This window comes from Spea bombifrons, chromosome 13 (assembly GCF_027358695.1).
Source record: "Spea bombifrons isolate aSpeBom1 chromosome 13, aSpeBom1.2.pri, whole genome shotgun sequence".
In the NCBI taxonomy this organism is placed as follows: Eukaryota; Metazoa; Chordata; class Amphibia; order Anura; family Pelobatidae; genus Spea; species Spea bombifrons.
Genome location: NC_071099.1, coordinates 2277211 through 2349299, shown reverse-complemented (window position 1 = coordinate 2349299; position 72089 = coordinate 2277211). Strand labels below are relative to the sequence as shown.

The window sequence follows — 72089 nt, the reverse complement described above, 5'->3', positions numbered from 1 at the left end:
ATGGACAACTACATAATCCTCCCAAAATACACATCCATCCACTGACAACCCGTGGCATAAAGGGGACAAGAATATCATAAGAGCTCTTAAGAAACAAAGTCACAGCAATAACTGAATGAAATGTGTGATTTATTATAAGTGAAATCTCAATCACAAAAAATGCAAATTTCACATTTGAAAATTTGAAGCTGCCAACTAAAAAGCAAAATCAATCATGGTCATTCTGCGACCTTGAAACAATCATGGAAACCCATTTGATCATTTGAATGCAAAATGTAAAAGCTACAATTTCCTTTGGCAATTTGCTGTTTGCTTTCCCTTGGTGCAGAAATATTTCTTCCTTTATATAGGAGTTACACAGACAGCTGAAAGAAAATAAAATAATGTGGAGAAAATATTTAATATCAGTTATGCAAAATATAGGCTTAAACAGAATCTCATGTCGTATACAAATAGCGGTGCATATACATACAGATAAAAAAAACATAGACTGTAAAGACATATAATAAGAGACACCTAATGTGATGTTTCTCTTTATGCACCCACAAACAACTCATGGAGAAAAGGCACATGACTTTGTTGATTAATATGCCATCTTTTATTGTAAGCTGCTCTCTATTTTTGTCATAAGCTGTTATATGGATGATGCACCACTGGTGTCCATTTCTTTTTTCTGATATGCCTTCTCTTGACGAGTCGTTTATGATTATATGATGAGCATCACATTGGGTGTTTTTTTTATTTTGTGGTGTTATCTCTTTATCTCTTGTTTTCTCTTTCTATATGTTTATGTACCCTTGTGTGTATGTGACAGATATTACTAGTTAAAGACAAGTAGTGTTTGGGTGGCAGCAAAACAACAGGAAAGTATCATTTAAAGGTATCACTTTGATTAACCTTTACACATATATTGTTTCCGGCAGTATAATTTAAACAGTATCTAAACCCAGATCATTCTCCCATTTCTGATTATGTGCTTTGTAAGTATACTCCACATGTTAGAGAATGCTCCATGCCATGTCACCTTACATACAGTCTGGAACTCCTTAAGTTTGTCATCCTTTGAGCAAGACTATAGGAGCAGTTGGTGCCCGACAGAGACTGGGGGATAAAATTGATCGAAATAAAGGAAGGCAAAAACGATGGATACCGAGATTGCAGTAGGAGGGGAAACTGGAAGGCAGCTGCTTTAGGATACGTTTAGTGGTCCACAGCTTCCACAGGGCATATTTTAATTGAAGATTAAATAATTTTTGTTAATTTGTTGATAGACAGATAGCACTGTACTAGCCAAGCAGATCCCTAGTCATGTACAAGCCAAACTCATACTGAAATATACGTTTACGTGCAGAGCCAGCCTTAGGTGTTCTGGCGCCCTGTGCGGACTACTCCTGTGGCGCGCCCCCCATCCAAAAAAAAGAAAGGAAAAAAAATCTTGTCACAAAACTCCCCTTTGTCACTATCCCCTTTCCCCCTTTATCACTATCTACCACCTCTGCCCCTTCTCACTGCCTTCCCCTCCCTCTCATTATCCATACTTAACTTGTTGAGTCCTGCGGTGGGAGCAGGAGGCGTCCGTCTTCCGGCTCTGCCGCGGTGCACGCTTCACAGCTGAGCGCCGGAATATGACGTCATATTTCGGGGCTCAGCATGAAGCGCCGGCACTGCGACGGAGTCACAGAGAGTGAAGGGCGCCTAGCGTTTTTTTGTTGTTTTAACTTTATTTAACATCCTCCGTGTTAAATAAAGTTAAAAAAAAAACTTTATTTAACATGGAGGATGTTAAATAAAGTTTAAAAAAAAAAGGGAACAAAAGGGTGTTTTAATTTAAGTCCCGGGGAGGTGCCCCTGTTGCCATGGCACCCTGTGCGGCCGCACAGGTCGCACACCCCTAAGGTGGGCCCTGTTTACGGATGTTTTGCCTGCAGATTACACACAAAGCAACTCTTCTCTGGCTGTTCAGGTGAGGGTGCTAAGTCTCTGAGTTGTGGGCGTTCCCAGGTATAAACATAAGGGATTTCTTTATAGCCTCTATAGGCACCAAAATACTGGGGAATGATTTTAAGCCATCTCGTTCCAAGCTGCGTCCAGTTAAGTTTAGGGTTCAATCACTGGCTTGTCCAGCTCTAAAATCCACATTCCTATATTACAATTACGATTGAGCAATAAATGTTTGTTACTCTTATTCATGGAATGACATGATATATAAGATTTATAGGGATAGTGAATCAAAAAAAGTTCAAAGTCTCTATGACATTAGGTGTTGTTTTTTTTTTTGTTTTTTTACCATTTTTATCAAAGCAATCCTGTAGGTATTTCCAATAGCTGTCACGATTCTGTGCAATCTAAGAAATAGAAAACAACGTCATTCTAGTGTCTCGTGTCAAAAGGAGACGAATCCTAAAAAAATAACCAATTAAGAACTAAATTAAATGCACACATTTTCTGAATGTAAATTCATCTCTCCATGTACGGTGTTGATGACACCAGACAAAACAATTGCATCACAACTGGTGACATCACAGCTAACGGTTCTAGTACTGTACCTCTGCTGTACTAAATGAATGTTACTTTTACATTAAACACTTACCCTAGCATATTACCTTAGTCATTAGAAAAGCACACAATGTATCGTATACGACTGGAACAGCTGCTGCTGCTGCCACCTGTCGATGTGATTCTACTCAAGCACCTAAATACATCAACCTTCATCCATTCCCCTATTCACTTGTTTGGGGGTTTTTTTTTAACGAAAATGTAAATGATTAAAAGTACAAATTAAAATATCCACTAATACTACATTTAAAAATCACCATGACAAATGTCTGCTTCCATTGTATGGCAATTGTATGACCCTTAGGGCATTTAGGTTGGGCAGTACATCTTAATAAATGGGGTTAATTCCAGTAAAGAGGCCTTGAACAATTAATGTTTTTTGGCATGGTCTACCACTTAGAGAAAACTACTTAATTATAAAGTCTCTAGTGTTTATAAAAGGTTGATAAAGGAAGAGAAACACAGTAATAATTGTCTAGACAAAGAAGCCATTTCATTTTATAGATATATGGGAATTTTTATATTAATTTGCCTTCCGGCAGCCCTGACATCCTCGTATTGTGCTTCTCTGTGGTCATTGTTTTAATGTGTAGCTCTTACCAAAGCTTCCAAATGTGCTTTGATTCCCGCTTCGAGCTTATCGGCACTGACCGCGGCACTGTAATAACACAAAGATATAATTAAACGAGTAGAAAAAGACAGTGCCTGAAAAGACCATAACATTTAAGCCATACAATCTTAGAATAGATTATGCATTTTTTATGCTGGCTGTAACAGTATGGAAACATGAGATGGTACTTACATGCCAAGTAGGTTCAAATTATATCCTTCCAATATAAGCAAGGTCGTAATAGATCCTATCAGATATCTTCCATCAACGATTGCTCCGTTTATTATGATACTGATTCTTCCTATACCATCGCCTTTGGCCAGAGAGCTGAAAAAAAGGCAAATAAAGTAAATTTAAAACAAACTAAAAAATGACATGCATTTCTCTGCTATAGACATGTAAATGAATGCAAAATAAATCAAACATGGAAGTCATGTGAGTAATGTAATAAACCTGAAGACTTACTAAACATCTAATGTATGGTTCCATACATAATAGCAGCAGGAGTAGGTTAACTATATGTTTAATTCCTCAAGCAAAAAATGTTAAGTATGAAGCTTTGCCCAGTCTGGACTACCTATATTTTCTCAATAGTTCTGTAACGTTTCAATCGGCATATAGTTAACATACCCTCACTTTACTGTTAGGTATAGAATTATTGGGTACATTTTGGTAACAAACTAATCTTTTTGTCTACGTTTTGATAGGATTTTTTCAATTAACAAGAAATAAGTTACTTTCTAACTTCTTTACAATTTCTTCCATTAGTCTCTTCAGCATATATAATTTGTTCTAGAGATACCCCTTTTCAGAGTCACTCATAACTGTGATTATCTTATGTGTCCTACCCTATATGTCATCCGCGCCCAATTGAACTTGGTGTTTTTTTCAAGACGTGTCATGCTTTCTCAAAATGGCAAAGGCAAGTATAAAATAATGTTGCTTACATTCAGAAAAACCAAAGCTATTTGAAACCGTGAATGTTTCTGTTATTGACTATATCCCGGAACATTTTAAATCATGTTACTAATATAAAACACAGTTCTGAGCTGTCAAAATGTTAGTAATGTAAGCCGCTCTCACTCTTTGTAAAGTCAATGCTCCCAGAAAGGTAATTCGATATGAAAAGTATTTACCCGTCAACCGCCCAAAAACACTTAAATGTGAGATAAATGCTGATTGTCCCGTCTTCATTTGTATGTATTTTCTCTATTTCCGCATAGGCATCTATGTTGAACGTTATTATCAAACTGTAAGGAAAACAAGTTACATTTACACAATTGCACTGGATGAAGCCATAAAACGCACGACCACATGTTTATTGGTTAAATTTGGAATTTCATTTTTTTTTATTTTAATTTTGTATCTATTTAGTGAATAGAGCTTCTTTTTATTTTTTTCTGGTACCACAAAAAGCTAATGTGATTTGGAAGGCGTAGAATTGGTCATCGGCTTTAAAACTATCTCTACCCATCATCTTGTAATGGGTTCCATAGCTTACTCATTTTACTCACATTTGTAGAACAACCCCATGCCCTACACCGTTAGGCTACAGTTGTATGATATGGTAAGCATCTGGTTAAAGCATTTCAGATTCAGTTTAACCCCTTAATGACAAAGCCCGTACATGTACGGGCTCAAAAATGCAGTGTTTTCAATGGGTTTAGGGACCGCCCATTGTCTTTAAGGGGTTAATTCACAAATTGTACACAGTTAATAAAATAGCTGCTAAATAATCCAAAGTGAAAGAATTGGGATTTAACTCTCTACTTATGGTTAAATTTTGTATATAAATATTTTATATTAATTCTTAGGCTTACACTTTAAGAAGGTCAAGTTGAAAGTTCAAATTTGCTGGAACGGACCCAAATAAATATAAGGCATGCTCCTTAGTATGGATGCCTGTCGAGAAACAAATCATATATTAACCATATACAGCTCTGTTTTAGTTAGTACGTGTACCTATAACAGTATTAAGAATAATCAAGAAAAAGGGATGGAATTTAGTTACATTTGTAGAAAGAAATGCAATCAGTATTTAGGTTATTAAATACTAGTGAAAATAGGAGACTCTGTGTTTCATGAAAAGATTTGTATACTATAGCCTTGTCTTTACATATATATATATATCATATAAACCTGCATATGCAACCTATATAACAGCTAGCATTGCATTAATTCATGTAAAATGTCACCATTTCCATCTCTTGTACTATTATATAAAATCAGTGTGTATCATGCATTGCCTGCTCAGGTTTTATTTGTTTAACAAAACAAGGTATGAAAAATTGTGTAAATCATGGTGGTTCTCTGTGTAGATGATAACGAAACCTTAGAATAAGAAAAGAATGCACTTACATCGGTTAATGTTCTCATATTCACATGCAGGAACGGATGGTGGGAGAAGGACTACTACAGCTAAGGCCAAAAATAACATCTTCAACATCTTGGAACGTTAACCTGTTAGACAGCAAGGAGATTCACCAAACATTCAGTAAGAAACAGCATTCATTAAGAGTAGAGTTTTGCAAAAAAAAAAAAAAGTAGCTTAAAGTTCAGTTAGTTGTCAAGAAAAGTTAACAGAACATATTTATACTAAAAAAGCCCTAAAATACAATTAATCCCACAATATAAAATAATAAAACATTATTAAAAGATACAATGTGCATTAAGGGATGACAATCTAATTCGTCTCCTGTTTTATCTATTTACCAGTCAGTCACCAGCCCTGGGTAAGTGAAGCTTTTGGTTGAATTGGTGAAGTGTGTTGTGGTGTTGGCTTTTTATACTCGTAGAAGTAGGAAATTGAATCCTGAGTACACTATGATGTTCCAAAATAAATTATCCATCCACGCAAGGAGGCTTCGTCATAAAATAATTGTTTGCCGTGATAATTTAAGCAAATATATCATGAACAAATATCATTTCTGGAGGTGGATTTAAAAAAGAAAACTTCTAAAGGATTTTATAACGTAATACATATTAAATGTGCAGCATAAGGATCTGTATTTTAAAATCTTATTTGTATTACTTTTAGATAAATGTTTTTTTACCACTTGAGAAGAAGTACAGGGAGAGTTTTCAATCAATTGCTCCTCTATTAGGATACGGCTAAGACCCCCTGCCAGATGATTATATTGCACTAATGATATTGATAAAAATGTTGCCTTTTTTTTTTGTGTGTATATGTAGGGCTATACATATGCATTGTCTATATACTACCATTCAAAAGTTTGGGGTCATTTACACCCATTTTATAGCGCTACCGAATATGATGGCGCTATAAAAATAAATAATAACTTGGAAATGTCCTTGTTTTTGAGAGAAAAAAAAACAAATTTTGTCCTTTAAAATTACATGAAATTATTCAAAAATACAGTGCAGACCATGTTAATGTTGTAAATGTCTATTGTAGCTGGAAATGGCTGATTTTTAATGGAATATCTTCATAAGTGCTTTAACAGCAACCATCACTCCTGTGTTCCAATGGCATGTTCCAATGATAATCCAAGTACAAGTTTAAAGAGCTAATTGATCATTAGAAAACCCTTTTCCTATTATGTTACAGCGAGAATTATACATAATATACATATAGAAACAATATATATAGAGATATACAGATAGATACACAATATATATATAATATATATATTGTGACATGTTAATGGCACAGGAGATGTCTTGTATATATTTTGTGCACAAATGATGTGCAAATTACGTGTAGGAGTCCATGGGGCGCATCATTTGGACAATTGGAGAGGGCCAATGTTCCTACTCCAGTTTTTGCAAAAGACAGGATGTCTCTGCATTATACAGTCCAGAATACTTTGGAAGTCTGTATCAGGTATAGGTGCTGGACAATTGAACCCCCTGAAAGCTCACTATCAGGCAGGGGCGTATCTAGAGTATTTGGCACCCGGGCGTATCTAGAGTATTTGGCACCCGGGCGCATCTTGTATGTGGCACCCCCTACAAAAAAAATAATGTTGGTAAGAATATCTATTTCACAAATTTGTAAACTGTATTTTAACTGGAAGAATTGAAATCTGCAAAAAAAATTAACTTATAAACAAATTAAATAAGTTTAAATAACATTTACTGAACAGATATGGTACAACATAACTCTATATACTGTGCTAGACGTTGATGGTGGTACAGCGTATTGCCCATCACTATACAGTGAGCCAGACGTTGACGGTAGTGCAGCATAACCCTTATCACAATACACTAAGTCAGACATTGAAATGGGATGCCACTGCCCCTTTAGCAGGCTGTCATGTTCTCTCAATTTTTGACTCATTATCTGAGTTAACCCCTTCTCTCATTTTGGCTTGTATATTAATACTTACTCACTTTTTTTATAATAACAATATATTTTTTGATCACTTTATTGTATTATATAGGGAATTTCTCTGGGGTGTTTATATACACCTCTTTAAACTTATATCAGTCGCTGTATCTTTGTATATTATTTTTTTCGTGTGCACGTGTAAATAAAAACACAAGTTACTACAAATCAGTGTTCCTGAGCCTCACTGCCCTAGAGGACCGTGCTTAAGATCCTATTAAGTGAAGTTGCTGTTCATGTTGTCATTGTTTATCAATCTTAATGACATAAAAAGTTATACATTCATTCCACCAGTGGCATACCCAATAATTCATACATAGACATTGACTTGCATTCTTATGTTGGATGATGGGCACAGCGGAATCCAGAGCCTGATCTTGGGAGGGGCACAGAATTTTGCTCTATCCACTAATGCAATAGTGTTTGTGCTTTTTTTTTTTTTTTTTTTTTTTTTTTTTTAAACAAAACGCTTTTTCAATGATTTAGATTTAGACAGAAATACCACCAATTATCTGATTAAACATAATGTTTTGAAAATAAACAGTTGTAGTTTTTGCATATTATGTTGGAAATAGTATATCATTTAATGATGAAAAAATCCCACATAAGCATTCAAAAAGAAATAACCACTGCTATTGGAGTTCTTTCCTATGTCTTTTATTCCATAAGTCTTGCAGCAAAAACTGCTTGGTTCGGAGAACAAAGGTCAATATTAACCCCTTAATGACAAGACAGTTTTTTTACTTGTAGCACACTTTGGGACAAAGGCTGTTTTAATATTTTTGAGGTGTTGCTGTTTAGTTTTAATTTTCTTCTTTCTACAGGGCTTCCTGTAGATACAATGTTTATATAATATCATCAAATATACTATAATAAATGATAAAATATGGTTTTATTTGATAATTTTTTACTCATCTGCAAGAACAAAAGAAAAACCTGCTAAATAGAGTCTAATATTTGTCTTTAGAAATACCCAATTTTTACAAAAATATTTTTTTACACATTATAGGGTGACAAGTAGCATATTGCTATTTCAAAACTATTTTTTTCAAATATGGTCATACTGCTCCCATGTCTTATTTGGGGCATCTTTAAAGCTGGACACTTCAGTTTGCCCTATTAAACCATATATGTTTGAAAACTAGACACTCCAGGGAATGCTAATATTTAACTCTTTCCATGCACTAATTCTACCACCAGCCTTTGTCAAACTTTATGGTACAATTGTTTGGGGGGGTTTTTCCACACACGTTTTACTTTAGGTATGAATGTACAGCTCCTGGTATGTGTCACTGTTAAACAACACCTCAATGTGTATCCAGCAACATCTTCTGAGCACAGTGATACCACCCATGCATGGGTCTGTTGGGTTGTTTGTGGGATAATAGGCCACATTTGAGAGGTGTGCAATTTTCAAATTCAAATTTGACATGTTAAAAATTATGCCTCCATGTCCTATTTGGGAGATCTTTGAAGCCGGCCAATTCAATTTAGCCCATCAAATAATATATATTTGAAAAAGATACCCCAGGGTATTTAAAATCCCAGTATTTTAACTCTTTCAATAGACACATTTTACCACCAGCCTTTGTCAAAGTTTGTGGTAGCAATTTTATTGTGTTTCCCCCAGCACACATTTTACTTCAGGTATGAATTTACTGCTCCTGTTGTCAGCAACATCTCCTGTGTGCAGTGATATCACCCAATGTTGGGTTGTGTGTGGGGTATTAGGCCCCATTTGGGAGGTTTGCATTTTTCAAATTGGAATTTTGATATGTTGAAAATTCTGCCTCAATATCTGTTTTTGGGACATCTTTGAACCTGGCCGCTTCAGTTCACCCCATCGAACCATATATGTTTGACAAATATACATCCCAAGGAATTTCAAATGCTGGTATTTTAACTTTTTCCATGAGCACATTGTACCACCGGCATTTGTCACAGTTTGCCATAGTATTTTCTTTAATGATAACATCTTCTTTTACAATAACATTTGTAGGATAGGAGCATCAATGTGGGAAAAGACAAACACTACCATACTATTCTTTCTTCAGATAACCATGATCAACACTTCTCATATTTAAAATGCTTCAAGTCCTTTGAAATCAACCATGGTTTTCTGAAGAAAGAATGAGATGGTTCTTCTCTCATATTTTATTTTGCAGGACTTTAAAAGAATGTTATCCATTTGTTTGATGTTTGAACGCTTTTATTGCCTAGTTTTTAGCGCTTGGATTATCATTCCTTTTGAATTTGGTCTGTTTTATATGTTAAGACTAGATAATAAAGCCCACAGAACTGCAGACACAGTGAATGGGATGATAATTCTTACATATGAAAAATCTTTTTAGAAACTGTTTTACTTGAGGTTACCAAGAACCCCGAGTGAGAGTATAATACTTCACCATGAGTGCCTTTTCACCTGTAGCTTTAGAGAACCGAGATAAAATTGTCCCAGACTAGATTCAGGGCAAACATATTCTAACTCTACTGACCCTGACCTTTGTTTCTGCACACTGCAAAGCTTAAAGGTTCTGGAAATTGCATTTGTATCAAAATAAATGGAAAATTAATATGTAATGGTGCCAAATCAACATGGCATCCATGCTACTGTAAACAATACAGTCGCCAGCCACAGTTGTTGTATAATTGACATTACCTGGCGTTTGCAACAGTGCGCAATTATGACTAAATGTTCTTCAGCCTGAAGGGCTGACCGTGGTATAATGCCAGGAACATTGGCTCAAGGAAAAATGGCAAAATTCCAGTAAAATTGTCTGTAGGGCGTGACACTGATTACCAATGAATTGTGTTCAACACTGTATTTTATTTTGAAGGTAAGTGGGCATTTTGATGTTCATTTAGCTTTAAAAAATATTAAAAGATGTTACTTAGTTACCCAAGTATTTCTCCTTTTAGCTATAATTTTATTTCTTACTTCTTATATTGCATGCTTTGCCATGAATTCTACCAAGTATTGATAAATAATGTGTGGTCATAGGGTTGCATTTTAATGCAATGGCTAGCAGTTAATAAGGTTTTGGTGACCCATTGTTGGTGATCTACATGTAGTGATCTATAATATGTAACTAAGTTAATGAAGTAGAAGAAGAAGAACATTTATTCACATAAAGTTCAGCCCTGGATGGTTAACAGTAGGGAAGCCATGACTGGGCCCACATCATGGAGATGCATATATTATTTAGTTAGAGAGGAGGGGACTTAGGGTAATGCTCATTATTGGTTCATAGGTCCTATTTGGTGATGGTGACATGGGACGTTCCTTAAGCTGCGTGCTTCATATGGCAGGCCAACATGTTACACTTTATTCTACCCTTTGATTCCTGTAGAGTCTTCCTGTTTTATGTCTCTGGGGTCTCTTTGCATCTTTCAGCTTCACCCATGTCATCCAGGACTCTGAGAGAGATGTTGGCATCCATCTGACCAGCTGCTCTTCAAAAAGGGGATGCTTGGATAGAGACATTTGGGGACATTATGTAATAACCGCTATCAGCAAATTTGATAGCACTTCCTCCAGGGAGTCCCTCCGTGTCCTGCAACATTGACTTGCACCTCCATGCTCCTTCCAACATGGCTGAACCAACACCAGAAGGCTGACTAACATAGTCCCTTGTGTGTCTTTTAGCTCATTTGCAGTTTCCTGTGATTTTTTTAAAATTCTTCTTGACCTTGACTTGTTGTCAGGATTCCACCCTGTCAGCCAGGACTCTGTATTTATTTTACTTTGTGTCATATCAGCGGCAGCCCCTAGAGGCCTCCTGTGTGTACACAGTACCCTGTAGGCCAGTGATGGCGAACCTATGACACGCGTGGCCATTTGGGGTGACACGCGCAGGATTTCCTGCGATTCATCCTCGGCTCCTGCACGGCCGCCGAGGATGAAAGAATCTGTGCTGGAGGACCCGTTCCTCCAGCACAGATTCTTTCATCCTCGGCGGCCGTGCAGGAGCCGAGGATGAATCGCAGGAAATCCTGCGCGTGTCACCCCCCCCCAAAAAGGGGGGGAGGGCGGGACGTGCGTTAGCGTAACTAGCGGGGGGCGGGGCGGTGGAGGAGCAGGCTCGCAAGGGAGCGGTATCGGAGGTCTTTAACAGTCCACCGGCTCCCTTGAGTGATTTTAAGCCGGTTCAAGGATCTCCCTTGAACCCGGCTTAAAATCACTCAAGGGAGCCGGAGGTCTGTTAAAGACCTCCGATACCGCTCCCTTGCGATCCGCGCGGCAACAGCTGTTGTGCGCCGGGGTTTGTTGTTAGATCCCGGCGCACAACACTGAAGCCGCGCCCACCGCTGTCCGTGCCCTCTGAACCCCGTGCCCTCGGAAGAAGAACTGAAGAAGAAGAGGAGCGAAGAGCAGGAAAAGGAGTTGTAAGGAGAAAAGAGGAAAGGTAAGAAAGCATACAGTGAGAGTGGATTGGTGTATGTGTGGGGATTGGTGTATGCATGTGGATTGGTGTATGTGTGTGGATTGGTATGTGTGTGTGGATTGGTATGTGTGTGTGGATTGGTGTATGTGTGTGTGGATTGGTGTATGTGTGTGGATTGGTGTATGTGTGTGGATTGGTGTATGTGTGTGGATTGGTGGATGTGTGTGGATTGGTGGATGTGTGTGGATTGGTGTGTGTGTGTGGATTGGTGTGTGTGTGTGGATTGGTGTGTGTGTGTGTGTGGATTGGTATATATGTGTGGATTGGTATGTGTGTGGATTAGTATATACGTGTGGATTGGTATGTGTGGATTGGTATATATGTGTGTGGATTGGTATGTGTGTGTGGATTGGTATGTGTTTGTGGATTGGTATGCGTGTGGATTGGTATATATGTGTGGATTGGTGTGTATGTGTGTGGATTGGTATGCGTGTGGATTGGTATATATGTGTGGATTGGTGTATATGTGTGGATTGGTATGTGTGTGGATTGGTATACGCGTGGATTGGTATACGCGTGGATTGGTATATGTGTGTGGATTGGTATGTGTTTGTGGATTGGTATGCGTGTGGATTGGTGTATATGTGTGGATTGGTATGTGTTTGTGGATTGGTATGCGTTTGTGGATTGGTGTATATGTGTGGATTGGTATGTGTGTGTGGATTGGTATGTGTTTGTGGATTGGTATGCGTGTGGATTGGTATATATGTGTGGATTGGTATATATGTGTGGATTGGTATGCGTGTGGATTGGTATGTGTGGATTGGTAAGTGTGTGAGAGTGATGGGTGTTATGCTGTACCATTTCCAATGTATTTTTCATTATATAATTATGCTCTAAAGTACATCATAACTCCCATCACTCTATACTGTTCCATACAGTGGCATAGCTGGGAGACAGAGGCCTTACACCCCCACCGCAGGACTCCTGAAAGGTAAGTAGTTACTAAGCAGGTATGTTAAATAATTTGTTTTTGGTTTATTAAATACAAATATATATTGCAATTATACATTTTTGTAGTTTAAACTATAAATTGCGCAAAATTATGTTTTTTTGTCGAAGTGACACACCACGCGAGTTATGCTCGATTTTTTGCCGATTTTTAACACACCACGCCAAAAAGGTTGCCCATCACTGCTGTAGGCTAACGAGCAGACCAGCTGCCTCTGCTTACCTGGGTATAACCCTTCTCACTCTGGAGTACCCAGACCTAATCAGTGCAACCAGCTGAGCCTCATTGACTGGACTGAGTCTTGCTATTTCATCTGCTCTGCCCTTCGTTGAGGGCCTTTGCATTGAAGTTATAGGACCGTTTTGCTCTGGCCCGGTACCTGATCCTGACTTGTTCCTGACTTCCTGTGTACCTGATCCGGTAGTGTTCCTACCTTCCTGTGGACCTGATCCTGACTTGTATCTGATCGTGAATGCTTCCTGCCTTCAGCCCTGTCAAGTCGGCTTCCTGTCAAGTGCGCAACCACTATCTCCTGTGACCTCCATGGTATCCGTGCTACTGTAAACAATACAGTCGCCAGCCACAGTTGTATAGTTGACATTACCTGGTGGTTGCAACAGTGCGCAATTATGACTAAATGTTCTTCAGCCTAAAGGGCTGACCGTGGTATAATGCCAGGAACATTGGCTCAAGGGAAAAGGGCAAAATTCCAGTAAAATTGTCTCTAGGGCGTGACACTGATTACCAATGAATTGTGTTCAACACTATTTTATTTTGAAGGTAAGTGGGCATTTTGATGTTCATTTAGCTTTAAAAAACACTGAAAGATGTTACTGAGCTCTTCTGTTTGAAAACAATGCAATAACATACTGTGTTACTCACTTAGTTTCCCAAGTATTTCTTCTTTTAGATATAATTTTATTTATTTTTATATTGCATGCTTTGCCATGAATTCTACCAAGTATTGATAAATATTGTGTGGTCATAGGGTTGCATTTTAACGCAATGTCTAGCAGTTAATAAGGTTTTGGTGACCCATTGTTAGTGATCTACATGTAGTGATCTACAATATGTAACTAAGTTAATGAACTAGAAGAAGAAGAACATCACATAAAGTTCAGCCCTGGATGGTTAACAGTAGGGACACCATGACTGGGCCCACATCATGGAGATGCATATATTATTTAGTTAGAGAGGAGGGGACTTAGGGTAATGCTCATTATTGGTTCATAGGTCCTATTTGGGTGGTGGTGGCATGGGACGTTTCTTAAGCTGCGTGCTCCATATGGCAGGCCACCATGTTACACTTTATTCTACCCTTTGATTCATGTAGATTCTTCCTGTTTCATGTCTCTGGGGTCTCTTTGCATCTTTCAGCTTCACCCATGTCATCCAGGACTCTGAGAGAGATGTTGGCATCCATCTGACCATCTGCTCTTCAAAAAAGGGGATGCTTGGATAGAGACATTTGGGGACATTATGTAATGACTGCTATCAGCAAAGTTGATAGCACTTCCTCCAGGGAGTCCCTCCGTGTCCTGCAACATTGACTTGCACCTCCATGCTCCTTCCAACATGGCTGAACCAACACCAAAAGGCTGACTAAGATAGTCCCTTGTGTGTCTTTTGGCTCATTTGCAGTTTCCTGTGATTTTTTTAAATTCCTCTTGACCTTGACTTGTTGTCAGGATTCCACCCTGTCAGCCAGGACTGTATTTATTTTACTTTGTGTCATATCAGCGGCAGTCCCTAGAGGCCTCCTGTGTGTACACAGTACCCTGTAGGCTAACGAGCAGACCAGCTGCCTCTGCTTACCTGGGTATAACACTTCTAACTCTTGAGTACCCAGACCTAATCAGTGCAACCAGCTGAGCCTCATTGACTGGACTGAGTCTTGCTATTTCTTCTGCCCTTCGTTGAGGGCCTTTGCATTGAATTTATAGGACCGTTTTTCTCTGGCCCGGTACCTGATCCTGACTTGTTACTGACTTCTTGTGTACATGAGCCTGTAGTGTTCCTACCTTCCTGTGGACCTGATCCTGACTTGTACCTGATCGTGAATGCTTCCTGCCTTCAGCCCTGTCAAGTCGGCTTCCTACCTTATGCCCTTCCAAGTGGGCACCCTACCTTGTGCCCTTTCAAGTGGGCACCCTACCTTGTGCCCTTTCAAGTGGCCTTCCTGCCTTGTGTCCTGTCCAGTGGGCTTCCTGCCTTCTGCCCTGTCCAGTTGGCTTCCTGCCTTTCTGCCCTGTCCAGTGGGCTTCCTGCCTTTCTGCCCTGTCCAGTGGGCTTCCTGCTGTGCGCCCCTCCAGAGGGCTTCCTGCCATACGTAAGTTTCCCTGCTAAGAGACTGTTTAACCTGTATTTGCTTGTCCTGCCATAATATACAATACATAGCATTACCTGGAATTCTGCCTGCGGTGTATGCCTTTGTGCCTATCTGTCTTATCCTGCGGTTACCATGCATCGCTGTGTAGACAGAACCCCATGTATCCCCTGCAATGAGCCTCCTACCCAACCTGATAACCCAGGCCCTGACATTTGTTTTCCTTTTGTCGGGGTGCTAGCTGGAAAGGTAGGGAGCGTAGAGCAGGGTAGCACCAGATGGAAAGAATAAGCCAAAAAACAAAGTCCGAGTGATAAATCCGGGTCAGGGCAGGCAGCGAAGGAGCAATAACGAGAAACAAGCCGAAGTCGAATACCAGGAGGTCAAACACAAAAAGGCAGGAGAAATGGGGAATCGCACAGAGCAGAACACAAGGCACTAGAAGCTCAATAACTAAGCTCAGACTGAAGGGTGAGCTGGGTTATTATAGTCTACAGGCCAGGTTCCTCCCACTGACTCACAGGTGTTACCACCTATACCCGAGAGCATAAGTATTCCCCACCATGGGGTTAATTAGGGGTTAATTAGTCTGCCTTGTACTACCGTGCGGCGGCCAGCAGAGGGCGCCTGAGATTGGGATCGTGCGGGAGCGCGCCTTGCTGTAATTGCCGTGCGCGGCCGCAACAGCGTGGGGGCGCGCCTCGCAGCAACTGCCGCCGGCGGCCGTGATGGCCGGATGATCCGCCGCGTGGTTGCCGGCACGGGAGGCACCGGAGGACGAGGACGTAGTCCGCCCCGCAACGGAGCACGGCGTCCAGCCAAAGACCCCGGTAAGGGGCATGATGAGGGGCTGGGGGCCTGACAGATCCCCCCCCTTAGACGCGACCTCCGGGCGCGACATGATGCTGGACGGCCAGGATGGGCCCGATGGAAAGCTCGTAGTTTGGCAGGAGCGTGGATGTTGGACAAAGGTTCCCAGGATCGTTCCTCTGGACCATAGCCTTTCCAATGGATTAAGTATTCGAGGCGACCATAACGAATCCGGGAGTCAAGGATTTGAGCTACTTCGTATTCCTCAGCATGAGCAACTGGGACAGGAGAAGGAGTAGCGTGAGTTGATGCTTCCGAGCTTGGGAACCATTTCTTGAGGAGGGACACGTGAAAGGTAGGGTGTACACGCCAAGACGGAGGAAGGTCAAGGCGAACTGCCACTGGACCGATTAAGGAGGTGATGGAAAATGGTCCAACGTATTTGGGGTTCAGTTTCTTCGCAGGACCGGGTAATTTGAGGTTGGATGTAGAGAGCCAAACTTTGTCCCCGACTTGATAACAAGGAGCGGGTCTACGTCTGCGGTCAGCATATCGCTTGTATTCCTTTTGGGCTCGGGAGAGATGTGATTTGAGGGTGTTCAGTCCTTGGTGAATGAGGAGTATACGTTCAGCAACAGACGGAACGGTTTGAGAGGCAGGTAAGTCAGGATGCAACTTGAGTTCGTATCCATAGTTGGCTTTGAAGGGAGACATCCCAATGGATCGTTGATGGCGGCTGTTGTAGCAGAACTCAGCCAGAGGTAGCATTGGGGACCAGTCGTCTTGAACGGAGTTGATATAACAACGAAGATAGGTCTCCAGTATTTGGTTTGTCCTCTCAGTTTGACCATTGGTATGCGGTGGATAAACGACGGTCGATACGTAGTCCATTACAGAAGGCGTTCCAGAAGCGAGATGTGAACTGGACCCCCCTATCGGAGAGAATAGAACGTGGAATCCCATGAAGACGAAAAATGGCGTTAATGAAGAGCTCAGCGGTAGTGGATGCCGTGGGTGTTCCGGATGTGGGGACAAAGTGGGCCATCTTGGTGAGCCGGTCGACTACCACCATGATGGTGTCACAATGGTGAGACAAGGGTAAGTCGACGATGAAGTCTACAGTCACATCGGACCAAGGTTGTTCAGGAATGGGTAAAGGTTGTAACAGTCCAGCAGGTTTTGTGGTATTCCCTTTAGAACGGGCACAGGTATCGCATGATTGTACATATCGCTGTACGTCTCGCCCCATGTTTGGCCACCAATAGGTGCGTTGGGCCAATTTTAAGGTGCTTTTGACGCCTCCATGCCCAGCTAAGGGGTGGTCATGTACAGAATGAAGGACAACGGTTCTAGCTTTGGTGGGCACAAAAAGGAGTTTGTCCTTATATAAGAGTCCATGTTCGCAACGCAGAGGAGGGAGACCAGTGGTTTGTTCGGGATCCCGACTGTTTTCACGGATTTGGTTGAGGATGGAGCCTTGCGTGGCTAAAAAATGACCAGGCTGAAGAATGGTGTGGGTAGGTGAGGGACCCTCTTCGACCGGATCATGGAGTCGGGAGAGAGCATCGGCCTTTTTATTTTGAGCCCCCGGGCGATAGGTGATGTGGAGTTGAAAACGAGTGAAGTATAGGGCCCACCGTGCTTGTCTGGGACACAAGCGGCGTGCCGACCGTAGATACTCCAGGTTGCGGTGATCGGTAAACACCGTGATAGGATGATCGGCCCCTTCCAGAAGATGTCGCCATTCCTGTAAAGCAAGTAAAATGGCTAGCAACTCCCGATCTCCGACACCGTAGTTCCGTTCAGCAGGACTGAGACGTCTGGAGAAGAACGAAACTGGGTGGAGGAGGCTCTTCTCTCCGTGACGCTGTGAAAGCACGGCACCTACCGCTGTTTCCGAGGCATCAACCTCCAGGAAGTAGGCTTTGCGGGGATCTGGAAGGACGAGGATGGGTGCTTCAGTGAACCTCCTTTTCAACTCAGCGAAGGCCTGTTGGGCTTGTGGGGTCCATGCGAAGCGAGCATCCTTCTTGGTTAGGCATGTGACAGGTTGCATGATTCGGGAAAAGCCTTTGATGAAGCGCCGGTAGAAGTTGGCGAACCCTAGGAACCGTTGGACTGCCTTGACTGAAGTTGGTACAGGCCATTGTAGTATGGTTGAAATTTTCCTGGGGTCCATCTCTATCCTCCCCGGCGTAATGATGTAGCCCAGAAATTCCACTTTAGTAGTTTCGAATACACACTTCTCCCACTTTGCATATAGTCGATGTTGTTGGAGACGTGTTAGAACTTGAATCACGTGTTGTCTGTGTTCCGCCAAGGTGGGTGAGTAGATCAGTATATCGTCTAAGTAGATGACCACGAACCTGTCGAGCATGTCCCTGAACACATCATTCAAAAAATGTTGAAAAGTAGCGGGTGCATTGCATAACCCGAATGGCATTACCCGATACTCAAAGTGGCCATATCGAGTCCGGAACGCTGTCTTCCATTCATCCCCTTTGCGGATACGTACGAGATTGTACGCCCCCAGTAGATCAAGTTTGGAGAAGACACGAGCCTCACGTAGCCGATCCATCAATTCAGGGATTAGAGGAAGAGGATATTTATTCTTTATCGTTATCTTGTTGATTTCTCTATAGTCCACGCAGGGTCTTAGACCTCCATCCTTCTTCCCAACAAAGAATATCCCGGCGCCGGCTGGGGATGTTGAAGGCCTGATAAAGCCCTTCTTTAAACTGTCATCCAGATAGTCCTTGAGCACCACCAGTTCAGGTTCTGATAGCGGAAAAATGCGACCGAACGGTATGGCCGCTCCGGGTTGCAAGTCTATAGGGCAGTCATAGGATCGATGTGGGGGTAAGTGCTCGGCCTCCTTTTTATCGAACACCTTGCGGAAAACCATGTAGGGAGCGGGGAGTTGAAGACTTGAGTTTTCTCCCGGGGTGACTCCATTGGTGAGGGCCAAAACGGGGTTAGACAGACACTGATGGCGACAATAGCGAGATGTAAACGAGATAGTACCGGTCGCCCATCGTATGAGAGGATCATGGAGGCGGAGCCACGGTAAACCCAGGATCAGAGGAAACAAAGGTGATTTGACTAAATTAAACTTTATTGTTTCACAGTGTTTGACACCAGATATCAACGAGATAGACACAGTCTCTTTGATGACAGGTCCCGATTGAATGTTGCTCCCGTCCACGAGTTGAATCGTCAGTGGATGGTGCTTGACTTGCGTGGGTATGCAGAGGGAGTCTGCCAAAGACAGGTCAATAAAGCATTCGCTGGCACCCGAGTCAATAATAGCGGTTAAAGCTATCTTCTTATCTCCCCACTGCAGGGAAAACAGGGAGAGATAGGTGAGGAGCGTTATTTCCGAAAAGCGATGACGCAAAGTAAGTAGGAGGCTTACCTCGGGAGGCGAGTTCGGGGCAGTTGTGCACGATATGGCCCGCACCACCACAGTAGAGACACAAATTAGCTTGGCGTCTTCTATTCTTCTCAGCGGCGGAGAGAGGTCCTCGAATCATCCCGATTTGCATGGGTTCCTCGGCTGGAAGTTGTGGTGGGTGGTCAGTAGTGCGAGTGGGCACTGGGGAACGCAAGAAAGGTGTGGAAGGAGTGGCACGTTCCAGTCGTCGTTCCCGAAGACGTCGGTCCATCTGGGTGACGAGGAAGATAACTTCTTCCAGGGTGCCGGGAACCCCTACCCGAGCTAGCTCATCCTTGAGTGTGTCAGACAGGCCTAGGCGGAATTGATGCAATAAAGCAGGTTCATTCCATGCCGTTTCAACTGCAACCCGCCGGAATTCTGCAGTATAGTCCTCAACAGGTCGACGTCCTTGCTTCAGGGCACGCAAAGTGGTTTCTGCTGAAGCCATTCTATGGGGATCGTCGTACAAAGCGTCCATAGCCCGACGAAAGGCTTGCCATGTGGCTAGAGCCGGGTGGTTTACATGTAGGAGGTGGTGTGCCCATGTCATAGGGCCGCCTGTCAACAAGGAGATAGCCGTACGGACTTGTACGAAATCAGTGGCGTACGTTCTTGGTTTGAGCGCGAAGAGGAGTTCACAGGCTGTGATAAAAGATTGATACCGTGTACGGTCCCCGTCAAATCGTTCGGGGAGCTTGACCTGTGGCTCTGGTGCAGCGGCTGCCCCCTCATCATGGAGACCCTGATAAGGAATCGGGGGAGGCGGTGGGACCCCCATAGGAGGGCCCGCTTGCAGTGCTTGGACTTGAGTCTGAAGCTGGTGTTGCTGATCCTGTACACCCTGAACAGTCTGTGTCAGTGTAACAAGTTGCTGGGTCAAAGCTTGAATGGCTTCAGCCACTCCTGCAGGCTCCATGGCTTAGTTATTCTGTCGGGGTGCTAGCTGGAAAGGTAGGGAGCGTAGAGCAGGGTAGCACCAGATGGAAAGAATAAGCCAAAAAACAAAGTCCGAGTGATAAATCCGGGTCAGGGCAGGCAGCGAAGGAGCAATAACGAGAAACAAGCCGAAGTCGAATACCAGGAGGTCAAACACAAAAAGGCAGGAGAAATGGGGAATCGCACAGAGCAGAACACAAGGCACTAGAAGCTCAATAACTAAGCTCAGACTGAAGGGTGAGCTGGGTTATTATAGTCTACAGGCCAGGTTCCTCCCACTGACTCACAGGTGTTACCCACCTATACCCGAGAGCATAAGTATTCCCCACCATGGGGTTAATTAGGGGTTAATTAGTCTGCCTTGTACTACCGTGCGGCGGCCAGCAGAGGGCGCCTGAGATTGGGATCGTGCGGGAGCGCGCCTTGCTGTAATTGCCGTGCGCGGCCGCAACAGCATGGGGGCGCGCCTCGCAGCAACTGCCGCCGGCGGCCGTGATGGCCGGATGATCCGCCGCGTGGTTGCCGGCACGGGAGGCACCGGAGGACGAGGACGTAGTCCGCCCCGCAACGGAGCACGGCGTCCAGCCAAAGACCCCGGTAAGGGGCATGATGAGGGGCTGGGGGCCTGACACCTTTATTCTTGAACATTTCCAGTCCTGACCTCCACTTTCTTTTGGTAAAAAGATACAGTGCCCATATTAATACTTTAATAGTTTTTTTTTTATTATTTTTTTACTTATTTCTTGGAACTGCATGGTTCCCCTTACTGTGTCATGGTGTGAGAACTTTTTTACATTTTCGCACATTTTTCATCTTAACAATTTTTTTGGTATATTAGTTAATTTTACTTATCGCACATTGACTAGTAACCTGGGCACCATTGACCTGCATTGACTTGCAGTGCCTGGTCTGAATGGACCCTCTGGAAACACTTTTACTTTGTGCTGGCACTCCATCTTGTGAGAGGCAGTATGTGATCGTTCTCAGGGGCCCTTACTTTTTTTTAATGTTGATAAATCCCAATGCAATATTGAGGCATTTCAGCAACACCAGCTGAGCTTAGGAGGCCCTGGGCATATTATTATTATTTATTGTTTTAAATAGCGCCATCAAATTCCGTAGCGCTGTACAATGGGCAGATGATGGGCCCCTTCACTTCATCATACTATAGTTGACATTAAAATCTGTTATGTGAGTGCCAAATATCTTTTTTGTTAGTCCCAAACGTTTATTCAGAATGGAAACTGTATGTTTGTTAAGCAATTATGATGTTCAAGACAGCAAACAGAAGTGCCTGCTTCCGTGTAGGCAGTTCAAGGTGGAAATGAGTTAGAGATTTTTTTGTCTTCTCTTTGTCAAGAGAATATGCAAATGTTAAATCGACCAGCCAATGGTTCTGATAATTATAGATTGTTAAGGGGTCTGTTGTTCTTATGCAAATTAGCAAACCTGATAACTGCTTTCTCCAAGAATGTAGTTAAAAAAAGACTTGTACAGAAGATTTATATGCTCTGCAAAAAAAAAAAAAAAAAAGTCTGTGGCTATTTTAATAAATTACATAAACTTCTGCTGCTCTTCCCAATCACACACTATCTCTTCTGGGGGTGTGCCCAAAAAGGAGCCTAGTAAATTTCATTCACCACTTGCCTTTTGCAAGATGCGGGGTCGGTGAATAATGACATTGATCCTAAACCATAGCAGGTATCATGTATGTCTTTTGGGGCCTACTTTCAGGTGGCTGGTGTGCAGACACTTAGCCGTTTGCTTGGCTGCAGTTGGTCTCACCAGAAACATGACCTTTGTGGAAGTAGTGCTGCAACTAATGATTATTTTCGTAATCGATTAGTTGGCCGATTATTGCTTCGATTAATCAGATAAAAAACAATATGCACATTTTTCTGTTATTTAAAATAATGTAATGAACAAACTGGGTGTTAAAAACAAACATCAGAATAAAAAACTTAAAATTTACATTAACGTGTCATTGTACTCTGCACACATCACAATGGCATTTCTATAATTGACTTCTTGTTAATTAGACTTGGGCGCCGGCCAACTCTTCGTGTTCAGCTGAGGGTTCGTGTTCATGGGGAAAAAAATCTTCCTATTCCATGAATATTTGCCCGTTCCCTTGTTCAGTTCTGGCGAATATTTGTGTACATTGGAATTTAAAGGGAGACGGGGAACAAACCGCTGAGTTGCTTTCAGGAACTCTAAACAACAACTGAGCACCTTAGGAAAGGTTCCAGTTGTTTAAGCAGTCTCAGAAGCCCCCAGATACCTGCCCAATTTCCGGGACGCGGTCCCTTTAAGAGAACCGGCTTTCACGCATGCGCAAAGCCCCCGTCGGGAAGCCTGCATTCCGCGTCGCTGGAGGACGCGTCGAGCAGCAGGTACACGGCTACCCGCTGCACGGGTAAGTATAGTTTGTGACACGTAGGTTTGCCGTGCGAGTGAGTCTATTGGTGGGCTGGAGGCCCCTGCAGGCGACCAATAGAGTCGTTTGCACAGCCCTTTAACTCTTGATGACGAACCTAAGGATTTTCTTTGCCATTAACCCCAGCTATGCTGCGTAGATAATGTAGGCTAGAAGGGAAGGGACCAGGGAGATTAGTAAACTAAGACGAAAACGAAGATTCATCGTGCATTAGATGGTGCCTGAGTCATGTAACTTATAAACACATTTTTTATAATATTTTAGATTTGTAGAAAGGTGTCATGGATTTATAGCCACCATTAGGCACTCCCATAGAAAATAAACTTTAGTAAAGAAAGGAGGAAAGGTTAATTTGAGAAGTGAGCAATATAATTGCTGTTTTAAGATGTAGTTTGACTAAATGACAAAACTATTTGTTATGCTTACATAATACTGTTGATAGACCAATCGTCATCATACTATAGTTGACATTAAAATCTGTTATGTGAGTGCCAAATATCTTTTTTGTTAGTCCCAAACGTTTATTCAGAATGGAAACTGTATGTTTGTTAAGCAATTATGATGTTCAAGACAGCAAACAGAAGTGCCTGCTTCCGTGTAGGCAGTTCAAGGTGGAAATGAGTTACAGAGATTTTTTTGGCTTCTCTTTGTCAAGAGAATATGCAAATGTTAAATCGACCAGCCAATGGTTCTGATAATTATAGATTGTTTAGGGGTCTGTTGTTCTTATGCAAATTAGCAAACCTGATAACTGCTTTCTCCAAGAATTTAGTTAAAAAAGACTTGTACAGAAGATTATATGCTCTGCAAAAAAAAAAAAAAGTCTGTGGCTATTTTAATAAGTTACATAAACTTTGAGTTTATACCGCAATAAATACCAATCTTATCTTGAATATGTATCCTGTTTTCAGGCAAAAAGTCTAGCACTACTTACAATAAGCCACACTACCTTCAGGGCCGGACTAGAAAAAACACAGCCCTGGCAATTTCTGAATACCAACCCCATATTTCTTGGTGCCATTACACGCTTGTGTGGGGTCCCGCCTCAATTTTATTTTTGTTCAGAATTGGGACAAACCATGCATGAAAAACAGTATATTTTATTTAATATCACTGTGGCCCATGACATCATGTAATTGGGACCATCTGGGAGAGCGTCAGTATGGTCCAAATAATCCCAAATTATTTTTTAAGCGTTAAGTTAACCATTTTTTAGTTTGCTTGGATAAAACACGGTAAATAAGAAACCACTTTCACAGTAGATAATAAACACGGAAATAAATTGTATCTATCCTAAAAATAATTACAGCTACAAATGTGCAAAATGATTTGCTATTATTATTAAGTGCAAATTATCCTCTAGGGGTAAACATTTTCAAAACATATGTTAACCAATAATTAATTTATATCAGTTCTAATAACCATTTAATGTTCAAAATATTTTTCTAAGCTGTATTGCAACAGTCCAAAACCATTTTGGCATGTCATAAAGTAGGGCTGCCTAGTTGTCAGGAACTTACCGTTCACCCCCGCCGTCCGTGTGTGTCCTCGCCCGGCGGGGACCTCACTGGACTCCGGCGTCTTCGACCGCGGCCCACGCGGTCGCGGACCGCATCCACGGAGGATAGGCCGCATCCCTGGCCTCTCCTGCGGCGCACGCCGTGTAGGGCAAACGCCAGAAGGAGATTGACAGCGGGGAGGCGTGTCCTGCGGTCCAGTGACGCAGGGAGGCGGGACAAAGAGGTGACGGACAGTCACCATTAGTATGGCATATTGGGGAAGAAGGGCTTATGGGAGGAGTCAGTCATTTGCAGGCTATTTAAACCTGCAGCCCTGTATATTCATTACTTGATTGTTCTGGTTACCTGCTATATCCCTCTCCCTTATTGATGGACACTTGTTTATTGGATTCTATGGACTTGATTGGCTTGATTATACAGACCTTGCTGATTCTCTCTACCCCTGACTACGGATTGCTTAACTGGTACTGCTTTTTGCCTATTCCTTTTTGCTTCAGTAAATAAACCATTGCTGTTGCATTATCTACTGGTTTTGTGTCTGCTGCTTCACCTGGTGTCTTTCTGCGCCGTGCTCCAACCCCACAAACATTACACTAGTAAACAAACAGATCAAGTGAATTTCGCATGCAAATGCCACATTGTTTGTATAGATCAAACGAGAACCATATGAAATCATAGAGATCAACTGAATATCACATGTAAACCCTGCAGTGAGTGTGTAGATCAAATGTTGACCACGTGGAAACATAGAGATCAACTGAATATCACATCCGTTGCAGGTATAGATCAAACGAGAATCATACATATTAACAGAAATGCCTATAACGTTTTTAATAAATATCCTAAAAAAATCAACAATTGTAATAACCAAAACATTTATGAATACTAGTGTATAGTGCTTACAGAGGGTGTCTATGTAATTATGTATAAGTGTATAAAGTTTGAGTGATCGTGTGTGTCTGTGTGTGGGTATGTATGTACTGTATGTATAAGGTGTTAGAGTATGTGTGTGTGTGTATGTATGTGTAGAGCTGCCCGAGCATCTAATTCATAAACAGTAAGCCATATGCCTCAACTACCATAGTCATATCTCCTACCATCATTATCATTATATTCTTCCCCACAATGATTCCCATCCCCTATCATCAGTATTGCACTGAAATCACCCCCCCTCCATCTCTATACACAGCATAGTTTCCCCTTTATACTCCCCATAGCATGCACAATTCATTTTTGTATGTGTGTGTTAATCTCCTTACCTCCCTGTCCCTGGTCTGTCTGTCTGCAGGCCTTCAGTGTAGTCTTGCTCTGCATGTCTGCCCATCAGCACTGTGCCAGATATGATGATCGGCACAGAGCTCTTTTATGGCTATGGCTCCTGTGGAGCCGGACATGTATTGATACACATATACCCTCCTTACACTCACCTGCCCATACACACACACATATAAACTGACCTCACACATGCCTGCCCGTACACACACTGCCCTTACACATGCTGTTTATATACATGCATATACACTGCCATTACACATGCCCTTAAACACATATAGCTTGATCATACATGCTTATATACACACACCTGCCCAGTTACACACACATACACTGACCTTTCACATGCCCCCCCATACACACACACATACACTGTCCATATACACACATATACACTGACCTTACACACTCCTGCCCAAATGCACGCGCAGACACACTGCCCTTACAATGCCTGCCATACACAAACATATACACACACCTGGCCATATACACACATATAGACTGCTCTTACACATGCCTGCCCATATACACACATAAATACTGCTCTTACACACATATAGCTTGCTCATGCATACACATATACACTGCCCATACACGCACACCTGCCCATATACACACATATACACTGACCTTCCACATGCCTCCCCATACGCACACACATATACACTACCCATGTACACACATATACACTGAACTTACACACTCCTGCCCATATGCACACATATACACTGCCCTTACACATGGCTGCCCATAAACACATATAGCCTGCTCATACCCACACATATACACTGCATGTATACACATTTGCCCATACATACAAATTGACACTTGCCCACACACACAAACATACTGGCTCACACTTCCCCTTACAGGATCCCTTTCTCCCCATCACTACCCCCTCCTAAACTTCAATGGTGTCTCTGAAATGCTTCGATAGCAACACCAAACACCCACCCCTGGATGCGCTGTGACTGCTCCGAAGTACAATTTGTGTGATAAAAAATACAACAAAAATACTACCACTAATTTTGACAAAGGCTGGTGGTAAAAATTAGTGCATGGAAAGAGTTAAAAATTTGAAATACCTTGGGGTGTCTAGTTTTCAAAAATATATAGTTTCATGGGATAAATTGAATTAGCTGACTTCAAAGGTGGCCCACTTATGACATGAGGGCAGTAGGACCAGATGTTAAAGTTCCAAGCTGAAAAATGCGCACTTTCCAAACGTGGCATTTTAAATCCCAAACAACCCAATAAACCCATGCATGTGCTGTATCACTGCACTTGGGAGATGTTGCTGAACATATATTGCAGTGTTGGTTGATAGTGACGTATACCAGGAGCTATGAATTTATTCCTGAAGTACAATTTGTGTGAAAAAAATACCCCTAAAAAATTACTACCACAAACTTTGGCAAAGGCTGGTGGCAGTGGCGGAACTACCGGGGTCGCAGGGGTCGCGACTGTGACCGGGCCCTGGAGTTCTGCCAGTCAGGGGGGCCTAAGGGGTGGCGAGCGGTTGCTGAAAACGACCGCTCGGCAACTCTTGGGCCCCCTGACTGACAGAAAGCCAGGATGCCGCTGCCGCCGCTGCTGCCGCTGCTGCCGCCGCCTGCCTCAGCGCTGCCCAGAGTGCAGTGTTGGGAGCGTGAGGCGTTTGTCTCGGGTGCCAGCGCTTCACGCTGAGCGCCGGCATATGACGTCATATGTCGGCGCTCAGCAGTGAAGCGCCGGCACCCGAGACAAACGCCTCACGCTCCCAACACAGGAGTTGACGGTAAGTGACCTACAAAGGGGGGGTAGGGAGGGAGTGGGTAGATCGTGAGAAAGGGGGGGTAGGGAGGGAGTGGGTAGATCGTGAGAAAGGGGGGGTAGGGAGGGAGAGGGTAGATCGTGAGAAGGGGGGGTAGGGAGGGAGAGGGTAGATCGTGAGAAGGGGGGGTAGGGAGGGAGTGGGTAGATCGTGAGAAGGGGGGGTAGGGAGGGAGTGGGTAGATCGTGAGAAGGGGGGGTAGGGAGGGAGTGGGTAGATCGTGAGAAGGGGGGGTAGGGAGGGAGTGGGTAGATCGTGAGAAGGGGGGGTAGGGAGGGAGTGGGTAGATCGTGAGAAGGGGGGGTAGGGAGGGAGTGGGTAGATCGTGAGAAGGGGGGTAGGGAGGGAGAGGGTAGATCGTGAGAAGGGGGGGTAGGGAGGGAGAGGGTAGATCGTGAGAAGGGGGGTAGGGAAGGAGAAGGTAGATCGTGAGAAGGGGGTAGGGAGGGAGAAGGTAGATCGGGAGAAGGGGGGGTAGGGAGGGAGAAGGTAGATCGGGAGAAGGGGGGGTAGGGAGGGAGAAGGTAGATCGTGAGAAGGGGGTAGGGAAGGAGAGGGTAGATCGTGAGAAGGGGGGGGAGGGAGGGAGAGGGTAGATCGTGAGAAAGGGATAGATGGGTTGGGGGTTGGGGGCCCCTTAACAGATTCTCACACCGGGGCCCTGAGGTTTCTAGTTACGCCCCTGGCTGGTGGTAGAATCTCATGCATGGAAAGGGTTAAAATACTAGCATTTGAAATACCTTGGGGTGTCTAGTTTTCAAAAATATATGGTTTGATTGGGTAAATTGCATTGGTCGGCTTTAAAGATACCTAAAATAGCACATGGGGCAGAATGAAATAGCAAAACGCTACTTGTACTTATTGCCCAATAACTTGCAGAAAAAAGCAAAAAAACATGAAAACATTGGGTATTTCGAAACTCTATTTAGCAGGTTTTTTCATTAGCTTTTTTTTGATGAATAAAAGATTTTTCAAATAAAAGTGAGAAATTTTTTTCCAATTTTTTTATCATATTTTTTTTTTATATAGGAAATTAGATATGATCATAAAAATGGTATCTGAAGAAAGCCCTTCTTGTCCTAAGAAAAACAATATATAACTTGTGTGGGTACACTAAATGGGTGAGGAGAAAATTACATCTAAACACGAGCACCGCAAAAGTCTTTAAACAACCTTGGTCCTTAAGGGGTTAATGAAATCAAAGCGAATTGCCCTATGTGAGTTTCTCTCACATAAACGCCAGGTTTCATCGGAGCTAGTTAACCATTAGATTAAAATGAGCAGTACAGGCTCTTGGCTCCCTCCCTCTTAAAAGGGACACATTTATGTTAGAGTGCCTCTAGTGGCAACGATTTTTCATTTTGGCCTTTAACCCCTTCGTGACAAAGGCTGATTTTACTTTTTGTACTCTTCATGACAATGGCCTTTTTAACATTTCTGCGCTGCTCGTGTTTTAGCTGTAATTTTCTTCTTTCCGATTTACTGAACACACACACATTAGATATTGTTTTTTTCAGGACAAGAAGGGCTTTCTTTAGATGACATTGTTTTGATTGTATCATATTATTTACTATTAAAAAAAGTATAAAATATGGTGAAAAATTTCTAACTTTTTGTTGAAAAATCTTTTACTCATCTATAAAAGGTAATGAAAAAACCTGCTAAATAGATTCTACTATTTGTCCTGAGTTTAGAAATACCCAATGTTTTTATGTTTTTTTGCTTTTTTCTACACATTATGGGGCAATAAGTACAGGTAGCGTTTTGCTATTTCAAAGCCATTTTTTCCAATTCTGGTAATTCTTCCCCCCATGTGCCGTTTCGGGTATCTTTGAAGCTGGCCAACCCAATTTACCCCATCAAGTCATATATTTTTGAAAACTAGACAGCCCAGGGTATTCCGAATGCTAGTATTTTAATCCTTTCCAAGCACTTATTGTACCATCAGCCTTTGTCAAACTTTGCGGTAGTATTTTTTTTTGCATTTGTTTTTTCACACACATTTTAATTGAGGTATGAATAAACAGGTTCTGGTATATGTCACTATCATAAAACACCCCAATATGTGTTTAGCAACATTTGGGGCATGCACATTTTTCAATGTTGAACTTTGGCATTTGGGGATCTATTGCCCATGCCCTATTTGGTACATCTTTGAGCCGGGCCATTTCAGTGTGCCCAACAAAACCATATATTTTTGAAAACTAGACACCCCAGGGTGTTTTAAATGCTGGTATTTTAACTCTTTGCATGCACAAATTTTACCACCAGCATTTTTTCAAAGTTTGCAGTAGTATTTTTATGTGTGTATTTTTCCCACACAGACCTGCTTTATGTATGAATTTACAGCTCCTGGTATATGCCGCTGTCACACGACACCCCCTAAAAGGCCACATTTGGTACGTGTGCATTTTTCTAATTGGAAATTAGATGTGTGGCCATCCTTCCCCCCGTGTTAATTGGGACCTTGTTGAACCTGACCAAATCAATTTACCCCATCAAATCATACATTTTTTAAAAGTAGACACCCCATGCCAGTATTTTAACTCTTTCCATGCGAGAATTGTTTTAAGCTTATATGCTAATTTTAGGACTTGCTCACAAAAATATATTTTTTATATATATTTTATTTTTTTTGCCTTTTTTTAAAAAAAATTTTAACATTTTTTTTTCAACTTGAAGGTTCCCCTGATAGTGACATCAGTAGGAAATAATTTTTACATTTTACTGTTTTTTTACTATTTTTTTCTAATTATTATTAATTTTATTTTATTTTTAATTTATTTTTACTAATCACACTGTGATTAGAAAGCTGGGCTCCGTTGACTTGCATGGTGAATGCAGTACCTGTATTCAACCTGCAAGTGGAGCCAGAGTTCTCTAGAGGGTCTGGAGACCGTCTAGCGAACTTTTTCGTGAAGATCACCGGCAGCTGCGGCTGTGACCCATCGAGAGGTAAGTGTTCCGAGGCATTCCAGCGACACCATTTAAGTTTAGCAGGTGACCGTTGATCAAAACCAGGCATTTTATTGTGCTTGCTCACAGTGTGTTTTAGTTGTTTATTAAATACTGTAATAAACTCGTTTACGCTACTAGCCAAGCCTAATTTGTTGACAACACAAAATATTGTGTATTATCTTCCTGTCTTACCATATATTATTCTTCATGTTTCAGTTGTTTTAAATAATTTGAAACCTGTTCCTGAGTAGTTTAAGAAAAGATTATGAAACCAGTGTGAATAAGGGTGTGTAGAGAAGAAAGTAATAATCAATATACTTCCCTTTTATGTTGCTTCAACGTATACTCAGCTGCAACCCGTACAAAACACTCTCCGGGTGTTTTAAATTAGAACAAAGAACACTATGGGGCGCTCTTGTATACCAGTTGAAAAGGAGTGGTAGAAAACCGAAAAAATAGAAAAAAATAGAAAAAAATGATTGTGTAGTAATATGCACAAATTTTAAGTACTGTGTGGCTATATAATGCACTCACAATCTTAATATGTGTTCAGGCCTCATAAACATCCCTTTCTCCGGGTGGATATGCAACATATGCAAAAGAAAGCAGAAAACAACAGGGGACTCCGATGGTGTTGTATCAGACAAATCTTATGGTACGCAAACGTGGAACCATATTCCACGTTTGCGTACCATAAGATTTGTCTGATACAACACCATTGGAGTCCCCTGTTGTTTTCTGCTTTCTTTTGCATATGTTGCACAGTACTTAAAATTTGTGCATATTACTACACAATCATTTTTTTCTATTTTTTCGGTTTTCTACCACTCCTTTTCAGCTGGTATACACAAGCGCCCCCTAGTGTTCCTGAGTAGTTTAAGACAGCTGTGCATTTACGCTACCAGCCAAACCTCTAATTTGTGGACAATGCAAAAATATGTTTTTAGTTATTGTCTTATCTTATCATATATTATTCACTGATAAATATTGGTGACAATACCAGGCATTTTACTGGGTTTGCACACAGTGTGACTGTCTTTCAGTTGTTAATAATGTAAAAGCTGTTCCTGAGTACTTTGATATATACGTTACCAGCAAAAATCTCGCATTTGTGAATATTTTTTATTAGCTTTATATCTTATTTTACTCAGTTCATTGATAAGTATTGGCGACAAAATATGCCATTTAACTGTGTTAATTCCCTGAGTAGGGGTGTATATATATATATTTATTTATTTTTTCCTTTTTTTTTTTTTTTTTAGGGATCTCTTTATTAGAAAAAGTTTTTCCTTGTTTTTTTTTTTTGACAAACGTTGACATGCAAAAATATAGAAAGAAAGAAAGGAAAAAAAACGGCGGCAGCTCTTGTATAATGTATTTAAGAAGTGCATTAGTTCTTTACAGAGGGCAGGAAAGGCACACGGGATTGATTGGGAGGGCAGGAGTTACATCATGAGCGGACGTTCAGGGTTACAGAAAAAAATTTGTTAGAAACTGCATATATTTCCTTCCACATATTTTTTAGTTTTCCCTGATGAGCCAATAATCCAACTAACCTTCCCTTCCATGGTTATTTGAAATTTTATCTGTGTTATTAATAACTGAGAGGAAAAATCTAGATCTTGCTTCCAATATTTAGCAATAAGTTTTTATTTACTGCTAAAAAAACAATGGGTTGTAAGGGTTTTTTGTACTGGGGTTAGCGGTGGTCATCTTGGGTGCAATAGAGCTTCTGCTGCCTCTCTCTTTTTATTATGATATTTGCGGTTTGTTTTAAGAAGTCAAAGGCTTTGTTCCAAAGATTTTTAATTTTTCTAAACTTCCACCACGTGTAGATAATTACCTTCTTCCAGTCTGCATCTCCAACAAATATTAGATTGATGTGGATATATATGATAACCTTTTGGGGGTACCAGGTGTTACATAGCTATATTTTCCCCATTTTTACCAGCAAGCACAAAACATTTGGAAATGCCCGTGTCCGGTTCCAGAACTGGCGGCAGGCGTGTATGAAAAAGTAGTAGTCAGATAACCTCTGGTATACCAGTCTCAAGTAGGCAAAAGCCTTCTAGGAGTCAGTTTGAAGTACCACGAGCTGCATGCAGCAGCAGTAGTGAACATCCTCGATTTACTACTAGTGCTAAAATCTTGTCTAGCCCACCTACCAAATTAAGGTGCGTTTTTAGTCACAACCAAGCTAGCATTCTCGAAGAGACAGGTTGGGCAGGTACATTTTGGGCTCTCCATTCAAGGCCCATGTCAAAGCAGTCAAGTAAGGTAAAACATCTGCTTGGTCAGCTTTGGTGGTCCTTCCTTCCCCATGATTGAGGAAGGGCCCCACTTCTTACTTTTCCTGTCGCACGACTTTCTGCAGGACTGTAGTGCCCCCCTTTGCCATTGTTGAAGGACGTGCTGTCCAAGGGAGCTGGGCAAACCATCCACTTCACCTTTGCAATATGGAGTGTCAGTAGTGCCCAGCATGCTTTTCTTTCATTGTTGGCACATTGAAAACTGCCCAAATATTTGGAGGACATTACCGTTGTTGCTGGTGTAGGCACACAGGGTGATATGAGAGGCTGAATTGGGGCACAAGGGCAACTATTCCAACTGACCGTTTGTGTAGGCTGTCAAAACTGATTGAAAAGGTCTACCCCACCACTGACTACGTCAGGACGTAATTACCTGTTGGAACTTCACCAGGGACATAATGGATCAGATCCTTGAGCAACACTCTTTACTCCATGTCCTTTGAGCAGAACATCAAGGTGTCCAGCATATTGGGCAGAGGTTACTGGGCATTAATGGGACAGGTAGTGTTGGTCCTTAAGTCATTCAGGGATGTCACTGAGAACTTTAGCCAGAGAACTGCCACTTTGGGCCAGGTCACCCCCTTCCTAACCTACCTTAAACAAAACATGAATTAATTCTTGGAACAAAATAAGGTATTTTTGGGTGACAGATTACATGTGGATGTTAAGAGGCCTATCAGTAGGCTGATAAAGGAGCTGACAGATTGCATGCAGGGCCTCATGAATACCCCAGAGTGCATGCTGGACACACTCAGTGACGTGCTTATCTGTAGGGTGCGCGAGATGCAGCACAAAAGGGCAGCCTAAATGAAGGAGAGACACAGGAGCTGGAAATGGAATGAAAATTCCCAGCAGTAGTGCCAGTTGTGCAGCCACATGTCCAGTTCACAACCACTTGCAGAGCAGGAGCACTAGATCCATCAGAGCATCGGACATTTGCACGTTGATACTTATGTGGGTATTACTACCCAAGTTTATTAATGTCAGACTAGCGCCTCTGAAATGGTGAAAGCCAATCTTCCTGTCGCTACCTCCTAGTACTGAACCTTTAATTTTAACAATAAAGAATTTCCGCCAGTCCAGGAGAAATTATAGGTAGCCCATAGACTTAGGTTTTGTTTCATAGATGACCTTTGTGATCTTAAATTGGTTGGAATAAGTTGTTTAGTAGAACTAGCCACTTTGATCCCTAATCTAATTAACTTTTCAATCAAATATATATCATATAAATATATAAATAATAATATAAATATATAATATATACCGTATTTGCTCGATTATAAGACAAGGTTTTTTCAAACCAAATGCTCTGAAAAATACCCCTCGTCTTATAATCAGGATCGTCTTATAATGTTTTGAATGTATACACTTCAAGAAGTGCTTAGTAAATTGTTAATTCTATATAAAAGATAATATGCAATGATGATATCTTTAATTGATTATATCTATCTGTGGAGTTATTTGATTTTTATATCACAGTCTTAGAGTTCAAGGTACCGCATGTTTTTTCTCAGTAGTAATAGAATATTTTATACTATATGTAATTCTGCATAGAGTTAGTTTATTTTTTTTTTTATTTTTTTTTTACTTTTATCTATCATTCACCACTACACTATTCTCGAAGATGACACATTCATTTAGAGATCATGCACGTTCCATTCAAGTGTGCATATGGATAACCAATCTAGGAACAAGAATATCATGAGAGGTCCTAGGAAACAGAGTCAAAGTACTAGCTGAATGCAATATGTAATTTATTGTATGTGAAATGCAAAATCACAAAGATGCTAATTTCTCATTTATCAATTAAAAGCAGCCGATTATAATGCAGAGGAATCAACCAGGGTAACTCTCCGACAGAAACAGGCCATGGAAACCAATATGCTCTTGCATGCATTTCTAAAGCTATAATTTCCATTGGCAATTTGCTGTTAATTTCCCTTGGTGCAGAAGCAGTTCTTCTTTTCAGCACAGTTAGCTGCAAGATAATAAAATAATGGCGAGATAATATTTAAAATCAGTTGTGCAAAATATGGAGAAAATTAGTTCTAATTCTGGAAGTAGATTTTTTTTTACCATGTGCATTAAAGCAGCCCTGTAAATATTTCCAATAGCTATCACGATGGTTTCCGATCTAAAAAAAAACATGTTTCGGTTATCCAGTATTTTTGAATAGAAACAGTCTTATCATGTCAATAAAAACCAATGTCTAACAGACGAAAACTAAGTATTGCACATGAAGTACTCAAAATCCATGAATACTCAAATTAACTAATTAATGTCATCACTACCAACCTTTCTAATGCTGCAACTCTTCTGATTTGCCCTGTACATCTCAACAAATGGTACCAATACCAGCCTAGAGGCCTGGTGGTACATCACTTAAAACGTCTTTAAAGACTTTAAAAAACAAATGCATATTGGTTTGACTTACTTATTCAGCCATGACACTTAATTGAACGTTTCCACTGTTATAAAGTCCCGTTAAAGAAGGACAAACATAATAACCAATGTCTAGATGATGCACCTTCTTACATTTATAGATATTTGCATTCCTGCGAGCTTTCTAAATAATTTTCCTTTTTTAAAAATAATACTTTTGAAATATCAACTTATTATTTTGAAGAATTTATGTAGTTTCTCACCAAATCTGTTAACCAAACTTGTCATTTATTTAAAGCTATTTAAATATAATGACATTATTTAAAGATAATGACTTGTCATTATTTAAGGATATTGCTAATTGAGTCACCTGTATTCAGGCACAGATACCATCCATTACATAGTGGTAGCAAAAGCACTAATTAACAGTCTTAGATATGATCACAGCAGTATAACCCTGAGTATAATCCTGATGATAGCGTCACCCTGAGAGTTGCTAGGTAAGGATATTTGTGAAATTTAAGAATACATCGAAAATGCCCCCCCAATTGTAATTGTAAAGGTCTTACCGCAGCTTCTGCAATTGCTCCGATTGACAGTTTGATTTTATCAATATTGACTGGACTGCAATTCACACACAGGTGTTATTATACAAGCAGGAAAAACAGTGCCTATTATAAAATTAAACCATAAAATCTAAAGCAATAATATGCATTTTTCATGCTGGCAGTAATACTGTCTTTAACCCCTTAACGACAATCCACGTACATGTACGGGGTTGCCGTGCAACAAGATAACGACAATGCCCGTACATGTACAAGCTGCCGTTAAATAGCTGCATCGCCTAGATCGCGGCATTTTCGCCGTGATCGTCGGTTTTGCAGTATCCACGGAAGCCTCACAAAAATGGCCGGCGCCGCACCGATCATCAAAGATTGTGGCGGCGCCCGGCTAAAACAGCTTAGGAATCGATTGGAATCGCTTCCTAAGCATAAACTGTGTTGCTGACATGCCTCGATATCGAGGCATGTCAGCAACACTACCCGATAGCCTTGTGATTGCTCAGTGGAGCAACCACAAGTGCCATCTTGTAAATGACCCTCTTGAGAACTCTCGATCTCCTCCTGCAGGTTGAATGTAGGTACTGCATCCAACCATGCAAGGTCAATGGAGCCCAGCTCACTAATGAGAGAGAAAAAAAAATTAACAAAATTATTATTGTTCAAAAATGTTTAAAAGAAAAAAATGGTAACATGTAAAAAGCCCCACTGTCACCAAATAAAAAAAAAATTAATAAGCAAGTCCTAAAATTCTTTATCTTTACAAAAATTCCAGCATGCAAAGAGTTAAAATATTGGCATTACAAATGCCCATAGGGTGTCTAGTATTAAAAAATGTATGATTTGATGGGGTAAATTGAATTGGCCGGGTTCAAAGATGTCCCAAATATGGGACATGGGGGCAGTAGGACCAGATGTCTAAATGGCATAAAAATACACACCTCACAAAGGCGGCCTTTTACCTCCCAAATAACCCAACAAACCCATGCATGGGGGTATCACTGTGCTCAGGAGATGTTACTGAACACATATTGGGGTGTTGTTTGACACGGACATATACCAGGAGCGATAAATTTATACCTGAAGTACAACATGTGTGAAAAAAATACAAAAAAAATGTACTACCATAAAGTTTCACAAAGGCCGGTGGTAAAATTAGTGCATGGGAAGGGATAAAATACCAGCATATAAAACACCTTGGGGTGTCTAGTTTTTAAAAATATTTGATTTGATGGGGTAAATTGCATTGGCCGGCTTCAAAGATACCCGAAATGGCACATGGGGGGAAGAATTACCAGATTTGGAAAAAAAGGTTTTGAAATAGCTACCTATACTTATTGCCCGATAACGTGCAGAAAAAAAGCAAAAAAACATAAAAACATTGGGTATTTCTAAACTCAGGACAAATAGTAGAATCTATTTAGCAGGTTTTTTCATTCGTTTTTGCAGATGAGTAAAAGTTTTTTTTGGTTAAAAAGTAAGAGTAATTTTTTTTACAAAAAATCCCCATATTTTATCATTTTTTTTAATAGTACATTAGATGATATAAGATTAATGGTATCTAAAGAAATCCCTGTTTGTCCTGAAAAAAAAACAATATATAATGTGTGGGAGCACGAAATGAGAAAGAAGAAAATCACAGCTAAACAGTAACACTGAAAAACGTTAAAAGAGACGTTTTCCCGCAATATACTACGAGTAATAACCCCTATTGTCCTTAAGGGGTTAAATAGCTAGAATAGTTAAGCAGTGTTATTGTGCATTAACAAGTCTAACCTAAACATGAACCCCATTATTATCACATAGTATAGCATTTAGAGACAAAAGTACTGTTAAAATAATTAACCAAGGCACTTATAACATCCCCGATGAAACTACATTAATAGTGTAAAGAATAATAAGATGGTACTTACATTCCAACCGCGTTAATATTAAGATCATCTACGTTCACATCCGCATTGATAGCAAGTATTTCATCTCTTCCGTTATCAAGTTCATCATTCATTTTGACAACAACTTTTAATGCACCATCGACTGTGAACAAGGAGCTAAAAAAAAACCAAGCAAACAAATATAACACAAACTAAAATGTCAGGCGGACTTCTCTGCTATAGATAGGACTGTGACTATTGTCATCTGTGTCACACCTTACCCATATCTTGAACAGGTTCAAGAAATAAATATATGTTCAGACATATTAAAACCCCATACAGCTTACAAAAAGCCACGAGTAATTGAATTAATTCTGTCACAATAACTGAAATGAATATTATTTTTAAGAAATAACGAAAAATATTTTTTTTAAATGCTAAACAGTGCTACAGTAACACTGCACAAACTGAACAACTGTCTGCCATCTATATGTGACATCATATGTCTACTACATACAGGCTCTTACAGTGTTTATGTCACTAATAGAACACAAATTAAAATGGGAGAGGGGTTGATTTGTATACCCCCCTTTGCTGGCACTGGGCTATAGAATTAAAGTGGACGTTTATTTTCAAAATGCTCTTAAAATCTTTACAAACAGCTAACATTTAATATACATCGAGTTTTCAGAAAACCACAAAGGCAAATAGAAGGATTTTAATAGCAAAGTCAGGACTCCTGGGAAGGCTGTTTTAATTTTAAAAGTCTTTACCTGTCAACATCCACCTCTAAATACACATAGACAAAAACGCTGATGGAGGCGTTGCTATTTGTATGTACTTTCTCTAGTTCTACATAGCCTCTTGCTGTTAGTGTTACTTTCACACTGTAAGAAAAATGAAGACATAACAAATAAGCAAATGTTTCTTGGTCTAATTGTTAATTTCATGTGATGGAGAATCAATTTAGGGAATGTACTTGTTTTTCATTTTTCTGGTGCCACAAAAAGGAGATAAGACTTTGAAGACTTATAATTGGCTACTAGATTTAAAACATTCACTATGTACTCATCACCCTCTAAGAGTTCCTTAGGTTAGTGGAGGTGCTAAGCAGCCGCGTAATCCTCTCCCCTACCCCATACAGCTATTGCCACATTTGCTGTCTTTCCAGCCACAGAACATTTAATTTAATGAGAGAATGAATTTGGTACAAAGCAATTCATTTTAACTCCCACTTCATACAATTGCCTCTTTATAATTCCACCCTCTGCAAAACTTTTCTAGTGTCATTTTCTGTTTTGTTTATCAATTCAATAGACAAATGCTTAAAAAAAAACTTGCATGTTAAGAAGGTCAAGTCTAATATCTCCTGTTGGCACAAGGCTTCCAAGTAAATGCAAGATATGTTCCTTATTACCAGTACCTGTCGAAAGAGAGACAAATCATGTATTGACTGTATCCAGCCCTTTTCTTTAAAAATCATGTGTTTAGTCCAAACAAGGTTAAGTTAAACAATATAGCACTGATGAGAAAGGAGCTCATTTGTTGGCAAAAGTCTAGGAATGTGATTAAGTTGCAATTGCGGAAAGAAATGCAATGAAACTAGTGATAATGGGTAGCTTAGTGTTTTATGTACGTTGTTTGTATAACACACCTGCTTTAATACATATAATCCCAGATCATTTATCACCATATACAACTATAACTCAGCTGCACTATAATGTAAAAAAAGAATAAGAGATATTAATTCACTTACATTTTTCTTTTTTATCCACGTCACATGCAGGAACTGATGGTGGAAGAAGGACTACAACAGCTAACGCCAAAAACAACATCTTCAACATCTTGGGATGTTAACCTGTAGAAGGAAACGATGTATATTCTGTTTATAGTGACCAAAAGCCGTTTTAGGTCCAGTCAGTTTGAAACAGAAAGTAACTAAAAGCTCCAAAATACAATTATTGCCAAAATGTAGAGCATGAAGAGCAAAAACATTATAGAAAAGATATACTTCTTATTAATGGATGAAAGGACAATTGAATAATGAGCTAATGGAGAGTCTTAATTATCTTCTATACTTAATTCTTTACCAGTCTCAGTCACCAGCTGTAAGTATCTGACGATTGTTGTTGAATTGGTGAAGTATGTTGAGATGATAGTTATTTATACCCGTAGTAGAAGGAAGTCATAAATTTCCAAAAGAAATTACCCATCAAAGCAAGGAGAGTAATCATGAAACAATTATTTGCCAAGGCAATTTAAGTGCCTTATGTACAGCTATCCATTCTGTTGTTTTTCTTGTTTTAAAAAAAACCTTTATATATAGAACATATCATAAATACTAAATGTACAATTATTCATCTTTAAAAAATAAAGTAATATTTGTATTAGTTATAGATCAATGTTTTTCCACATAAGAATTTTGACCCCTGTCAGACTACAACACTGATATATTGATAAAAAATGTGAAAGAATTTTAGACTAAGGCCATTGGTTTCTTTGTTTAGCTTTGTTTAGCTGTCCTGAGGTTTAACTAGGGTCATGTAGAAACATAGAAAGTGACGGCAGAGAAGTACCATTCGGGCCAATCCAGTCTGCCCAACCTCTGAATACTTTCCTTAGTCCCTGGCCTTATCCTATATCTAGCTTCGTCTAATGCCTATCCCATGCTTGCTAAAATGTGTTCACTGTACTAACATCTACCAGTTCTGCTGGAAGTCCATGCATCCACTTCCCTTTCAGTAAAGGAATATTTCCTTCTGTTACTTATAAACCTTTGACTCTGTAGTTTAAGACTATGTTGAGGTAGTATTTCTCCTTTTAAATAAACTCTCTTCCTTAACCCCTTAAGGACAATAGGGGTTATTACTAGTAGTATATTGAGGGACAATGGCTCTTTTAACATTTTTCAGTGTTGCTGTTTAGGTGTGATTTTCTTCTTTCTCACTTCATGCTCCCACACATATTATATATTGTTCTTTGTCATATCACCTAATTTACTATAAAAAAAAAAATGATAAAATATGGGTATTTTTTGTTAAAAATTACTTTTTCTTACTTTTTAAACAAAAAACTTTTACTCATCTGCAAAAACAAATGAAAAAAAAGCCTGCTAAAAAGATTCTACTATTTGTCCTGAGTTTAGAAAAATGTTTTTATGTTTTTTTTTGCTTTTTGCTGCACGTTATGGGGCAATAAGTACAGGTAGCATTTTGCTATTTCCAAACCATTTTTTCCAAATCTGGTAATTCTTCCCCCATGTGCCATTTCGGGGATCTTTGAAGCTGGCCAATGCAATTTACCCCATCAAATATTTTAAAAAACTAGACACCCCAAGATATTTGAAATGCTGGTATTTTAACCCTTTCCATGCACTGATTTTACCACCAGCCTTTGTGAAATTTTATGGTAGTAAATTATTATTTTTTTTTCACACACGTATTTCAGGAATAAATTTACCGCTCCTGGTATATGTCCGTGTCAAACAACACCCCGATATGTGTTTAGTAATATCTCCTGAGTGCAGTGATACCCCACATGCATGGGTTTGTTGGGTTATTTGGGAGGTAAAAGGCCGCCTTTGTGAGGTATGTATTTTTTTTTTTGCCATTTAGACATCTGGTCCTACTGCCCCCATGTCCCATATTTGGGACATCTTTGAACCCGGCCAATTCAATTTACCCCATCAAATCATACATTTTTTAATACTAGACACCCTATGGGCATTTGTAATGCCAATATTTTAACTCTTTCCATGCGGGAATTATTGTGAATATAAAGAATTGTAGGACTTGCTTATTAAAAACTTTTTTTTGGTGACAGTGGGGATTTTTACATGTCATCATATTTTTTTTCATTTTTGTTGTTTAACATTTTTGAACATTTTTTTTTGAATTTTTTAAAATGTATATTTATTTATTTATTTATTTATTACTAATCACTCTTATTAGTGAGCTGGGCTCCATTGACTTTGCATGGTTGGATGCAGTACCTGCATAGACCCTCTGTGAATTCACGGCAACGTCATTTACAGGGTGGCACTTGTGGTTGCTCTTCGGAGCAATCACAAGGCTATCGGGGTAGGGGGGTTGTGATGCTACATGCTTCCATTTCGAGGCACGTCAACAACACATTTTATGCTTAGGAAGCGATTCCGAACGCTTCCTAAGCTGTTTTAGCCGTGATCTTTGATGATTGGTGCGGCGGTGGCCAGTAGCGTACCTAGCGGGGGGCGGGGGGGGCGGTCCGCACCGGGTGCCGCTCATCAGGGGGGTGCCAACTTGCCGGCACCCGGCACCCCTCCAGAGACGGACAGTAATGTCCGCCGCTGGAGGAGAAGGCTCGCGAGGGAGCGGTATCGGAGGTCTTTAACAGACCTCCGGCTCCCTTGAGTGATTTTAAGCCGGTTCCCTTGAACCGGCTTAAAATCACTCAAGGGAGCCGGAGGTCTGTTAAAGACCTCCGATACCGCTCCCTCGCGATCCGCGCGGCAACTGCTGCTGAAGCAACAGTGAAGCCGCGCCCACCGCCGTCCGTGCCCTCTGAACCGGAAGAAGACAGAAGAAGAGGAGCGAAGAGGAAGAAAAGGAGCTGACTGCTGTAAGAAGAAAAGAGGAAAGGTAGGAAATCATTCAGTGAGTGTGGATTGGTATGTGTGGAATATGTGGATTGGTATGTGTGGAATATGTGGATTGGTATGTGTGGAATATGTGGATTGGTAAGTGTGGATTGGTATGTGTGGAATCTGTGGATTGGTATGTGTGGAATCTGTGGATTGGTATGTGTGGAATCTGTGGATTGGTATGTGTGGAATCTGTGGATTGGTATGTGTGGATTGGTATGTGTGGAATCTGTGGATTGGTATGTGTGGATTGGTATGTGTGGAATCTGTGGATTGGTATGTGTGGATTGGTATGTGTGGAATCTGTGGATTGGTATGTGTGGATTGGTATGTGTGGATTGGTATGTGTGGAATCTGTGGATTGGTATGTGTGGATTGGTATGTGTGGATTGGTATGTGTGGTAAGTGTGGATTGGTATGTGTGGGAAGTGTGGATTGGTATCTGTGGTAAGTGTGGATTGGTATGTGTGGAATCTGTGGATTGGTATGTGTGGTATGTGCGGAATCTGTGGATTGGTAAGTGTGGATTGGTAAATGTGTGAGAGTGATGGGTGTTATGCTGTACCATTTCCAATGTCTTTTTCATTATATAATTATGCTCTAAAGTACATCATAACTCCCATCACTCTATACTGTTCCATACAGTGGCAGAACTGGGAGACAGAGGCCTTGCACCCCCATTGCAGGACTCCTGAAAGCTAAGTGAACTTCAAAGGGGGAGAGGGTAGATAGTTAGGAGGGGTTAGATAGGGAGAAGGGAGTGAGACGGGGGGATAGGGGGTAGATAGGGAGAAGGGAGTGAGAAGGGATAGATAGGGCAGAAGGGGGTGAGAATGGGTAGATAGGGAGAAAGGAGGGTAGCAAGAATATTGAAATAAAGAGTCAGAATGAGAGCGAAAATGAATGGATTAATGTGTGGATGAATTGTGTGAATGAGTGAGAGAATTAATGAATTTGTGAGAATGCATCAATGAATATGTGTAAATAATTTGTGTGAAAGAATAAATGATTGTGTGAATGAAAATGAATTAGTGAGTGACTAAAAAGTGTTTGTGTTAATCATAGGTGTATAGTTGATTTGTCAAAAAGGCAAAGATGGTATAAGCAGGGTGTTTATGGGACAAAAATGGCACAGGCAGGGTGTTTATGGGACAAAGATGGCACAGGTAGTGTGTTCATGGGACAAAGATGGCGTACACTCGGCTGTTTGGGAACAATGCTGACTCATGCTGGGCTGTTTGGGGGCAAAGATGGCACGTCCTATGTGTGTGTAATTTGGGTGCTGGTCAGGTTCTATGTGGGCAATGTGGACGCTGTTTTTTTTGGAGGGTTATTAAAGAAAGCACTATTATATGTTCAGTAAATGTTATTTAAATGTATTTATTTTACTTATAAGTTATTAATTTATTTTTTCAGATTTCTTGTTGCTTACACTTGACATACAGTTTACAAATTGGTGCAATAAATATTCTTGCCAACATAATTTTGTAGATGTCTTCACATTTGGGGGGGGGTGCCACTTACAGGATCCGCCCCGGGTGCCAAATACTCTAGGTACGCCCCTGGCGGTGGCCATTTTTCGGTCAGCCTCACTTTAAAGCACAAGGAATCAGTCAGAGATCTTTCAGAATCACTTGTCTTCTAGGGTAATATAAACATCAATTCCAGATCCAGATAAAATCGAAATATTTATTTTCTTCAAATCAGCAGCTTAACACCTTCAATCCCCTATAGACGTACTGGGACGTCCAAAAAACGCCCACTAAGAAATCCCTATGGACGTCCCGGTATGTCCAGCCCTTCGTGTAGCGTCAGGGACACATCCCTGCCTCTGCACGGGAGACCAGGCTGTCGTTTGACAGCCTGGACTCCTCCGTGGCAGCAGAAGCCGGCATCGCCGGCTTTCTGCTGCCCGATCTCTTGTAACAGCTTCCGGAATGAAAGCCGGTAAGCTGTTACATTTGAAAGTGCCTGATCACGCAGTTGCAAACGCGGGGATATCGCTGGGATATCCTGCCCTCCGATGAGGCACAGAGACGCTGCGATCTCTATGCAGGTCTGTGAGGACCTGCATAGAGATCACAGTGTGATCGGTAGAGGGGGATCGCGGGGAGGGGAGTGAGAAACCATCTCTCTCACTCCCCCTCCCGTCCTGAAATGGAAAAGCTGAAAAAAAAGTAAAACCATTAAAAAAATAATATTAAATGAATCATTAAAATAATATAAATACTAAAAAAAATTATAATGTGAGCTGTGATGTCATTGTGACATCACTGGCATGTTCAGGAGGTCCCTAGGAGGACCTCTAACCATTACTGTGTAAAAAAAAAAATATATAAAAAAATACAAAAAAAATATTAAAAAAAAGATAATAAAAAAATTCTTTAAAAAAACCTTACTTCCCATTGCCCTAGCATAACATCTAGCCAGTATAACCCTCCTGCCCCCGTTCACAACCCCCAAACCCGTTAAGCCATAGGCATAAACATTATACAAACTTGTACACCTAATAGTATGCTCCCTGGTGCTGGGAAAGTCTGGAAAATCTACATAAATTAGGTATTTCTGAAATCAGGACACCTGAATTGATAAACTTGGAGGGGATTTTCGATCACATTACCTAATTTTGTGAGGATTCAGAGGGAAAATGTAAAAAAAAAATTAGTTTATTTTTCTAGACCCATGGGACAGGCGAAGCACGCGGGAACAAACAGTCTCCCAGCCGGCAAGGAGGCTGGAGCTCGGGCTTGAAAACCAGCGATCCGGTCAAGTAAGGGAGTTCGGCAACGAGTATGTAGAGCAGCAAGGACCTTGGTAGCAGGTATAATGGGCTGGGGCGCACGATCCTCCTCCTCGGGGGGGCACATGCATACGGGAGAGAGCGTCCGCCTTGACGTTCTTGGAGCCTGGACGATAAGTCAATACAAATGAAAAGCGGGAGAGAAACAAGGCCCATCTGGCCTGTCGGGGATTCAGGCACTTGGCAGTCTCTATATACTGTAGATTCTTGTGATCTGTCAGAATCAGCGTGGGAATAGGAACGCCCTCCAGAAGATGACGCCACTCCTCCAGCGCAAGGATGACAGCCAAAAGTTCCTTGTTCCCATCATCATAGTTCCTCTCTGCCGGGGAGAATCTCCTGAAGAAGTATCCGCAAGGATGGAGAGGACCACTATAGGAGGCCCTCTGTGAAAGAACAGCCCCGACTCCGGATTCGGATGCATCAACCTCCAGAACAAACGGTAACCGAGGGTCAGGATGACGTAACACAGGAGCGGTGGTAAACTTGGTCTTGAGTCGGGAAAAAGCGGAAATGGCTTCAGGAGACCATTCCAGGGTGTTAGCCCCTTTCTTAGTAAGGGCCGTCAGAGGAGCCGCGACCTTGGAGTAGTCACGGATGAAACGTCTATAATAATTGGCAAACCCCAAAAAACGCTGTAGGGGTTATAGGCCCAGTGGTTGAGGCCAGTCTCTAATGGCCTGTACTTTGGATGGGTCCATCTCAAAGCCTGAGGGCGTAATAACGTATCCTAGAAATGTCACCCTCTGGATCTCAAATGCACATTTCTCGAGCTTTGCGTATAGTCCATGGAGCCGTAGGCGGGACAAAACGCGCGTAACATGGGTGCGGTGTGACTGCAAATCGGAAGAGTATATCAAAATGTCATCCAGGTACACCACTACAAACTGTTGAAGAAAGTCCCGAAGGCAATCATTAATGAACTCCTGGAAGACCGCCGGGGCGTTGCACAGCTCAAACGGCATAACGGTATATTCATAATGTCCAGAACGACTATTGAAGCCGGTCTTCCATTCATCGTCAGCGCGGATTCGGACAAGATTGTACGCTCCCCGGAGATCCAGCTTGGTGTAGATAGTAGCCCAACGTAGCCTGTCGAAAAGTTCGGAAATTAGTGGAATAGGGTAAGTGTTGCACCTGGTAATCTTGTTCAGACCCCGATAATCGATGCAAGGACGAAGTTCCCCATTCTTCTTCTTCACGAAGAAGAACCCTGCACCAGCGGGTGATACAGACCGGCGGATAAATCCTCGGCGAAGATTCTCCTCTATGTATGATTCCATAGCTTTGGTCTCCGGAATGGAGAGTGGGTAAACCCGCCCCCGGGGTGGCATGGTCCCAGGAAGCAGGTCAATCAGGCAATCGTATGGCCTGTGTGGTGGTAGCTTCTCGGCCTCTTTCTTATCAAACACATCCGAGAAGTCCCGGTACTGCACAGGCAGGAGAGAGGTCTCATTAAGAGATGCTGTAACTGCGGCATGTCTTAGAGGGGAGAGGCAATGCGCCTTGCAAGACGCATTCCAGGCTGTGATCTGAGTCGTAGACCAATCAATAGCAGGATTGTGTACCTGTAACCATGGAAATCCCAATATAATGGGAATGGAGGGCGAACGGATGACGAGCAGTTGTAAACGTTCATTATGTACAATGCCGACGGCAAGGTTGAGTGGAGCCGTAGAGAGAGAGATTTGATCAGGACGAAGCGGTCTTCCATCAATAGCCTCTACCGATAGTGGCACGGGCAGGGATAGGGTGGGAATGTGTTGCCGTTCACAAAAAACCGAGTCAATAAAGTTACTGGCAGCACCAGAGTCCAGAAAAGCCTCAGTGTCAATAAATCCAGAATCCCAAACCAGAGGAACTGGAACAGTCATGCGTTAGGGGAATAGTTCACTACACCTATGGTAGGTTCCCCTGGCCTACCTAGGTGCGGGCGTTTCCCGGCCTGCTAGGACAGTGCCCGATGAAGTGGCCCGAGAGTCCACAGTAGAAGCATAATCCCTCCCGTCTCCGCCTGTTCCTCTCTCGTTCGGAGACTCGAGTGGCTCCCAACTGCATAGGTTCGTCAGATGGTTCATTCGAGGGATCGGCAGAAGAAAACTGTGGCATGAAGCGTGTAGTAGGTCTCCCACCCTTGTCACGTAACTTCAAACTCTCACGTTGGGCTTGCCTCTCGCGGAGACGCAGATCAATTTGGGAAATATATGAAATCACGGAGTCTAGGTCCGTGGGCAAATCTCTGGCAGCAGTCTCGTCCTTGAGGGTCTCGGAAAGTCCATTCAGGAAGGCAGCCACTAATGCCTCATTAGTCCAGTTCACCTCCCCCATCAGGGTCCGGAACTCTATAGCGTACTCCAGAAGCGGACGGGACCCCTGACATATGGTAAAGAGTGAATTAGAAGCAGTGGCCCTTCTACCCGGAGTATCAAATGCGGCACGTAGACTGGAGACAAATTCAGCATAGGAGCGCACCGTAGAGACGTTCCTCTCCCAAAGCGGTGAAGCCCATGCCAAGGCTTTATTCGTAAGGAGTGAAATGATGTATCCCACCTTGGCACGCTCACTGGGGAAGGCATATGGAGACAGTTCAAAGTGTATCTCACACTGATTCAAAAAACCTCGACAGGTTGCAGGATCACCATTGTAGCGTTGGGGAGGAGGCAGGTGAGCAGGAACCGTGGCTACTGGTAACGGCGGTGGAGTAGGAGCCGCCACAAGTTGAGGTGCTTGCTGCGCAGGATCAGTACGCTGAAGCAAGGTGTGAAGAGCCTGAGCAAATTGATCCAGACGGTGATCCATCTCGTCAAGTCGAGCCTCAGTGGACCCTTGTCCTACCGAAGCGGGTCTCATGATGGCCTTCTGATTCTGTCACGGCACAGCGTACAGAGGAGACACCGTAGTCAGGTAGGACTGACAAAGGATGGTCCAGAGAGCCGAGGTCAGGATACCGGAGATCAGGATAGTCGAGGAGCAAGCCGAGGTCAGGATACCAGAGATCAGAATAGTCGTGGAACAAGCCGAGGTAAATAACAGGAACAAGCAGGAAATAACGCGTACTGGCAAGGCACTACCGAGATAGGCACAACCATCAGAAGGCAAGGTCTGAGTGTTAGAGCGTCTCTTAAATAGTCCCAGGAGTTATGGTACTAATTAGGGATTTCCCGCCAAATATTCAAACTGCCGATACGTCACTTCCTGCGTGGCCATCTTGTGAGTGGCGTTCACATAATCTCCCAATATAAGTCGAGGTAGTTTCCGCTGGCGCCACTAGGTGGCGTGAAGAAGAACGTGTCCGGACACCAGAGCCGGACCTGTGCTCCGGCTGAAGCTGCTGGGAACGCGGCGTGGATGAGGTAAGTCCTCCTTCAAGCTGCAGCGGCTGCCTCCGCTGTGCAGAAGCGGGGGGTCTCCCCCTTCTCCGCGGCGGCCGCGTCTGCTATGCAGAAGCGGGGGGGGTCTCCCCTTCTGCGCGGTGGCTGAGGTTGCCGTGCGGAGGCAGGGGGTCTTCCCCTACCTCGCGGCGGTTGCTGCTGCCGTTCAGAAGCGGGGGGTCTCCCTCTTCTTTGCGGCAGCTGCGGCTGCCGGACCGAAGCGGGGGGTCTCCCCCTACCTCGCGGCGGCTGCCGTTGCCGGCCGGGGGACCCGGAGGATCTCTCTGCCGGTAGCGTTACAATAGGATTGTGTTTCCTCTCTAGGTTGGGGCAGCTTCCCCACCTCCCAACAAAACACTCAAAACAAACAAAATAACTCCAGCAAGGCTTTTTGTCCAGCAGCTCTCTTGGCTGGGAATAAGGAGAGAGACTGAATAGCACCAAGCTGGGCTTTTTAAACCCTCCTGATTAGACCAGGTGCGCTGTACTTGGTCACCTGTAAATCCTGGTCTGAATGTTAAAACTGTTGGAGCACCAGCCCACCCTGCTCTTCTGGATTCTCCACCCCAGGGACCCATTACAAAATTTTTAAATCACATTCTTATTGTCATGGGAGCAGGCCTGCTAATAAAGTTACAATGAGTAGGAGGAGTCACATTGGTAACTGACTCCAGGGAGACAGTAACAGACAGCAGCCATGACAGACACTGCCTGTGTGTTATGCTAGATGTTTCATGAATAAAGCAGTTAACGGAAGATCTACTGGAGTGTTTATTTCATGACACTTATAGTGTAGTTTTTTTATTGCGCTTCTCTTTTCCTGGGGCTTTAACTTTACATGTAAGGGCACACAAAATTAGCCAAAGTAGGGCGCATATACCGCCCATCCACTACTGTACCACCGGCCTTTTTGTCACAGTATTTAAATGTTTGTATCATATCCCCTGTCTGTCATATCTTTCTTCCTGGCTATACATGTTAAGATCCTTTAACCTTTCATGGTAAGTTTTATCCTGTAATCCATGAACCATTTTAGTAGCCCTTCTCTGAACTTTCTCCAACATATTTATATCCTTCTGGAGACTCGGTCTCCAGTACTGTACACAATACTCCAAGTGAAGTCTCACTAGTGCTCTGTACAACGTATTGAGCACTTCCCTTTTTCTACTAGACTTGTGCAATCGTATTCGTGGTCTCTGCTGGCCAAGTTGCCCGTCAGGAGTTAAATGGCCATGCGAGTGAGCCTATTGGCCGCCTGCAAGGGCCTCCTCTGCCATCAACCAAAGAAGTGCACCTGTATTTCATTGGTTTACGGCAGATGATCCCCCTGCTGGCGACCAATAGAGTCGCTCGTACAGACTTTTAAAATCCTGCTACCCCAACCTGGCCAGCAAATAATACGATAAAAAGGAAGTTTTATAGTTATTTGGATGGCAAATAGTGTGAACTGGGTATGTATAAGGGGTGCATGTGGGTACAAGAGCTTGACCACGAGATAAAATATATGTGGCTGGTCTCCAAATGTTTCCAGGGCTGCTTTTCATTCTCAGTCAGGCCCTGATGGCACCTGACCTTAGAGTGCCAGGGCCAATTATTTAACTGCAGTCTAGCTCTGTTTCCCAATATTTTGGTCTAGAAACTGATATTTGAAATAGTCTGGCATCCTATTATTATGATTGGATAATTGGAGATAGTTGGTCAATGACTATGCCTCACTGTTGATTGGTAAGATCAAACTGATGCAGCTACTGTAAGGTGACATAAATGCAATGGTTGGTCTGTCGGTATTTTATTATATCATTTTAATGTATACACTTCAAGAAGTGCTTAGTAAATTGGTAATTGTATATAAAAGATAATTATATCGCCGTACACGTGATTTTTCTGCAATCTTGTGTTGGTGGTGTGATTCTATTTCGCTTTATTTAACTTATTCCTTAAATTAATTGTGGTTAACATCTTCTGTTTTTTTGCCCCATGAACATATTTATGCAATGATGATATCTTTCATTGGTTAAATCTATCTGTGGAGTTATTTGATTTTTATATCACAGTCTTAGAGTTCAAGGTACCGCATGTTTTTTCTCAGGAGTAATAGAATATTGTATACTATATGTAATTCTTTATAGAGTCTACGTTGGAAAATCACTAAATCTAGAATTTTATAAGTTTTTTTTTTTTTTACTTACATTTATCTATCATTCACCACTACACTATCCTCAAAGATGACACATTCATTTAGAGATCATGCACGTTCCATTCAAGTGTGCATATGGATAACCAATCTAGGAACAAGAATATGAGAGGTCCTAGGAAACAGAGTCAAAGTACTAGCTGAATGCAATATGTAATTTATTGTATGTGAAATGCAAAATCACAAAGATGCTAATTTCTCATTTATCAATTAAAAAGCAGCCGATTATAATGCAGAGGCCATGGAAACCAATATGCTCTTGTATGCATTTCTAAAGCTATAATTTCCATTGGCAATTTGCTGTTAATTTCCCTTGGTGCAGAAGTATTTCTTCTTTTAAGCACAGATAGCTGCAAGATAATAAAATAATGGCGAGATAATATTTAAAATCAGTTGTGCTAATTTTCTCCAAATTTTGTTCTACTTCTGGAAATAGATTGGAAACCATCGTGATAGCTATCGGAAATATTTACAGGACTGCTTTGATGCACATGGTAAAAAAACAAAAATGTTTCAGTAATCCAGTATTTTTTATCATGTCAATAAAAACCAATGTCTAACAGAAAAAAACAAAGTATTGTACATGAAGTACTCAAAATGCATAAATACTCAAATTAACTAATTAGCAGGGGAGGGCTGGCAGCCTAAGGCCTGGGGGGCAAGTCTAGTCAACTGGCCCATTGCACCACCGGCTGCGAGCGTCATTGGAAGCAGCCGTCGTGTGGCAGTCACTCCACTGGCGCCTAATGAAATTAAAGCGGCCGGCGTGCACGCACCGTACCACCCAATGGCCTTGCCTCAGCTCTTCATCCCACCCCTCTTAAGACATGGGTCGAAGAGCTGAGGCACAGCCATTGGGTCTGACTGCCGCACGATGCAGGGGTGTACCTAGAGTATTTGGCACTTGTGGCAGATCCTGTATGTGGCACAACACACACACTTTAAAACTGCATAATTTCTACGGTTAGGCAAACATTGATAGAGGTACAGCATAATTGTTATCATTATATACTGAGGCACACATTGACGGTGGTACAGCATAACTGTTATCATTATATACTTAGGGATTATGCTGTACCACCGTCAATGTGTGCCAATCACTATACATTGAGCCAGACACTGACAATACTGCACAACAGCCCCTATCACTATATACTAAGCCAAACATTGATGTGGTGTTGGCCTACCACTTAAGTGACTGGCTTAGGGGATATATATATATATACATACATACATACAGTGGGGCAAAAAAGTATTTAGTCAGCCACCAATTGTGCAAGTTCTCCCACTTACAAGGATGAGAGAGGCCTGTAATTTTCACCATAGACACACTTTAACTATGAGAGACAGAATGAGACAACAAAGTCCATAAATCACATTGTCTGATTTTTAAAGAATTTATTTGCAAATTATGGTGGAAAATAAGTACCGTATTTGCTCGATTATAAGACGACCCTGATTATAAGACGACCCCCCCAAATCTGAATATTAATTTAGGAAAAAAAGAAAAAGCCTGAATATAAGACGACCTTATAGGAAAAAAGTTTTACAAGTAAATGTTAATTCATCTTAACTATTACATTTTTTAATAAAAGCTATGATTGAGAAAAATATTTTTTTGTTTTTATTTCCTTGTATTTTCCAACCTGCCCCCCAGTTACGCACATCTGCCCCCATGCTTGCCACTCCAATATGGCACTGTGGCCCATGATATGCCTTTTAACCCTCTATATGCCACTGTGCCCCATGATATGCCTTTTAACCCCCTATGTGCGACTCTGCCTCCAGAAATGCCTTATACCCCTATATCCCATACTGGCATTTAGGGGGTTAAAAGACATATTATGGGGCAGAGTGGCATATAGGGAGGTATAAGGCATTTCAGGAGGCAGAGTGGCGTATAGAGGGTTAAAAGGCATTTCTGGAGGCAGAGTGGCATTTAGGGGGTTAAAAGGCATTGTATAGAGCACTCTGCCTCCAGAAATGCCTTATACCCCTATATGCCACTCTGGCATTTAGGGGGTTAAAAGGCATATTATGGGGCAGAGTGGCAAATAGGGAGGTATAAGGCATTTCAGGAGGCAGAGTGGCGTTAAGGGGGTTAAAAGGCATTTCACAGAGCACTCTGCCTCCAGAAATGTCCTATGCCCCCATTTAACACCCCACACACACACACACTTACCGGTGCTTCCAATTTCCTGTTGTATTGCCGGGGCAGCGGGTTGACGTCTACGCGATTCGCTGCAGCCGGAAGGAGGTGGAGTTGGCAGCGGGGGTTTGTCTGTGTCCATCGCGCAGACCTTCCCCGGCTGTCAGAGATCAGAGTTCCCCGCACCGGTGCGGGGAACTCTGATCTCTGACAGTCGGGGAAGGTCTGCGCGATGGATGCAGACAACCCCCGCTGCTAGCCACACGTCCTTCCGGCTGCAGCGTAAGTTGTCTACGAGGATCGCGTAGACGTCAACCCGCTGCCCCGGCAATACAGCAGGAAATTGGAAGCACCGGTAAGTGTGTGTGGGGTGGTGGGGGGGGAGTGTTAAATGGGGGGGGAGACAGAAGGATCCAGGTCCCCTGAAAAAAACCTCGTCTTATAATCGAGCAAATACGGTATTTGGTCAATAACAAAAGTTCATATCAATACTTTGTTATATACCCTTTGTTGGCAATGAGAGAGGTCAGACGTTTTCTGTAAGTCTTCACAAGGTTTTCACACACTGTTGCTGGTATTTTGGATCGTTCCTACATGCAGATCTCCTCTAGAGCAGTGATGTTTTGGGGCTGTCGCTGGGCAACACGGACTTTCAACTTCCTCCAAAGGTTTTCTATGGGGTTGAGATCGGGAGACTGGCTAGGCCACTCCAGGACCTTGAAATGCTTCTTACGAAGCCACTCCTTCGTTGCCCGGGCGGTGTGTTTGGGACCATTGTCATGCTGAAAGACCCAGCCACGTTTCATCTTCAATGCCCTTGCTGATGGAAGGAGGTTTTCACTCAAAATCTCACGATACATGGCCCCATTCATTCTTTCCTTTACACGGATCAGTCGTCCTGGTCCCTTTGCAGAAAAACAGCCCCAAAGCATGATGTTTCCACCCCCATGCTTCACCGTAGGTATGGTGTTCTTTAGATGCAACTCAGCATTCTTTCTCCTCCAAACCCGACGAGTTGAGTTTCTGCCAAAAAGTTCTACCTTGGTTTCATCTGATGACATTCTCCCAGTCCTCTTCTGGATCATCCAAATGCTCTCTAACAAATTTCAGACGGGCCCGGACATGTACTGGCTTAAGCAGGGGGACACGTCAGGCACTGTATGATTTTAGTCCCTGGCGGCGTAGTGTGTTACTGATGGTAGCCTTTGTTACTTTGGTCCCAGCTCTCTGCAGGTCATTCACTAGGTCCCCCCTTGTGGTTCTGGGATTTTTGCTCACCGTTCTTGTGATCATTTTGACACCACGGAGTGAGATCTTGTGTGGAGCCCTGGATCGAGGGAGATTATCAGTGGTCCTGTATGTCTTCCATTTCCGAATAATTGCTCCCACAGTTGATTTTTTCACACCAAGCTGCTTGCCTATTGCAGATTCAGTCTTCCCAGCCTGGTGCAGGTCTACAATTTTGTTTCTGGTGTCCTTCGACAGCTCTTTGGTATTGGCCATAGTGGGGTTTGGAGTGTGACTGTTTGATGTAGTGGACAGATGTCTTTTATACTGATAACAGGTGCCATTAATACAGGTAACGAGTGGAGGACAGAGGAGACTCTTAAAGAAGATGTTACAGGTCTGTGAGAGGCAGATATCTTGCTTGTTTATAGGTGACCAAATTCTTCATGCCATCATGAAGAACTTATGTAGTTTCTCACCAAATGTGTTAACCAAACTTTTTATATTGACATTAAATATAATGACATTATTTAATGATAATAAAAATATAGCTAATTGAGCAGCAGTATAACCCTGAGTATAATCCTGATGGCTTCACCCTGAGAGTTCCTAGGTAAGGATATATGTGAAATTTAAGAATGCATGAAAAATGCCCCCCACCACCACACCCCTGACATTCTTGTATGTGCTCCACAATTGTAATTTTTTAATGTAAACCTCTTACCGCAGCTTCCACAATTCCTTTGATTGCCAGTCTGAATTCATCAAAATTGACTGGACTGCAATTCACACACAGGTGTTATCATACAAGTAGGAAAAACAGTGCCTATTATAAAATTATACCATTATACCTAAAGCAATAATATGCATTTTTATGCTGGCAGTAATACTGTCTTTAAATAACTAGAATAGTTAAGCAGTGTTATTGTGCATTAACAAGTCTCACTTAAACATGAACCCCATTATTATCACATAGTTTAGAATTTGGAGACAAAAGTACTGCTAAAATAATTAACCAAAACACTTATAACATCCCCGATGAAACTACATTAATAGTGTAAAGAATAATAAGATGGTACTTACACTGCACGCATGTTACTATTACGATCCTTTACAATGGCATCCGCATCGATACCAAGTATTCCATATCTTCCATTAGCAAGTCCACCAGTCACTGTGAGAACAACTGTTACCTCACCATCGACCAAGTAGCTGAAAAAAAGCCAGGCAAACAAATATAAAACAAACTAAAATGTCAGGCAGACTTCTCTGCTACAGACATTGAAGAAGTAATGGATGACATTGTAAAGAGGTGACAACTTAACCATGATTTCTTGTTAATAAATAAATAAAATAATATGCCATGTTAGACAAAAAGCCATCTAACCAAAGCTGCTGTGAAAATGAGTTACTACCAAGTTTACCCAATAAATGCAGCTAACATAAAGTGAAAAGTAAGATAATTATTGATGGAGGCAGAAGTTACACAGACAACTGGTAACATTTATACTCTTGAGTACTATGTATTTAATACATGTTCACATTTATTACATTATTCACGCCTTTGTCATGTTTGATTTATTTTCCATATAATTTTAGATATATACAATTTAGTGTGGGGTTACTTGTCAGATTCATTTAGGACTGTGATTATTGTCTTCTGTGTCACACCTTACCCATATCCAAGTGAAAATAGGCTGACCAGGTTCAAGAAATAGTTATATGTTCAGACATATGGAAAACCCATACAGCTTACAAAAAGCCATGACTAATTGACTTAATTCTATCACAACAACTACAATGAATATTATTTTTAAGAAATAATGAAAAATATTTTTACAAAAAAAACTAAACAGTGCTACAGTAACACTGCACAAACGGAAAAAGTCTGCCATCTATATGTGACATCATATGTCTACTACATACAGGCTCTTACAGTGTTTATGTCACTAATAGAACACAAATTAAAATGGGAGAGGGGTTGTTTTGTATACTCCCCTTGCTGGTTAGTAGCACTGGGCTATAGAATTCAAGTGGACATTTGTTTTAAAAATAACCCTCATTTATTTTCAAAATGCTCTTAAAATCTTTACAAACAGCTAACATTTAATATACATCAAGCTTTTGGAAAACCACAAAGGCAAATAGAAAGATTTTAATAGCAAAGTCAGGACTCCTGGGAAGGCTGTTTTAATTTTAAAAGTCTTTACCTGTCAGCATCCACATCTAAATACAGATGGAGTAAAATGCTGATGGAGGCGTTGCTATTTGTATGTATTTTCTCTACTTCTGCATAGCCTCTTGCTGTTAGTGTTTCTTTCACACTGTAAAAAAATGAAGACATAACAAATAAGCAAATGTTTCTTGGTCTAATTGTTAATTTCATGTGATGGAGAATCAATTTAGGGAATGTACTTGTTTTTCATTTTTCTGGTGCCACAAAAAGGAGATAAGACTTTGAAGACTTATAATTGGCTACTAGATTTAAAACATTCACTATGTACTCATCACCCTCTAAGGAGTTCCTTAGGTTAGTGGAGGTGCTAAGCAGCCGCGTAATCCTCTCCCCTACCCCATACAGCTATTGCCACATTTGCTGTCTTTCCAGCCACAGAACATTTAATTTAACCCCTTGACTGCTAACGACGGCATGGTGCCGTCGCTAGCAGTCCCAGTCAGGTGCTAACGACGGCACCATGCCGTCGCTAGCACTACCTTACCTTGATGGAGGTCTGTGGACCCCCATCACCACCTACCCCGGCGATCTGCCCCTCATATTGAAGGGCATAGTGATGTCCGGATCATGAACGAATCGTTCATTTGATCCGGTTCTTTTTAGTGATCCGGATGAATCGGTTCAGTTGACTGAACGATTCATTTGTAGCGGTTCAGTCTGTGAATCATTCAGCTGTAACCTGATCCTAGAGCTGTGAGTCATCTGCAGAGCACTCAGACACAGACTCTGGGGTCAGGTTACAGCTCATTAATTCACAGAGGAACGATGACTCATAGAGTCAGAGACTCGTTCAATGATTCGATTGATCCGAAGACTCGAATGATTCAATGATTCAAATGATTCGAATCTTACAGGGATCCGGATCTTACAAGGATCCGAATCTTACAGAGATTCGAATCTTACAGAGAATATTACTGATACCATACTTTTATAAATAAATACATTAATAATGTTCACGCTGCCCCCAGGATTTAGATTCCCCTGAGTTTGCCCCCCTTTACCTCTAACTGCACCTACAGTTAACTTTATTAAATTAATTAAATTAACCCTCAGTCATCAGCATAAAATTAACCCTTATACCCCATCAACCATAACTGCCCCTGAAATTAACCCTAAAGACCCCATTAACCATAACGGCCCCTGAAATTAACCCTAAATACTCCATTAACCATAACTGCCCCTAAATTAATTGCATGTACTCCATGGTTGATGGGGTCTTTAGTGTTAATTTAGGGGCAGTTATGCTTAATGGGGTGTTTAGGGTTAATTTAGGTGCAGTTATGCTTAAAGGGGGCCTTTAATGTTAATTTAGGGGCAGTTATGCTTAATGAGGTGTTTAGGGTTAATTTGGGGGCAGTTATGCTTAATGGGGTCTTTAGTGTTAATTTAGGGGCAGTTATGCTTAATGAGGTGTTTAGGGTTAATTTGGGGGCAGTTATGCTTAATGGGGTGTTTAGGGTTAATTTAGGGGCAGTTATGCTTAATGGGGTCTTTAGTGTTAATTTAGGGGTAGTTATGCTTAATGGGTCTTTAGTGTTAATTTGGGGGCAGTTATGCTTAATGGGGTATTTAGGGTTAATTTGGGGGCAGTTATGCTTAATGGGGTGTTTAGGGTTAATTTGGGGGCAGTTATGCGTAATGGGGTGTTAAGGGTTAATTTTAGGGGCAGTCATGGTTGATGGGGTGTTGAGGGTTAATTTTAGGGGCAGACATGGTTGATGGGGTGTTTAGGGTTAATTTAATGGTGAGGGTTAATTTAATTAATTTAATAAAGTTAGCTTAAGGTGCAGTTGCAGGTAAAGGGGAATGTAAATCCTTGGGGCAGTGATTATTAATGTATTTATTTATAACAGTATGGTAATATTATCTGACTGATTCGAATCCCAATGAAGGCAGAGAGTTGTTCAAAGATCCGGATCTTACAATGGTCCGGATCTTACAGTGATCCGGATCTTACAGTGATCCGGATCACTGTAAGATTCGGATCCCTGTAAGATCTGAATCTTTGAACGACTCTCTGCCTTCATTGACATCACTGGAGGCAGGGGGGAGGATTCATAATGAAAGGGGCAGGGCCAATCGTTAGTGTGCCTGCACGGAGTTACTGGAAAACAGTAACTCCTGTGGGTCACACTGAGTGATCCGAAGATTCGGATCATGAATCGGATCATTTCAGTGAACGAATCGAAATGATCCGATTCACTTTAATGATCCGAACTTCCCATCACTAGAAGGGCATCACTGGGACCACCCGTTTCGGCCGGTGACGTCGAGCGTAATGACGCGATGACGTCACCGCGCAACTTTATTAATAACTGACAATTGTCAGTTAAAGCGGTATGGGGGCATGCTGCTTAGATGCCTGTATCTCAGGCATCTAAGCAGCTACAGACCCCCAACATATACTGTTGAAAAGGTAATCGCCTCACCTTTCCAACGGTATAATGCTTGTGAAAAAAGAATAATAAATATTAAGTTAAAACAATAAGTAAAAAAAAAGTAAAAAAAATGATTTGGGGGTCTCTAAAGGCAGATAAATAAAGATCAAAATTGTCTAGAGACCCCCAAATTAAATTATCTAAACATAAACTAGTTTAACTTTAAAAAAAAAAAAAGTTTAAGTATTCTAGCTAAATGATCACTGTGGTAGCCAATGTTACCACAGTGATCATTTAGCTATGAAAAGTCACATTCCCTTTTTAAAAATGGCCGATACTAAATTTTAACCCCATGATCCCTTTGATCATGGGGTTAAATTTAGCCAATGGTCGAGGAAGACAATTTTTGAAATCCTGATGAACTGCAAATATTATTAAAATCAGCCATTTACCCTGTGCAGTAGGTGAGTAACCGTCTCATCGCTGGAGCGCCTTGCATTTTGCTGTAAAAGTGATTTTTTTTTCTCCCTTTACCATCATTTCTTTGGGATTGTAAGGGGAAAGAATGGTGTGTGTGCTTCTGCGAGTGAATGGAGATATGAAAGGCGTGTGAATGGTCAGTAATTAGGGATGAAGCCTTGACGTGGCATTACTGCTCACGTAAGAAGTTAAATTATGACACAAAAAGTACATATTTGCAAAAACTACACCCCTTGGCGCATCAAATGAGGGGCTGCATGTGTTTCTAGTACAAACCTGGAGTGCGCAAGACACAAATGAACATGTCACTATGGTTAGAAAAAACATATTTTCTAGCCAAAGCGACATATTCCATCATTATTTGTGCACTCAACTTTTGTCCTAGAAATACATGTAACCCCTCATTTGAAGCTCCAAGGGGTGTAGTACTTTATGTACCTTAATTTAACTTCCCAGATGTCTAGACCACTTTAACTTCAGATATGGCAGATTGGAGAATCTTGTTAAAAAATTGTTTTAAAACATTTAGGGGGGATGCCTGCATTTAGACAGCTCTAGACAGCTGGAAAGTTAATTTATGGTACATAAAGTATATATTTTCAGAAACTACACCCCTTGGCGCATCAAATGAGGGGCTGCATGTATTCGTAGCACAAGACTGGAGTGCGCAAGACATAAATGAACTTGTCGCTTAGAATTTTTTTTAATTTTTTTTTAGAAGTGTGATATTCACTTATTTGTTGTGCATGTCAGATTTGTGATACAAATACAACTAAGACCTCATTTGCTGAAGCTGGGGGAGTAGTTTCTAAAAATATATAGTTTTGTTGGCATATTTTAACATCCCGGGCAGCTAGAGCTGTTTAATTGATGGCAGCCATGCATTAAATTTAAAGATGTCTTTTGTGATAGTCTAGTAAATTGAACTTTTAGCTATAAAATATTAGAAAAACACAGTCTACTGTTCTCAATTTCTGTTTATTTTAGACCGGTTACCTACTACAAATATTTAGCAACACAGCTTTTGATATTAGAGTTTAGAAAAATAACATTACAAACTAGTTTTTATTGAGTCGGAAGTGAAACATTACACTTTTTTCCCCATTTTTGGCTTTATTTTGCAAACCTAATGAGACATACACATATAAAAATTGTATATTTGGAATCTGCTGGGTGTGCTGAAAAAAACAATATATGGTTTGTATAGTTTATTCCCAAGAAATTTACTTCTAAACGCGTTTAAACGTGAGATGCACCAAAATGCCGAAAACCAGCTTAGCACCAGGGTGGGAAATGGCTTAGCAGCCAAGGGGTTAAAGGAGCTGAAGAGGGGCAAATTAAAGCGAAAATAATAGCAAAGTAATATGTAAACTGCAAAGAGAGCTTGTCAAATTATTGTACCGATCCCTATATTAGTTGTAAACAACTCATGTGAATAGAAACAAATAATCATGCAAAGGGCAAAAAAGGCTGTCAAATTCCTTACAGTAATCAATCCATCAGAGAGAAATGAATAAACTCCAAAAACGATAAAATTAATTAGGAGAACAATGGATACACATTAGATTGATTGAGAATTCATCCAAAAACACAAAGTCCAAAACAGAGTCCCATAAGGTGCTAAAAACAAAAACTTCCATGTGGTGGCACCACAGTATTAAATATGTACAAAAAGGCAAACCACATGTCCCAGAGTGTACCAGTATCTGACTCAATATACACGCTAGTGGCATTGTGAGAGTGGGACCCAGAACTTTAACTTGCCCTCCCCTGTTTCTTTAATGTCTGGCAAATATGAACTACCGTTCTTTTAACCAGGGAGTGGTTCCATTACCTACAATAAATGTAAATTCCACATACTTTCATTTTCTGACATATTCAATTTGGTGTGAGTAGTTTTCTTGTAAAGGGAGCTCGTGGCCTCCTCTTCTAAGAGGTATTGACATAGTCTGTAATATTTACATCTGATTTAGGTTTTTAGTAAAACTACAATTCTGAGTGCTGTTAAACAGATGTTTTCATTAACTTTTAGAGCAAGCTATCCAACAGCTCTGGGGCTACTTTGCTGTTAGGGAAAGGCGTCCCATGTGATGAGAAAAAAGAGGAGAAAAAGGCACCCCCGTAACGTTTTAGGTCATAGCAATCCACCAACCTTCCAGGAGGGCTTTGTGTTGCTGTTGTGTTATATGTACTGAGAATATTATCACATACATTTGCATTTTCTTTTTTATAAATGTATATGCTTTATTAGATTTAGTAAACAAGAATATACGAACATTCACACAAAAATATATTGATACATAAATAGTGAGATACTTAGTTCATAATTGTGTGTGTGAGCATTGATGTGTAATTGTATGTGTGTGAGCATGAATGTGTAATTGTGTGTGGGTTCATATCAGCTTTGTCGGTGGTATCTCATAGGGCGCTCTGGCTGAATTCCTAGGCTGCGAATAATGCCTCAAAGCATTGCCTGTGTAGCATCCCCTTTGAAGGAAAGGAACTGTTTGGGAATGGAATTTGAAGTTCTTCTAAAGAAAACTACTAGGAATAAGAATGATCTCCCCAGGAGAGAAGAAATTCAGGATGGAATCCAACAGATCCACAGTAGAGATTCTCTCTCAGGGAGATTTCATGGCGACTCTAGATTTAAAGGACGCCTACCTTTATGTATCTATTCTACAGGAACCTCAGTTCCGTCTTTTGTGGGGCTCCTCCACCTTCTCCAAAATCATGGCAGCAGTTTTGACTGTTCTTAGAAAAGAAGGTACAAAAGTAATTCCCTATTTGGAGGACTGGCTGCTGGCTGCTAAACTTCTGGTACTCCACATACAGAAGGCAATATTCCTTCTTCGGATCCTGGGATGGATTATCAACTTCTAAAAATCACGTCTGCACCCAGCCAGAAGAGTGATTTTATTATAAACCCGATACTGCAGAGAACTGAAGGTCCTAAAATTGATCAGGCTTACACTTAGGGTTTTGAACTATCGCAGTTGAAGTCTGAGATTACTAATGAGACACTTAGGTCTATAGACCTCAACCAGGCAGGCTCTGCCTTGAGCATTGCTTCATATGTAATCTTCAGTGCTTTTCTCAGAAATGGATTTTTAAAATGGGCTATATCTTTCCCCTTCTACCTCTCATAGCGAAGGTTCTAAAAAAAAATCAGAGTAGATAAATATTGGGTGATAATGATATTGAGTGCCCTTTTTAATGAGTGTCTGGCTCTTAATCCTTGTGTCAAAGCCTTTAGAATTCGGCCCTTCAGAAGGCATCTGATTACTTCATGGGAGCTGAATTGGGTCCTAAACAGTTAAGTTAAGGGTCCATTCGAAGCTTTTAGAACACATTCCTCTGAAACTTCTCACCTGCAAGACGGTCTTGCTAGTTGCCATGACATCAGCCAGGAGAATAATGAAATTCGGGTCCTATCAGCCATAACTCCTTACCTTAAATCATTTAAGATACAGTTGCCCTTCGTACCCTTCCTGAATACATTCTTAAGGTTTTCTCACCTTTCCATATGCAACATGCTATTGTCTGTATTTTGCCCCAATCCAAGCAATGATAGGGAACAACAGTTTAATTCTCTGGATCTACATAGATGTTTAAAGATATAGCTAGAGAGAACCTCTTCTTGGAGAAGATCAACCAATTTGTTTGTGGCCTTCGCTGGACCTAGAAAAGGATCAGCAGTTTTCAAAAGTTCGATGGCCTGATGGATTATTTTCGCTATTTCAGTGGACTACAAGGCAGGCAGGAAAGAAGCTCCTGGGGATTTACAGCTCGCATCTCTGTGGAGTCTTGATGTCTTAGGCAGAGCCAGACGGGTTCTAATGGATCAGATAGCTAGTGAGGAAAGGGGGGAAGAGGGTAGATTGTGACAAAATTGGGTAGGTAGTGAGGAGAGGGGGTAGATAGTGTGAAAAGGGAGGGAATTGTACATAGTGAGGAAAGGGGCATATAGTGGATAGTAGGTAGATTGTCATGCGGATTGTTAACAGGATATAATTTGGGTGCTGAGGCAAGTCCTCTGGATGTAATCTGGGTGGTGGGTAAGTGGTTTGGATGTAACTGTTATGTTATGTGGATGCAATCTTGGTGTTGCAGCAAGTCCAGTGGATGCAATCGGGATGCTGGCTCAAGTCCCATGTATATAATCAGGGTTTTGGGGCAAGCTCTCATGTGTGTAATTAAGGTTCTGGGGCAAGTCCCATATGTGCAATCTGGGTGTTGGGGCAAGTCCTATGAGTGCTATCAGGGTGCTGCATGTAAACATTGGTGAATACTAACGTGCATTTCTAAGTAGATCACACTTTGGTAGTTTTCTGTTGGTTTTCATTCTAACTTTGTTTATACCATAAAAAAATAAGTTGTTGATCTGTGACAAATCAAAATTAATTAATTCTTAATTGTGCATCCTGATGGCCAACATTTATAATGTGATCATATATATAACTGGCCTCTGACAATATATGGTTATTGCAAACATGTTTTACCCACAACTACCTGGTGTAAAAACTAGGAATGCTTTCACCAATGGCCCAGCACATAAAATTTAAAAGTGATACTAATATACTGATATGATATTGGAAGTTTTGCTGTACTTTTGTCGGTGTTTGGCTCAGTATAAAGTGATGGGAGTTATGGTGTTTTACTGTCAATGTCTGACACAGTATATAGGGATGGGAGGTATATCATACCACTGTCTGCATCTGTCTTACTATAATCAGATATACACTATACCACCCTCAGTGTCTGGATCACTATATAATGATAACATTTATACTGTTTTGGTGATGGACGTTTTGGTATACCACTGTCAGGCTAAGCATTTAAATTGATGGCAGTTATGTTGAACCACCCTCAGTGTCAAAAACTGAATAAATCACTTGGGTTGGGGAAATTGTTTTACTGTTATGTTTTGGCAGTTCTATCTTGAATTCCCTTTGTCCCTTTGATATCACTGACACATTAAGTGTAATGCGGTTTCAGGGACAGATATCTCAGTGATGACCCAATTGGGCACCCAGGCGTCAGTAACTCTAGGCTCGGCCATGCATAGGAACTTTCTGGGATTGGGCGGAAGACTTCAGGAGTAGCTCCTGTTCTCCGGGTCAACACCTGAAACCTCCGAGTCATGGAAGCAGGGCCCTGACACACCCCACTCCCTGCCCATCAACCCTTTAAATGGAAGTATTTCCCATAATATCAGCAGGAACGCCCACTGATGTAATCAGAAAGGCCCAGGCACCACAGAGAATCACATGGCAGCAACTCAATGCATTTAGGCATGTAGAGGTGGTCAAGGCAACTTGCTGAAATTGAAACCGAGCATCGGAATTGGGAAGAAAGGGGATTTAATGTGGCATGCTTGTTGGTGCCAGACGGCTGGTCTGAGTGTTTCAGAAACTGCTGATCTACTGGGATTTTCATGTACAACCATCTCTATGGTTTACATAGATTTGAGAGAGATTCTTGGAAAAACTGCAAAAGATCCGGCAATGAGCTCCAAACCGTTGATATGTAGTGATCTCTCTTCTGTTGCGGAACCTACTCAAGATGCGATTCCAAGATGAAGTCTGGCTGTAACCCAAAAATCGCGGACCCGTTCCAGGCCTCCATGTGTCGAAGCCACCATCTGAATTCGAGGCGCACCTTGTCTTCCACTGGCACCATTATTACCTCTTAATCATTTCTCTACAGTATTCATTATTAGAAGAGGACAAAATCAAGATACCTAAAGTAGACATCAACCTCTAACTAAGAATAATGATAGGTATGTGTTTTACCGTTGTTGTTATTACAGTGTGGTTGAAAATGATGAGAGCTAGAATTGAGAACTAGTACATGTTACAAAGAAACACGGCAACATTAACAATTGTTCAACGACAGATTTGGCTGCAGGTTTAACCCCTTAATGACAATTGCCGGTTCTGGCACGGCACGGAAAAACATGTCGTTTACGACAAATGACGTGCCAGGACCGGCACGTCTTTAAACGGGTGCAGAAAGCGATCTACGTTCGCTTTCTGCACCCAAACGGCGTTGCTGTAATGCCTCGACCTCGAGGCATTCAGCAACGCCACGATCGGCACCAGGGGCCATGTCTGGCCCCTCCCCGGGGCGTCAACAACCGCCACACATTGTATGGCAGCGGACGCCCGTTTTAAAAGCGTTTAGGAGGCGATCAACGATCACCTCCTAAACATAAACACTTACCTCGGGATGGACTGTGACCGCACCGGTGATCTTCACCATCAGCAAGATGGCGGCGGCCCGGGAAAAGAAATAATAAAGATGAAAAAGTTCGCTAGACGGTTTCCAGACCCTCTAGAGAACTCTGGCTCCACTTGCAGGTTGAATACAGGTACTGCATTCAACCATGCAAGTCAATGGAGCCCAGCTTTCTAATCACAGTGTGATTAGTAAAAATAAATTAAAAAATTAAATAAAATTAATAATAATTAGAAAAAAATAGTAAAAAAAACAGTAAAATGTAAAAATAATTTCCCACTGATGGGGAACCTTCAAGTTGAATTTTTTTTTTTTAAAAAGGGAAAAAAAATAAAATATATATATAAAAAATATATTTTTGTGAGCAAGTCCTAAAATTAGCACATTAGCTTAAAACAATTCTTGCATGGAAAGAGTTAAAATACTGGCATATTAAATGCCCATGGGGTGTCTACTTTTAAAAAATGTATGATTTGATGGGGTAAATTGAATTGGCCGGGTTCAACAATGTCCCAATTAACACGGGGGAAGGATGGCCACACATCTAATTTCCAAATAGAAAAATGCACACGTACCAAATGTGGCCTTTTAGTTCCCCCCCAAAAAATGACAAACCCATGCATGTGGGGTATCACTGTACTCAGGAGATGTTGCTGAACACATATTGGGGTGTCGTGTGACAGCGGCATATACAAGGAGCTGTAAATTCATATATAACATAGGTGTGTGGGGGAAAAATACACACAAAAGGGGTGGAGTGTCTAGTTTTCAAAAATATATGGCTTTATTGGGCATACTAAAATGGCCTGGCTCAAAGATGTACCAAATAAGGCATGGGCAGTTGATCGCCAAACGCCACAGTTCAACATTGAAAATGCGCATGCCCCAAATGTGGCCCTTTTGCCCCCAAACAGCCAGGCAAAATCATTCATGTGAGGTATCGCTGTACTCAGGAAATGTTGCTAAACACATATTGGGGTGTTTTATGATAGTGACATATACCAGAACCTGTTTATTCATACCTCAAGTAAAATGTGTGTGAAAAAACAAATGCAAAAAAAATTACTACCATAAAGTTTGACAAAGTTTGATGGTAGAATTAGTGCTTGGAAAGGGTTAAAATACTAGCATTTGGAAAACCCTAGGCTGTCTAGTTTTCAAAAATATATGACTTGATGGGGTAAATTGCATTGGCCGGTTTCAAAGATACCCGAAATGGCACATGGGGGGAAGAATTACCAGATTTGGAAAAAATGGCTTTGAAATAGCAAACCTGTACTTATTGCCCCATAATGTGTAGAAAAAAAGCAAAAAAAACATAAAAACATTGGTTATTTCTAAACTCAGGACAAATAAGTAGAATCTATTTAGCAGGTTTTTTAATTACCTTTTATAGATGAGTAAAAGATTTTTCAACTAAAAGTAAAAAAGTCATTTTTTTCTAAATTTTTCACCATATTTTATACTTTTTTTTAATAGTAAATAATATGATACAATCAAAACAATGTCATCTAAAGAAAGCCCTTCTTGTCCTGAAAAAAACAATATATAATGTGTGTGGGTTCAGTAAACGGGAAAGAAGAAAATTACAGCTAAACACGAGCAGCAGAAATGTTAAAACGGCCATTGTCACGAAGGGTACAAAAAGTAAAATCGGCCTTTGTCACGAAGGGGTTAAAGGCACTGATTACAATTGATTACAATTAAGAAACTGCAACAAAGATTAGCTTTACATTTCCAAACAGTTTAGAAGTAGATATATTAAAGTGTGTGAGTACAATACCTAACCTTTAACTCGACTGACTGTATTGATGTAGATGGGGATACGTTAGAGAGTATACTGGTCTGTTTGATTTTCATTAAAATTATTTATTTTCATTTCATTTAATTATCTGCTTGCTGTAGAGGTTGTTATTGCACAGCAGCAAAAAAAAAGGGAACAAGCTTGACCCATGTGAATTTTAGGCCTACATTCTCCCATTAATACCATTAATACCAAAACAATATATTGCAAACATTGATAAAGATGTTCTGCGAAGGACTGTTACTTGTCAAGATAAGGAGGGTTGGATGCACTTCCAGGAATGCCGGTGACTCCTCTCAGCCATTTAACTTTATATCATTGAATGAATTATCCAAATCTAACACAACTTACAAAAGTCCCAAATAGCCAAAATACCTTTCTGCACCAGTAAACTTTTTGAGGAGCAGAATTACCGGATTCAAAATCTCTGGTGCTCAAGAAACATTTACAGCTGGGCTGTCCAACTGGCAGCCTGTTGTGCGTTTGTTTGTGCCCTTTGACAATTACCAGGATAAGCAGCGGAGTTAGTCCAAAGATTTACGTGACGCCACGGTTATATCACTGCTGTCCGTACACTGTAAGCTCCTGACAAGGTACTGCTGTGTAGGTGTGATGAGTGGGGTCTTAAAATGTGTGTGTGTGTGTGTAAGTATGTAGCGTAAATGTGTGTGTGTGTGTGTGTGTGTGTGTGTAGGTGTATGTTGGTATTTGTGGGCCTTCACCTCTAGCTTCCCAGAATTTGGCCCTCCACACCAATCTAGTTTGACAGCACTATTTTAGAGGAAAATTAGAACTAAAATTATTCACTACATCTTTATTTTACCAAGGCGTATTATGTAATTATAAACAGGATCTATTATAATTGCAGTTTGGTTATATAACAATTTGAATTATTACCTTGAGCATATTTATAAATGTCAGACTACTGCCAAACTTGCAGAAGATGAAAGGCTCAAATATTGAACAGGAGAAGTTATATATGATGCTACTGGCCCTAGGCGAGTTCGTTGGCACATGTATTAGTAATTAACTTTATAATTACTAATACATGTGCCAACGGCCTTTCATACTTGCTACCACGCCAGGCATGGGCCCTTACGTGACTTAGTATTGTGAAGATTCGTCGTGTACTACTGTGTTAATATTTTTTGCAAATTGGCCTGTTCACTGCAGGGATAGTTGACAGGAGTGTTTGCTGGGACATTGTGGTTTCAACTCCTATACATGTCAACTGGTCAGCTGCGTTAACGGGAGAGGACTTCAGCCGCATGCCCTCATATGGCAACAATCTATGAGTTTATTGCGAAACTTGTCCAAAATACTTAACAAACACAGTAAATAATGCAATTGTTAACCTCCCTACTGGCCATTCTTGGGTCTGTTAATTAGGAAGTGGAGTGTTCAGTCAGATTAAGGATTAACACAAGTGACCAAATTCGGCTCAGGGAATAAATTAAAGCAAAAAACCAAATCTGCCATTTCTCAAAAAAAAAAAAGGAAATCTTCATATTCATTGTGATACGTGTAAGAAATATCCCCTTTTTACCACCTCTTTCATATATCTCTCTGGTCCTTCTCCCAATCTTTCACTTCTCCTTCTCCCCCTTCTCACATCTCTTTAATTTCGTTCTCTGCAGTTCCCTTCTCACCCATCTTTCATTTCCCCTCTCCACCTCTTTCATTTCTCCTTCTCCCCCTCTTTCATTTCTCCTTCTCCCCATCTCTTTTATTACTCTCTCTGTCCCCTTTCACCCATCACTTTCATCACTCCCCCTTCCCCTCCATTTCCAATAGTGGGAGGTAATACAACAGCCTTTGCAGAATGTATATGTAAAATGGTTTAGAAAATTTACTAATTAGCAGTCAGGTAATTTGAATAGAAATGCATTGCTCACCCCTTTTTCTTAAATACACACCAGTTTTATAAACAGTAGCACTAAGGGATATGTAAGGTCATTTTCACAGAAAGAAATCTGACATAGAAATTCATCCCTTAACATGGAAATTTAGTGGGTGTTCCTGAGTTTGTGGAAAGTGTACGTTTTAAGTGAGTGTTGTATGGTTGGCAATTATGTGGTGCTGTCAGAATGATGGAGTTTAGTGCTAATTTATTCCAGGACTGGTTTTAATTCCAAATCCAGCCCTGCACACATCCACACCTCTAACACTATATTTGCTCTTTACCCATCTGAGCTACACAAAGCAGTTTGTGGGCACCATCACTGTGTCCTCTATTTTGTGTTATGTAATCATATGTAACAGTGAGACATTAGCTGATGTCTGCATAATTCATTGCTTGTATGTTCTGCGTTAATTAGACGTGTACATATGAGCAGAAAATGACATGTTTTTTGGTTCATTTCTGTCCTGTTCATTTCGGGCAACACCTTTTGTTCCCACCTCATTCTGTTCAGATGGAAATTGGGAGGGAGGTATACTATTTTTCTTTCATGAATTAAATTTGTTGCACAGTGCCCACATTCATTCTATGAATTCACTATGTCTCTCAATTTCTCTAAATTTTTCCCTGAAGGCGTCAGTGACAGCACCGCAATTTGGGCAAAACTTCACATAAGGCTAAAATCTTGGCGTTTTCGGTGACGGTGCCTCCCCCGATTGGGGTGAAGTTCACACCAGGTTGTGTCTGCCGAGATGCGGATGAAGATAGAAGAGGGAAGATAGAAGAGGGAAGACAGAGGATGAAGATGTGGAAGTGGTCAGCAGAAGTGGTCGGCAGAGAAGGTAGGGAAACATTTAGAGAGCGTGGGAGAGTGAGTATGAGTGAAAGGACCCACACATTTTGGACAAAAATTTTGTGTCTTTTAATTAGTTTTCTTTCCCGTCATGGGGATGATCTGGCCTCGTAATTCCTGTCAATTTTCCCTTCTCTGGTGAAGTGTCTACAAACACTATACCCAGTTCCAATAAACTCTGTTCTGTTGCATCTTGACTGGTGTTATGCGACAACTGGTATGGTTCTTTGGGAGACCGGACCCTTTTTCCCCAGGCGAGCACTTTTACTCGGGAGTGCAGGACCGGATATCCATCTTGTAGTTGGCTTTTGCTTCCAGGATGGTGGCAGTGACAGCCAGATGATATCCTGATAGACTCTCTGGTTCCCATTACAGAGACCAAGGACTGATTTAGGTCTAAGTCTTTACCTCAGAAAAAATGGGCATATTCGTCACTATACTATTGCAATTGCACTAAGGTTGTTTTATCGCATTTAATTAGATCATCTACTATTGCCAAACATACAATAGAAGGAAATGTGAAATATGGAACACTAAAACTGGCATATGATGCTACTGGCCGTAGGCAAGGTGCTGGATGAAACGAAATTAACAATGCATGATCGAAGTACCGTATTTGCTCGATTATAAGACGACCCCGATTATAAGACGACCCCCCAAAATCAAAATATTAATTTAGGAAAAAAACAAAAAGCCTGAATATAAGACGACCCTATAGGAAAAAAAGTTTTACCAGTAAATATTAATTCATGTAAATATATTTTTTAAATTTCCTTTTATTTGCCAACCTGCCCCCCCCAGTTATGCCACTCTGCCCCCAGAAATGCTTTATACCCCCCCTATTTGCCACTCTGCCCCATGATATGCCTTATACCCCTATATGCCACTCTGGCATATAGGGGGTTAAAAGGCATATCATGGGGCTGAGTGGCATATAGGGGGTTAAAATGCATTTCTGGAGGTATATATGCATATCATGGGGCTGAGTGGCATATAGGGGGTTAAAATGCATTTCTGGAGGTCCAGAAATGCATTTTAACCCCCTATATGCCACTCAGTCCCATGATATGCCTTTTAACCCAGCATGTACTGGCTGCCTTGGCTTGATAGGAGTGTGATTGCTGCTAACAGCAATCACACTCCTATCAAGCCAAGGCAGCCAGTACATGCTGGAACCTGGGGATGATAGTAGTGGGATTACAGCCTCCCTATGCCATGCTACAACCCCCACCCCCCTTACACATCCATGCTATCACACACAAACACACATTCACAAACATTTAAATACTCATTCATTCCATTAATCACACATACTTCACACATTAATCACACATACTTACCCAAAAACCCTCCCCCACCCCCTTACCTGAACTGCAGATCTCTCACTCGAAGACTTCTGCAGGGGACCGGCTGTACCAGCAACTTCTCTGGCCCCACCCCCAGAGGAGGGAGGGGGAGATAGAGTTCTGTGAGGAAGCTACAAGCTTCCTGTCCTCCTGCTTCTAACGGAAGAGACGCTGCTCGCGACCGGTAAGCAGCATGGCCCCAGCCATTTTTTTGGGGTCTGATTAGAAGACGACCCCGATTATAAGACGAGGGGTATTTTTCAGAGCATTTGCTCTGGAAAAAACCTCGTCTTATAATCGAGCAAATACGTACTTGTTTTGCTTCCTTTGGCTCCAGGCAAGAGCCCTTAATTGAGCCAATGTTCTAGCTTAGAATACGTTATTAATTATCATCCAATACTCCTGTTTTATATTTTTTTCTAACTGTCTTGATAGAGCTGCACATTGCTACTTTTCTCACGTATTGAGTTGATATCAAGCCTTATGTAATAAGTAGTAATAAAGATACATTCTGGAGATTTACAAGAAATATCACAGATATTAGATGTGTGTGTGTGTATATTTATATATATATATATAAATATATGTATGTATATATATATATAGGCGTCGGTGTATATACAGTACACATGTGTGAGTGTATATCACTATATATATATATATATATATATATATATATATATATATATATATATATATATATATATATATATATATATTATTGTAACAAGGTGCGGGGTGTTGTTGTGGAAGGGGTATACATTCCTCCTCGATTTTGCAGGGTTTTATATGACATATAGGGCAGGCTGGTGCTCCACCCCGCAGTTTACATGCACCTGGACTGACACAGGATCCAGGCCAGGAGTTTAAGCTGACTCCAATGCACTGGTCAGCTGCTAGTAATTAGCTGCAGTGACTGCAAGATAACCTGACCTGTTGGGCAGAGAGA

At 41.3% G+C, this 72089-nt stretch overlaps 1 long non-coding RNA gene across 1 annotated transcript; it reads right to left on the bottom strand.

Moving 5' to 3' along the window:
- Positions 1-34581: 34581 nt before the first annotated feature.
- Positions 34582-54666, bottom strand: LOC128471647 (uncharacterized). Its single transcript, XR_008346118.1, has 3 exons — positions 54628-54666; positions 34805-34862; positions 34582-34706 (listed from the first exon to the last, which is right to left on the bottom strand). It is a non-coding gene; the product is annotated as an uncharacterized LOC128471647 (long non-coding RNA).
- Positions 54667-72089: the final 17423 nt, after the last annotated feature.